Here is a 72,089-nt window from a genome sequence, read left to right as displayed (position 1 = left end):
CAAACAATTGGCTCCCTTGATAGAATATTTTAGCAGTATAGCATACATGAAATATTTTTTAGATTCTTGTTTAGTATTGAAAGGTTTAGACCATTATCTGATAGGGACTTGAAAGCATGTTGTTAACATCTTGAAACTTGTTTAAAACATGACGATTCTCTTGATCTTGATGGTGAAATTTTGTTTGAAGAATTGAAAGTTATTATAGAAATTTTAACAGTTTGAATCATAATCAAGCTATATAATATTGAGTTCTTTAAAGACTTTTAATTGTTTTTCTAATGCATCCATAGCTTATAGAATAATATTGACTATTTCTATTAGTGTTACATCTGCTGAAAGAAGTTTTTCTAAATTTAAATTATTAAAATCTTATTTGAGATCTACTATGTCACAAGATAGATTAAATATACTTGTGTTGATTTCAATTGAAAATAATTTTTGTAGAACCTTGATTATGAATAAATTATTAATGATTTTGCAACAAAAAAATGATAAAGGATGGTATTAAATAATTTTAAAAGTTTAGTCAATTTTTTTATAGGAAAAAAGATCGGATAAAAAAGAATAAGAAGAATAAGTCTTTTTATAGTGGTTTATATTTTGATGTAGTATAAACATTGATTCAAAGATTCATACTTGTATTCTTTTTGCACAATATCAAATAAAAATGTGTTTTTTATCCAATTATTTCGTTTATCCTAATGAATTTATAGTTTAAAGAAATTATAGGGGCACCACTCTTTTGATTCGTCCAAGACACCCAAATTCAAAGGACCGGCCCTGCAATCAATGATAATTAGGTTGCAACAAATTCCTTTGAAATGGTAATTGACACCGTTCACATGCATGTTTAAGCATGATATAAATTAATAAAATGTCATATATTTATTTATTTATATAATAAGGTATAAATGTGTTGGAGTGAGAATTTCTTAATCATTCAAATATATCATTTAATAAAAGAAAGGCAAAATACCCTTTTTGGTCCCTTAACTTTACCTCGGGGTCCATTTTGGTCCCTTAATTACTCAAGACACAATAGTAATTAGGGGTGTTCGCGGTGCGGTTTGGTTCGGTTTTGAGCATAAAAGTCATCCTAATCGCGAGATAAAAATGCATGCGGTTCGGTTTGGTTCGGTTAATTTTTAAAAAGTCATCCAAACCAAACCAAACCAAACCAATGCGGTTAGGATTGGTTCGGTGGGCGGCGGTTTACACCATAAAATAAAAATATACTGAAATAAAAAAAAGGAAAATAATTCATTCTTCCATAAATATATTACATATATTACAGTACCATTAAAAAGAAGTTTTTCATACTAATTACACCAAAATAATTCATTCTTCCATATATGTATTTTACACCAAAATTACTATCATATAAGTGTATCATGTATTTTACAGTACCATACTATGTATTTTACATATACTACATACTAAATTACTAATATAACTTCAGTTATTCCTACTACATACTAAATTACTAATATAACTTCAATTATTCATACTACATAGTATATACAGTTTTTCATACTAATAAACTACATACTAACTAATAAACTGCATACTACATATACAAGTATCAGATAACTTCAGTTCTAAATATTAATACAACATTACAACTCCAGGACTAAATATTATCAGTACTACATATACACCAAATGCTTTTCTAGAATGAGTGAGAGAGAAATCAGAGAATGAAGTTGAAATGTTGAATAGGAAGGAAGAATGAAGGAATAGTGAGTCACGTGACGTGAGTGTACAATATTGCAATTGGATTGGAAATATAATAAATTAATTATAGAAATTCCAAAGTTTAGTTAAATATGCGGTTCGGTTTGGTTCGGTTTTGTGAAATGAAAACCGCAAACCGAACCGAACCGTGCGGTTCGGCCCAAAAATATCCAAAACCATCCAAATCAAACGCGGTTTAAGCGGTTTTCGGTTTGGATTGGTTCGATTTGCGGTTTTCCTTTTGGATTGGTTCGGATACTATCACCCCTAATAGTAATAATATAAATGAGTGTTCCATTGGGCTATGATGTTTTAGTTGATACATTTTCCTTCTGCAACTACTTATTAACTCATGCATTAGTTAATTTATTTTGCTTCTACAACTACTTATTGAACACATTAATAATAATAATAATAATAATAATAATAATAATAATAATAATAATAATAATAATGGTAATAGTAATAATAATAATAATTATAATAATAATAATAATAGTAATAGCAATAATTATTATAGTAATAATAATAATAGTAATAACAGGGCCGGCTCAAACAATTTGGAGGCCCCGTGCGATTTTTTTAAATTGAACTAATAATAAATAAAAATACTTTTCTTAAAATTTTGATACATATTATTCTTATATATTGAAATTAAAGTGTTTTTTCTTCCTTCTATTTATTTAATCTCATAATTTATAATTTTGTTAAGAGGTTTGTGAGTTTCATTTTATATATGTCTGTAAAAAAACAAAAAGAACTTTGTGTCTATAGAAAAGATTAATTATTTATTTTTTAATTATGTTTGAACTTAAAAATGTATGAGAAAATATAACATGTACATTGAAAACATGGGGAATTCATTCCATGTGTTTTGTGTCTCTTACTCTCTGCGGCCATTGTTTTTCATTTCTCTCTATCTCAATTAAGAAATTTATTAAACATATATTCTACAATGTCTTGTATTTTCATATTTTAACTAAAATGAAATCAAGTTTTGTATTACATTAAATTTTCATTTTCATCTTTTTATTCCTATCAAGTAAAAGGGTTAAATATATTGTTGGTCCTATAAATATTTTAAGTTTTGACTTTTAGTTTCTATAAAAAAAAATTGTTTTAGTCTTTATAAAATTGTTTTTACATAAGTGACTTATGCAAAAACAATTTTATAAAAACTAAAACAATTTTTTTAAAACCATAACCATATTTTAAAACCATAACCATTTTAAAACCATTTAAATGGTTTGGATTTATAACCATAACCACATTTTAATCAAAACTGGTTATAAAACCGGTTATAAATTTGGTTATGATTATATAACCGGTTATTTTTTATAAAAAATCCAGTTTTGAAAATTATTTTTTCCGAATTTTTTTTTTTCAAAAAAAATTAATATTTTGAAAATTAAAATATTTGGATAATAACCGGATTATAACCGAATCCAAAATAATTTAACCGGTTAATAACCATTTAATTATATCCGGATTATATAAATGGATGACCAAACCATTAATAACTAAACCGGTTAATAACCATTCAATTATATCCGGATATTTAAAAGTGATTTAGGTTTGATTATGGATTTGGACATCAAAACCGGATATTTTGCACACCCCTATGCATAACGTTTTAGTCCTTCTATAGAGACTAAAACTACGTGCATACATAATTTTATTGAGACTAAAACATGACTTTTTTTATAAGACTAAAACATGACTTTTTTTTTATAAGGATTAAAACTTAAAATTGATAATTTTTTAAAGACAAAAGCATATTTAACCCTAAGTAAAGTGATAAACAAATGAAATGAAAGATCATAACAAGATTTATTTTATTTTACCTAAACTATCATAAATATGAGGTATGTTAACATAGAAATTATTAAGGCCCACATCCGTTGGTAAACATTAGAGATAAAGTTTTAATAGTGTAAAGCAATTATAACAGATGTACATACAGCTCTGCAATGACACGTTTCCCAGTAGCCACAGTCACTAACAAATTTGTTTATTACTAGTAGAGTTGATTATAGTGTTAGTAGTTCACAATATTTAGAGGCCCTAGAAAATATTAGGCCCTGTGCTGTGGCACATGTTGCACAGCCCCAGGGCCGAGCCTGAGTAATAATAATAATGGTAATACTAATAATACTAATAATAATAGTAATAATAATAATAATAATAATAATAATAATAATAATAATAATAATAATAATAATAATAATAATAATAATAATAATAATGGTATACTAATAATACTAATAATACTAATAATAATAGTAATAGAAGCAAAAGAAATTAACTAATGAAGCAAAATAATAGTAGTAATAATAATAATGGTAATACTAATAATAATGGTATTATTATTAATATTACTATTACTATTACTATTATTATTATTATTATTATTATTATTATTATTATTATTATTATTATTATTATTATTATTAATGTGTTCAATAAGTAGTTGTAGAAGCAAAAGAAATTAACTAATGAAGTAGTTAATAAGTAGCTACAGAAGGAAAAGATATCAACTAAATTATCATAATCCAATGGTACACTCATTTGTATTATTACCAATGTGTCTTGGGCTCAATCCTTGGTGAGTGAAAAATTTTGAAATGCTTTTTAGAATTTCTGGACCTTGGTGTAACATATGCCACGTAACCTGCCATGCGTGCAAAATATTGCCCCGTCAGATGCCACGCATACACTGATTGAATTTTGGAAGACCTCCTTGGAAACAATATTTGAAGTGTTATTAGTGGCATCACCATCGTTGGTGATAAGATGCTTTAAACCAGCCGTGAAGTAACTCTAGAAACTGCAATATATAACTGACCATGGATAAAAACATATTGTGGAAGGTAGATCCCAACATGTTTAAGAGATAGACCTTGACTCTTGTTTATTATCATTGCAAAAGAAATAAATATAAAAAACTGCCTACGCTGAAATTTGAATGGAAATCTCATGTCAGAGGGAGTCAATGACAACCTTGGAATAAAAATCTTTTGGCTAACATTATTTCCTAAAATGGCTTTCGCCTTAAGCACAAAATTTTCCAGTTGAATAATAATGAGACGTGTGCCATTACACAAGCCTGATGATTGGACAATATTTCTTAGTAGATAACAGGTACACCAACCTTTAATTTTAAAATTCATGATTTGGTAGGGGTGGCAAAACGGGCTTGACCTGCGGGGAAAGCCCTTTTTTCCCGTACTTTTTTCGCGGGGCGGGGCAAAGTTTTAGGCCCGTTCCCTTTAATGTGTCCGTCCCGCCTCGCCCCGTTTTTTGTGGGCATGAGCTTTTTCAAACAATTTTACTATTTTAAGGCCTAAAAGGTTCAATGTCCGCGGGCTTTACCCGCCTCGCCCTCATTTTTTTGTGGGGCGGAGCAAGATTTTAGACCCGCACTCTCAAATATGTCTGCCTCGTCCCGCCCCGTTTTTTCGCGGGCTTTTGCGGGACGGGCCTAAACGGGGCGAGCATACCCGTTTGCCACCCCTATAATTTGGTAGGCCAGAAGCTTTGATGGTATTCAAAATTCCAGAGTAAGAATATTGCCTGGCCCATCAAGAGTTTCATTTTGTTTACATGGTGTATCAAAACTCAAATATGTTTTAACTTCACCGAAAATCAATGACAACATGTAATCATTTATGATATCAACTTCATTCTTTGGTGTCAATATAGCCTCTCTTGAAAATATGATGGATCATGAAAATTCTCAAAGAAAGATGGATAAATATCAACAATTATAGAAGCAATGAGGTCTTCTAAATGGTTGGTTGACACTTCAGCATCACTGAACATTCTTTTTTCTTTGCTCAATGTGGATGGAGTACTCTCTTTGACAATATTCTAAATATTTTTAAATTAGAAAAAAGTTAATTACAATTTATTTATCTTCTAACAAATACTAAATTAAAAAAACATGTGTATATGAGTTTCTAGGAGATACCTTTTCACAAATTTCATTAAAATCTACAGCAACAGAATCCTATAAGTTATTTAAGAGAAAGGTAAACTCCAAGTTGATAAATAAATCATTATTATTATGAAAGAAGAATGGAAATAAGCAAACATTTGTCTAAAAAATATAACCTTTGACATGTTATCTTCAGTAGGGTTAATATTAACTTGATCAATTTTATCATCATCATCATCATCCTATCATTACATAAAATTTGTTTTTATAATATTGTCAACATCATATTAAATTATATTTGTTAAATGAAGGTGTTATATTCAACATACGATAACCTATAGATATTACCTTCATGCCATATTTTACTTTGAACTGGTCAATCAAATTTTGATCAGTAGTAATTTTCATCACATAATAGTTTTTCCACTTATTTTCAAAATTATCCTTGAAAATCTGAATCTTGAAAAGCATATCACAATGAATACTCACACAAACTAGCAATTTGAACATGTAACTTAATTTTGTAAAAAAGTATATAAATTAGACTGGAATGTAAAAAATTAAAAAAAGTAAAACACAACCATGATTGTGATACTATCTATTTGCTGGAAGAACATCAAAACACAACATTCACAAAAATATAAATCACCATTTTTGTACAAACACCCTTTGCACATTTGGTACATGTGTCATAGTATCACTTCTTTGTGTGGTCGAAGTCAATTGTTTTAGCAAGAACAACAAAAACCTATTGTACAAATGCATGCATTAGATAATAATTTATTTGCATAATGTATATAAAAGATAAATTTAGATCTATATATACATATAGATGTTAAAGATAAATAGTTACCTTAGAACATTGAAGAACTTCAAAAATGTTTATTTTTGGATGTTGAAGAAAATCATCCTTCAAAGTATTGCTATTTTGGCCTGATACATAACTAACCACTTGGTTCAATGAATTATTTCCTGTCTCTAACCTATCAAAATAAAATTAACAAATATAATTTTTGTTCTGGGATGGCCCGAGATTTGGCCCAACCTACTTTCGGCCCACTTAACCTTGGAGGCCCAGTCAGTCCCAAGCTGCTGACAGGACCACTGCTCCCCGCTCGTCCCCTTCAGGCTCGGCATCACGCCTCCCGCCAACCAGAGATGCCCGGCACCATGCTCCCCGCGAGCTAGCTAATGCCCGGTGTAGGCGCTTCCCGCGGGCACCTTCACCGCCGAGGACCCTGCTCCGCACAGGGCTCCTTCATATTCAACCCTCCGAATAATACGGATTCCACGTGGCTCCTAAAAGACCGCGTCTCCCTTGAACTTCGGAGCGGTTAACCAGGACAGAGGGCACTCACGCACCTCCGATATTTCCGCTCAGGAAACCTGGCAGTCTCCTAGTTGGGCTTGGAAATCCAACCCAAGAGCGAGATGATGGCCCAGCGCTGGGGGCTATAAATACGCTCTTTGACTAGAGGGTCAGGTATTCACTTCTTTCTAACCTTTAGCTAGTACTTGCACTCCTTTGCTCGTCTACTCACTTTGGCATCGGAGTACCTTGCAGGTACACCCCCTCCTCCTTCCTAGAAGATCCAGTCCGAGCAGCCAGCGACGATTCTTCTGATCAGGTAAGATCAGTGGCTCCGCCTGTGGGAAACTTGCTTCCCCGTCTTTAACTAACAAAGATCAAAGCTAATCCTTTTCCGATCGTCATGGCTGACAACAACAACAACATCCCAAGCGCTGATCCCTTCCTCCTGCAAAATCTGATCGAGGAGTCCTCCCGCGAGGGGGCGAATCGTCGTAGGCAGGAAGGAAATCGGCAGACACCCGCCGGGCAGAGAAGGCCCGGGCATGAGACCTCGCAACCTAGGAGGCAGCAGATCCAGAGCATCCAGCAGCTGCAGGGCCTCCAACAGGTTCAGAATGTCGAGCAAGTCCCTCTCGAGGGACACGTTCAGAACGGGGAAGACGAGCAGGCCCGAACCCACAATGGGCCAGAACATCCCCAAAATGAGAATGAGACTGACGCCAGAGACGGGCACGCTGCTTCCTCATTCACCCACACATCCGACAGGCGGAGAACCCGTCATGAAGAAGAGGAAGAGCCGCTCAACATTCCCGAGGATGCAGACCCCATCACCGTCCGTCTGCTCAAAGAACTGCAAAAGACGAACAGCCTCCTCCGAATTCAGGACGACCGTATCCACGAGCTGGAAAGGAAGCGACGATACCGCTCCCCTCCGCGGAGACACTACCGGTCGCGCTCCTACTCCTCCTCGCGCTCACCACCGAGGAGACACCGTCGGAGCTCCCCATCTTCTTCACGCTCTCCACCTAGAAGACATCGCCGCCGGAGATCATATTCCCGCTCTCCACCAAGAAAGAGCAGGAAGAATCAGAGACCAGATGTCATCGAAGCAAGAAGCCTCTCCCCTGAGCAGGATCATCGGGGCCCTTCCAAAGCTGTGCTGAAACCCCGCGAGCGTCCTCCTCCTCGGGACAATCGCGTCAGTCCCGACAATGACCAGGGAAGACCCCGGCGAGGCAGACACTCAACTTCACCAGGACCGAGCGACGAAGAGGACTTCCGCAGCCCTTTGTCCAAGAACATCCGGAGAGCTCGCCTCCCTCGAGGGATGGAAAAACCGCCAGTGTTGGACCAATACGACGGAACCACGGACCCCGACGACCATATTCGGAGCATCGAAGCGGTCATGGACTACCACGTCGTCAAGGGCTCTATCAAGTGCCGCATCTTCCCGACCACCCTCAGGAAGGGAGCAATGACTTGGTACAGAAACCTCCGTCCCAACTCCATCCATTCCTGGACCGAGCTCAAGGAACTCTTCTTGAGTCACTTCACAGCCTCCCGACGACAACCGAAATCGGAGGCCAATCTCGAGGCCGTGATACAGGGACCCAACGAACCTCTTCGGGATTACCTCGACAGGTTCAACAAGGAGGCCGTCCAAGTACAGACGGCCGACTACATGAAGAGATACCTCTTAGAACGAGGACTTCTCCCCGGCAGTGACTTCAAGAAGGCCATTAAAATTGAGAAGGTGCACACTATGAACGCCCTCCTCCGCAAAGCAAAGGAATTCATCGATTTCGAGGAGGGCGAGGCAGCCGCGATCAAAGCTTCGAGGGGCAATGACGCTGCTCGCAGCTCAAACCTCGATGACTCAGTATCACGCCGGGGACCGGACAAAAGGAGAGACGACAGGTCCCGAGACACCAAAGAGCGCCGAGGACCGGCAGGACGGTTCAACGATTACACTCCCTTGAACGTCTCGCGCGAAAAAATCCTGGCTGACTGCCAAAATACCGAGTTCAAGAACTCAAGCATCAGGCCCCCGAAGTCAAATCCCACCAGACCGGGGACTGACAAATCCAAATACTGCAAGTACCACAAGAGTCACGGGCATCTGACCGACGAATGCATACATCTCAAAGATGCCATCGAGACCCTAATTAAAGAGGGCCGCTTGTTGAAGTACACAAGGAAGGGAGAACCTCCCCGAAGAGAAGCCCCTCGGAACTCTGACGAAGGCAATTCACCAGACAGCCGACCGCTTCAAGTCGCGCTGTCCATAACTCGACCGGAAGACTTCATCCCTTCGGTCGGCGTGACGACTGCCTACAGCACCTGGGAACACTTCCCGACCGCAATGGTCATCTCCAACGGCGGTGACCCCGGCTCTCTCACCATCAGCTCAGTAAAAAGAAAGTTCGATGAGCTGATCAGCGTTAATTCGGATCTCGCCCCTACTCTGCGGAAGTTCAAAGGGAAATCCGATCCGATCACATTCTACTTGGAAGAGCTGCCCGGCGGAGCTCCGAACGCCACGATCCCTCTGCTCGTCCGAGCCAGGATGGCTAACTTCGACGTCCGTCGAGTCCTGGTCGACGAAGGCAGCTCGGTCGACATCATGTATTCTCACCTCTTTCGGACACTTCAGCTGGACGACTCGCACCTCACTCCTTACGTGGGTTCTGACCTCCAAGGCTTCAACAGGGCTACCACCAAACCGTGGGGCTACATCGAACTGATCGTCACTTTCGGGGAAGGGGAGGCATCCAGGCAGGTCAAGACGAGATTCTTGGTTATCAACTGCAAGACTCTCTACAACTGCATCATCGGACGCCCTACTCTGGCCGAGCTCACCGCCGTCCCTTCCACCGTGCACCTCAAGATGAAGTTCTACACAAAGCGGGGACGAGTGGCCACTATCAACGCAGACATCGAAGCGGCCAGAAGGATCTTCGATGCCTCCGTAAAGGGGTTGCAGCTGATCGCCCCTCCATCAGACCCAAACAAGAAGCCGAGGGCCAAAGACGATCATCCTCGGGAAGATCATCATCCGCCAAACGTCAGCTCAATCGACTTGGATGCTCGGTTCACCGACGAAGAGATGAAGAATGCCGAAGAGAGGAGGCCAAATGCAACTCACCCCGTCAGGCCTATCCCAGATGGGGACTTCGACCTCATCCCGCTGGGCGACAACCCCGACAAAGCGGTAAAGATCGGCAAGGACATCCCAGATCTACCGAGGAAGCAGCTCGTAGCATGTCTTCAAGCCAACGCCGACTTGTTCGCCTGGAGCACAGCGGAAATTCCCGGACTCGACCCTGAGGTCGCCTGCCACCACCTCTCCATCGATCCAGCCGTGAAGGCAGTAGTTCAACGTAGGCGTCGGCAGTCTCCCGAGAAAGCGGAGGCTGCCGAGAAAGCTGTAAAAGACCTCCTAGAGGCAAATTTTATTTCCGAGGCCAAGTATTCAACTTGGCTCTCAAACGTTGTACTTGTCAAAAAATCTAATGGAAAATGGAGAATGTGTGTTGATTATACCGATGTTAACCGGGCATGTCCCAAAGATGCTTATCCATTACCTAATATTGATAGGCTGGTCGACAACTCGGCCGGCTATAAACTGTTATCATTTATGGATGCTTATTCAGGTTACAATCAAATCCCCATGGCGAGGTGCGACAAGCAGTGCACGGCATTCATGACCGAGTCGGGTAACTATTACTACAATGTAATGCCCTTCGGACTCAAGAACGCCGGAGCCACATACCAGCGGATGATGAACAAGGTTTTCCATGGAGAGATCGGTGACACCCTCGAGGTATATATGGACGACATGATCGTCAAATCTCGAGAAGACTCCGATCACACAGCACATCTTGAACGAGTGTTCGAGCGGGCCAGATCCTGCAAGATGCGCTTCAACCCAGAGAAGTGCACCTTCGGAGTACGGGCAGGCAAATTCCTCGGTTTCTACCTAACCGAGCGAGGAATAGAAGCTAACCCCGATAAATGCCGAGCATTCTCAGAACTTCCTACCCCTAACAATAAAAAATCTATCCAAGTATTAATTGGAATGCTCACGGCACTATCCCGCTTCGTCGCAAAATCTGCCCAGCATGCCCTCCCATTTTTCAAGTTGCTCCGAAAAGAAGCGACCTTCGAATGGTCCGAGGAGTGCGAGCAAGCACTATCCCATCTCAAACAAGTGCTATCCAAACCGCCCGTCCTCTCCCAAACAGATAGCAACGAGATTCTATATCTCTATCTGGCCGTCTCAAACGAGGCGGCCAGCGCGGCCTTAATCCGAGAATCCGAAGACGGACAGAAGCCGGTATACTTCACGAGCAAAGCCCTACAAGGGCCCGAAGTACGATATCAACAGATAGAGAAAGTCGCACTGGCCCTAATAACAGCTGCCAGGAGGCTGAGGTACTACTTTCTCGCCCACACAATTGTCGTCCGGACGGACCAGCCCTTCAAACAACTTCTACGCCGACCAGACATGGCCGGGAGAATGCTAAGATGGTCCCTCGAGCTATCCGAGTTCGACATACAGTACGAGGGTAGGAAAGCACTAAAAGCTCAGGCGCTCGCCGATTTCGTAGCCGAGATGACCTCAATTTCCAACTGCCCGACTCCCACCGAAAATAAATGGACCATCTATGTAGATGGCGCTTCGAGCAACTCGGGGAGTGGGGCCGACATCATCCTAGAAAACGACGAGGGGCTCATCATCGAAGTATCCTTGGTCTTATCTTTCACCACATCGAATAACCAGGCCGAATACGAGGCTCTCCTAGCGGGCCTGCGTCTCGCCGAAGACGTAGGCGCTCGAGAGGTCATGATTTACACCGACTCCCAGCTCGTCGCCTCCCAAGTCAGCGGCGATTACCAAGCCAAAAACGACACACTAGCCGAGTATCTCACTCTCGTCAAAGAGAACATGAAAAGATTCTCAAAGGCAGACGTAGCGCACATTCCCCGGGAACATAACTCACGCGCCGACATATTATCCAAACTTGCGAGCACGAGAAAGAAAGGAGGAAATAAGTCGGTAATCCAAGAAATCTTGCCCAGACCGAGCATAAGCAAAAACCCGCAAGCTCTACAAGTATTCGCTATCGGGGACGACCATTGCTGGATGACCCCGGTATATAACTTCCTCACCAAAGACGAACTTCCCGCTGATGCGAAGGAAGCTTCAGCTATTAAGAGACGAGCCTGCTCGTACACCATCATCGAGGATAAACTATACCGACGAGGCTTCTCCATCCCTCTCCTCAAATGTGTCGACGCCTCGCAAGCATTCGAAATACTCCAAGATCTCCACGAGGGGATCAACGGCCAACATCTTGGCGGCCGATCACTGGCGAGAAAAGCTCTTAGAGCCGGTTACTATTGGCCAACCATACAGCAAGACGCCAAAGAACATGTCCGGAGGTGCGACAAATGTCAGCGTCACGCCGACATGCACTTGGCGCCTCCGAACGAGCTTAAATCGCTCTCCTCGCCTTGGCCCTTCTCCACCTGGGGAATGGACCTCCTCGGACCTTTCCCGGTTGGTTCGTATCAGAATAAATACCTAGTGGTCGCTGTGGATTACTTCACGAAATGGATAAAGGCCGAAGCGCTCGCCAAGATCACGTCTCAAAACGTGCTCCGTTTCTACAAACGAAACATACTCGCTCGGTTCGGGGTACCACAGGCTATAGTCACCGACAATGGCACCCAATTCACTGACCGAAAGTTCCAAGAGTTCGTGGCCAAGCTCGACACGAAACAACATTTCACCTCGGTCGAGCATCCTCAGACGAACGGGCAAGTCGAGGCAGCCAATCGTGTCATCCTCCGAGGACTGAAGAGGAGACTCGGCGAAGCTAAAAAAGCTTGGGTCGAGGAACTGCACAATGTACTTTGGGCATATAGGACGACGCCCCACTCGAGCACGGGCAAAACTCCATTTAGACTGACATACGGTACCGAAGCCGTAATCCCCGTAGAAATCCGAGAACCTTCTCGGCGCACCGAATCACCCCTCGAAGAAGAGCTCAACGACGAGGCCATGAGGGAAGAACTCGATATGGTGGAGGAAATCCGAACAGGATCATCCCTCCGAGAAGCAAAATTAAAACAGCAGATAACTCTTCGCCACGACGCCAAAGTCATCAAGCGCGAATTCAAAGTCGGCGCCCTAGTGCTCCGCCGAAACATGAAAGACTCGCGCGAGGGCAAACTAGCCCCGAATTGGGAAGGCCCATACCGAGTCTACAATAAGACCGAGAATGGCGCCTTTTATCTCGAGAATCTCCTCGGAGAAAAACTTGCTCGACCTTGGAACGCTGAAAAGCTCAGACGTTATTACAGTTAGACACAACCTAACGCCCCCGGACACCTCTATCTAACACAGGTGGTAACCGGGCACGGACCCGCGTCATCGGTACGAACGCAAGCGCTCCACGACAGCAACGGTCGGACTCCCCCAAAGAATGGAAGGACCGACCACACGGCGGATTCTACACCTAGACCCTCCATGGAAGTACCCGTACGGCAGAACCCCAGCTCGCGATGGGATCGTTCACGCCGCGAGCACTTGGCCGCAACCGCGGTCTCGTGCTCGCTATTAGCGTACACCTGCTCTGCGCACCCGGCCCGTACACAACACGCCCGGGCAATCAACCTAGGCCGAGCATAACCAACCATTATCAATAATACTCTAAGTGCTGAGATCACTCCCCGGGATATACGAGCAACAATAAACAATAAAATTTCAAGCACACAAGACGATTATCAAACGTAAAGGACAAATTAGCAAAAGCCGACCAAATTGGCCGGTGATGTCTAAATATTACAACAAAAATGTCGGGCGCGCAGGCCCCCAAATATCCCGGGCACGAGCCCCATAAATCCAAAAGTCAAAAGGCGGCACGCAGGCCAAGAAAATAGAGGCACGCAGGCCCCAAACAAAGCTCAATCTTCGGGTGTACCGGGCACCAGATGGCCATCCACAATCCTGCTCGAAACCCCGATGTTATCCGTCTTCAGGCCCGGATTCAGAAGCTTCAACTGCTGGACAGCACACTTAAACCCCTCATCGGCCATGTCAGCAAGCTCGATTTTCAAGTCGTCGATCTTCTCAACAAACTCGGCCCTCGACTTAAGCACCGCCACATCCGAAGACTCCTCCGCCGTCGGCTCCCAAGCTTGTTCAAGTTCAGCGACCTTCTTTTTCTCCTCCTCTACCTCCTCATATTTTTGCTTCACAAGGTCCTCCATCTTCTTCTTCATCTTCTCCCGAAGAGTCCTAAGTCGGGCAACTTCCTCCTCGGCGACCCTCTTGTCGTCCTCCGCCTTCTTCAGGGCCTCAGCAGATGCGACACCCCCCTGAGCGAACATTTGCGCCATTCCAACGACCCTCATTACAGCAGCGCTGTCGCTGGCCAGCTGCTTTAGGCGGGCCGAAGAGGACATCTCCTCAGCACGGCGAGCCTCATCTGGAGAGACGGACAGGGGAAACTTCTCGAAAAACTGGCCCTCTTTGAAGCAAGGAGGGAGTACAAACCCGCGCTCAGCTCCCGCGACCGGTGGATCTTCTCGGGACATCTCCGACCGACGCTGCCTCTTCGGCGTCCCCCCTTCCGGGATCACCAAAGGAGAGCCGGCAGAGCCGGAATGTTCACCTGAAGCCACCCCCCGGTTCTTGTTTTTTAACGCCCGGATTCTCCTTCCACCCTGGGCCGCCTTCAGGACCTTGTCCTCCTTCGATGGCATAGCATCTGAAACACAAAACAAACAATTAGTAATAAGCATCAACCGAAAAAGCAGGATAAAACGACAAAAAATCCACCTAACAACGCCTTGGTTTCCGCCGAAGTCCGGCACGTCAGGAGAGCCTTAGTGTTTATGGCCCGAGCTTCAGTCTTTGGCACACCCTCTTCGTCATAAACGGGCTCCCCCGTCCTCGTCACCCACGGGATGAGACTGAAGCTGTCCACCCATTGACAAAGACGAAGATACGATGCCGAGTCCTGCTCATCCAGATCCCCATCTTCCCGAGCATAGTACTTAGGAGGGAAGTTAAAATGGCCTCTCCACCAAACAAAGGGAAACACGCTACAGAGCTTGGTCCTGACTTTTCCCTCCTCGTCCCGTTCCGGGATACCATTCTCGCCGCACACGGTCATCATCTTTGACAGCGAGGTATACGCTGCCCGGCTGTACAGGCGGATAACATAATAACGGTCTTTAAAATCCTTGACCGAATCAACGTACATTTTGAAGAGCTTCCGATCGGCATTCCTGAAGGAAACCCAGCTAAAGCGCCCGTCAGCCATCTTCTGTTGAACTCTGAAGCAGCGGCAAAACAAATCGGTCGTAGCTCCGATGCCCAGATAGTCACAGACGATCTCGAATGCCCGCATGAAAGCAAAGGCATTCGGATGCAACTGAGACGGGGCCAACGCGAGACGCGCCAATAGTGAGACTTGGAAGCTGGTGAAAGGCAGGCGGAACCCGAGCTCCCGGAAGACATACTCGTACATAGCAAAACTGTCCCCGCGGAAGTGGGAACAGATGCGTTCCTCGGCCGTCGGGTAGACCACCTGAAAATTCAATTCGTCACTCGGCCCTCGAACCTCGACCTCACGGAAAGCCCCGACCAGTGAGTCAGTATACCGAGACACTTCGAGTTGAGGCTCTTCGGCCACCCAGCTTAAGTCTACCTGGAGGTCATACTCAAAGAGCGGAGTCATGGGAACCTCCTCGTCAGCTTCCGAAGGCACATCCTCCTCGTCGCCTTCATCTATCACTGAAAGATGCAAGCTCTCAACCTCCACTTCCTCCATTTCAGAACTACTCGCGCTCGTGCTCCGCGAACCGTCCCACGAGCTGGAACTGGAGCTAGACTCCGAGCTGGACCTCGAGCTAGACCCCGAGCCTGATTCACCTGCATGCAGAAGGAAAAAATGAATTCGACCGATCATCAAATCCACCCTTCCACCGCGATGCAAGTGAAAGGGTGGAACGGCGAGCAATAGTGCCACCGACCAAACCCCTTCGAAAAATAAGTTAGATCTACGGCCAAGGCCATCCGCCGAGAGAAGGGTAACTTAACATAAAAAACACGAAGATACTCGGGTCCAACTCCAACGCCCCGGCGGAAACCTTGAATACGCCGGGCACGACCGTGAATAAGCCGACAGATGACTTAAAGACACCGGCCGCTCTATGAATTTGGCGAGCGAAAACTCGAGGAAGCCGAGCAGATGCGAGAAAAATTTAAATCTACATTAACCTTCCCCGGGCATCGCATGAATAACCCGGGGAGAAGGCCCAGTTTCATGCCTATTTGCCGAGTTAGATGACAAAAAACGGCATAATCAACTTATAAACCTATCGAAATATTGCAATCAAACGTTTAGAGTCCAAAAGAAAACCCAGACGTACTTGATTCAGACATGGTTTGGAGGACTCGATTGCTGGAATAAAACTGCAGAAAACAAAGTTGAGAAATCGACCTAAGATGCCGAGCACGTACACGAGTAGCAGAAGGGTCTTAAATGAGGGATTTCGTTCCTTTTTTATAAGGGGTTTGCCCGGAATGCGAAACGTCGCGTCGGCTGACACAGACTCCCTAGGCGCCGTCACCTACCCCTAGGCAATCATTACCCTGCCACGTCAGCGAGTGTCTCTCACGCGCGACCTTCGGACTTCCCCCTCGGAATGACACTACTCAAGGGGGCAACGGAAGACGAGGACCATTGTCGCCGACTAGCAATAGTGAAACTCGAAGCTCCTTCCTCGAAACTCCGACTTGGGGGGCTCCTGTTCTGGGCTGGCCCAAGATTTGGCCCAACCTACTTTCGGCCCACTTAACCTTGGAGGCCCAGTCAGTCCCAAGCTGCTGACAGGACCACTGCTCCCCGCTCGTCCCCTTCAGGCTCGGCATCACGTCTCCCGCCAACCAGAGATGCCCGGCACCATGCTCCCCGCGAGCTAGCTAATGCCCGGTGTAGGCGCTTCCCGCGGGCACCTTCACCGCCGAGGACCCTGCTCCGCACAGGGCTCCTTCATATTCAACCCTCCGAATAATACGGATTCCACGTGGCTCCTAAAAGACCGCGTCTCCCTTGAACTTCGGAGCGGTTAACCAGGACAGAGGGCACTCACGCACCTCCGATATTTCCGCTCAGGAAACCTGGCAGTCTCCTAGTTGGGCTTGGAAATCCAACCCAAGAGCGAGATCATGGCCCAGCGCTGGGGGCTATAAATACCCTCTTTGACTAGAGGGTCAGGTATTCACTTCTTTCTAACCTTTAGCTAGTACTTGCACTCCTTTGCTCGTCTACTCACTTTGGCATCGGAGTACCTTGCAAGTACACCCCCCTCCTCCTTCCTAGAAGATCCAGTCCGAGCAGCCAGCGACGATTCTTCTGATCAGGTAAGATCAATTTTGTTGTTAGGAAGTGTGCAAGAGCAAGTGTGAAGGTGGACTAGGTGTTAGGAGTATCGAAGCTTTCAATATTTCTCTATTGAGTAAGTGGAGGTGGTGATTTTTGGAGGACAAAGAGGCGTTATGGGGACCGCCGTTGATCCATAGATATAGTCCTTTGGAGTCAAGTGTTTTGGGAGATAAGGTATTAGTGAGTGCAAAAAGAACATCATTATGGTGGAGGGATGTGTAGGTGTTAGGGGATGGTGAGGTTGCAAATCGTGACAGATTCTTGGAATAAATTTCTTGCACAATGAGCCTAAGGAATATAGCTATGTTTTGGAAAACAAAATGGTGCGTGGGGATTTACTCAAAAACAACTTTCCCTTGTTGTATCATCATTCCTAACACAAGGATGCTTTAGTTAGGGACATGGGACTTGCGGTACAAGGAGCGCAAAAAGATTTAACTAATATGGAAGAGATTGTTAGGATTGAAGCGGAGGCGTTATCTCTTTTGCTATCCCATGTAGGTCCAACTGATATGGGGGGAAAATTTATTTGGTTTAGGAACGTTGAAGGAAGTTATCAGGTTCGTGAAGGCTATATAGAGTATAATAAAATGCTGAATTCCATCGTTCCCTATTCAAATTTGTTGAAAGCCTTTGAGTGTTTGTGGTTATCCAACGTCCCTTCAAAAATTCACGTTTTTGGTTGGAGGTATTTGAAGAACATGTTAGCAACCAAGGAACAATAAGCAATGAGGGGAGTGCTCTAGAATAGAAATGGTTCACTGTGTGTTTTTCTACTTATTAGAGTTTGAGTCTATTGATCACTTACTGTTGCTTTGTCCATTTTCTAAAGCTTTTTGGAGCTTGGTGAGTTATTGGTTGGATGTATCCATAGGTGCAGAAGGGTCGTTGTTAGACCACTTGTTGTGAACAGTCGAGGTTCTTAGGAGAAAAGTTTATATGAAAAAGATTCTGGTGTTTTAGTTAGCAACCTACTGGACGTTACAGATATCAAAAAATTCGGTCATTTTCAAGAATGAGGTGCCCATTGTGAATGATGTTGTGAAAAGTGTCAAACCGTTACCTTGGTTTTGGCATGCCATAAACATTAATTCTAGAAGTTGTAGAGATTTCTATCTTTGGTGTGAATGCTCTTGGGACTTTATGTAAGCTTCTTTCTCTTGTAATTGGATGGATACCTCTTGTACTCCTTTTAGAAGATGCTCTATCACCTATAAAAAAACAAGGGTCTTGCTAACCAGTGCTCTCAAGGCAATGGTTAAGCATTCCAAGAAAAGAAACTATTTTATAGAAAATTTATATTTCAATTTTTAAGGTATTAAATACGCATGTTACCGAGATAAATTTACTATTTTAAAATCTTAACCATTGCCCTGAGGACATTGTTAGCATTTCCTAAAAAAACAAATATAATCCCGATTTCTATTTCCTTGAACATTTATTAGGAAGAGAAAAGAAAATAAAGTGGTTGGAGAGAAAAAAAGGAAATAAGTGCTTGAAAATAGGAATTGTGCACGTGATAACATTTATGATTGGGGGACAACTTCTCTGCCCATCACAAAAAGTTGGGTAATGTACCTCCAACCAATCACATGATTCCATCTAATTTAACACATTTAATTACTTATTAAAATACTATAAATGTTTGTTGTTTTCAAAGCATTTTAGACCATCTCCAATGGTGCAACCTATTTTTGAGTTTTTTATGGGTCCCACCAGCCATATCATCTCAAAATAATTTATTTAATTTTTATTTTATTGGTGTAATTCTAATGGGTCCCACAACTTTTCCTCATAAATTAATTTGATTGGGTACCACAATTTTTTTACTAGTTACATTGCAATGCAACTGTAGTATGACATGACAAATTGTTTCAATATTTAATTATTATATCGATGTCCAGCTGGAGAACTCAAAGGAAAATACTACCATGGGAGATGCTCTTACAAAGGAGGTAACCTTACCCAACTTTTTGAGTTGGGTAGATAAGAATTTACCTAACTAGATTTTTGGCCCGTGCGTTGCACGGGTTTGTTTAAAATTTTTACCTTAATTTTTTGTTTGAAATAACGTATTTGATTAAATATAGTTAACTATAATCATATGATAAAATATGCCTTAAAATTATGTTAATTACAAAATAAAATTTTACAGTATAAGAAATCTTAATAAATTATATATATAAAGGTTCAATTATTTTTTTTAAATTAGAAAGATATGTCATGTTTACGTGAATAATTCAATATTATAAAAAAGTGTTATATAAAATTATTTGTATATATTATTTATGATTAATCATTAAATTCATAATAAATATAAGAGTAGATCAATGTAAAATTCAATTATTAATTTAGTGTTTAGTCTATAATTTACATAACCTAAGAATTTTTTATTGATTGTCAAGTCCAAAAAGAGTTTTAATTATATATTCTCTAAAAATAGTAATTTTTCAAAATCATATTATAGCTTACCATATTGATTTTTTCTTCGGTGTTCCTATGTTAATCAAGTAACTTCATTCATATTTTTATGATTTATGTATTTATTATAGTGAAAGAAATATATTGTGACCATTGGTTATTTTATGGGATATAGAAAACTATTATTTATTATGGTTCAATTTATATCATTAATCAATCGAAAAATATTATATAATCATCTCAATAAATTAATTATTTTCATCTCAATAATTAAATTAAAGAAAAAATTATTTTGAAAATTAAAATGAAACTTTAAAGAGTTTTTTTCTCCAATTTTATAGACATTGATGATTCTAAAATTTGTTATTTTAAGTTATTAGTTTTTTAGCCAAGCTATGCTAAATTTTTTTATTAAATAGTGATATTTAGATTCTTAAATATAACTTTATGATAAAAAAAATTAGATTAGTCTTCATATTTCTCTTCCATTTAACAAAATAAATCAATTATTCATAATAGATATTACTTAAATATTATAATAAATCAAATACTTTATCATTACATAACTCTTAAATAGTTTAATAACTTAAAACTTAATCAATTATAACTTATAACTAAAATTTATTTTATAATTTTATTTTTATAAATAATTATTTTATTTTAAAGGATATCTAGAGATAGTTAATAATTATTATCATATTAATACAAATAAAAATAACAATACTAATATTTAAAAATAAAAATAAAAATAATATAATTATAAAATTCAATTGATGTATAAAATAAAATAGAAATCCTACCTATTATTCAGATAAAAATACAATATTATTAAAATGATGTGTAACAAAAATTAATTATATTATTTGTTATAATGCTTAAAAAAGAGATAAAAAACTATTAACATAAAAATAAATTTCTTCCCAATGAAAGGGAGTTGTCAATCAGAAGATTGTTGTTAGTGTATGCATGCGAGCTTTACCATGAAATATGCAATTTGCTTTGTCTTCAAGGGAGGACGTGGATAACTCTAGTATTTTTAAATAAGATGTATTTTATCTCCTGATGACCCAAAATTCTGTTCCAAGAGAAGTGCAAATGGTATCTCCAAAATCATTAATAATAATGCATAAATAATTGAGAGAGTTTCAATGAAAAGTAGATTCTTCTCGCACTATAATTTTTGTTTATTGAAGATCTCCAATAATTAAATAAATAAATTAAATCACATACACATTTCTCTTAAAGATTACAGCTATAATTTTTCTCATGGTTTTCAAGTGGCAAGAATGCAATAGTAGAAACAATAGGAGTTTTCTTTATCATCTTTTTTCATTCACATAACTATAATAATCATTTCCAATAAACAATAAAAAGAAGAGGAAATTATAAAAGTAGATGATAAATTATTATATTGATTCTCAAAATAAATTATTACACAATACCGTTGGTAAAATATTTAAATAGTTGGTACATAGATTAAGTTGAGTCAATGGCCAACAATATAAATCAAAATCATAAACCTACATCATAAACCATAAAGATAGTTAAAACATAAGTGAGAACTAAGAAAAAGTAATAAAAAATATCAATACAAAATGATAAGTAGATCTCATTTTCATATGGATTGGTGGAAGATAAGAACTATTTATATTGAATAGGTTAACAAAAATTATCATCATGAATAATATAATTTAATATAACAGTTATACATAATACATTTATGTAGCTATTTAATTGGGTAACGTTTTATTATTAATATAATTTAATATAACAGTTATACATAATACCTTTATAAAAGAACTTAAATTTTGTCATCATTATAATTAATATGTGTTTATTGTTTACTATCTATCCATATTTCTAATTTGAACATATTTTTCTAATTTTATTAATTGTAGAAACAATAATAAAAAAATAACAAAAGAGTTATTTGAGAGTTACATTTTTAATTAAATATATAGAAATATATTGAGTGTAAGAATAAAAGAAAAGATATCTAAATTATTATTATAATTAAAGTATAAAAATTTTAAAAAAATATAAATGCAAATAGTTTTATTATAGACATAAATCGTGTAACTCATTTAGAAAACACATACAATTTTTTAAAATGTATTTAAAGTAGCATATCTTTTTTATTTTGAATTTTTGCTGAGCATTAATTATAAACACATTTATATTTATATATTAGTTACAATTTATAATAAATCGTTGTATAATTTATTATTGTAATTATCAAATTTAATTCATAATAGTTTTATTTAAAATCAATTGTTAATTATAATAGTTTTAATAGTTGCATATAATATAAATTTTCAGTTTAAACATAGTAATGATCATGTGAGAGCTGGTCAATATAAAGTTAAAAAAAAAAAATTAGAATGAATTGAAATAAATAAGTGGTAATAAAAAATAAGATGAACATGTGAAAGGTTTTGAATGTTATTATTAGACATAAAGTAAAAAAGAAAGATAATTAATTAAAATAAATTCGTATAAATGTTTTTGAAAATATATAAATTTATTAAGATATTTAAATGTGTAAATATGAATTTTTATAATTTTCATAAAATTATAATTTTTATAAATTCTTATATAAGAATAATAATAATTATAAAAATATATAAGTTTTTTCCTAATATCTTTATAATATTTCTTCATAATTTTTTGTAAGTAATAAACTACGAAATATAATAGAATATTTGTTTTAAAAATTTCAATAAATGTAATTTTTTTAATAGACATAAAGTTAAAAAATAGAAATAATAAGAATAAATTAAAATTTAGTTTTTTTAATGAGTTTTGTTAAATTTTAATTCTAAAATTTATTAAAAACTTTGTATTGTATAAAATATCGTTTTAATTTCTTTTTATTATTACATATTAACTAAACATAAATTATTAATTTATAATAAAAAATTATAAACACATAAGTTTTTTATCTATATTCTTATATGTTTTTTCTTCATGATATTTTGTAAGTAATAAAGTATGAAATATGCAAAATATTTAAATACATAAATTAAAAATTTATAATAAATTTTTTTATAAATACATAAATTTTTTATCTATATTCTTATATGTTTTTTCTTCCTGATATTTTGTAATTAATAAAGTATGAAATATGTAAAATATTTAAATAATTTTATAAACTTCAATAAATTAAATGTTATCGAATAGCCATAAAATAAGATTAAAAAAATAGAAAACCATAAGAATAAATTTTATTTAAATACTTTTTATGAGCTTTTTTAAAATTTTAATTCTAAAATTTATAAGAAATTTTGTATTCTATAACTATATTCTTTTAATTTTTTACTATTATTATATATTATTTAAATTGGATGATTATTATTATTATATATTTATTATTATTGTTTTTTTTAATAGGATCAAATTAGTAAATGACACATTACTATTTTTATTAAGAATTGTTGTCATGATGACACGTGGCTAGGGTTGTCATCATGACAACCTTCCATTTATATTTATATATACTAGTTCTATGGCCCGTGCGTTGCACGGGTTTGATTAGAATTTTGATCTTAATAATTTATATATATAAATTGTATCATATAGTTAAACGTATTTTTAAATTATATTAAATATAAACAAAATTTAAAATATATGAGAATTTCTAATAATTTATATATATATATATATATATATATATATATATATATATATATATATATATAATTTCAATTATGTTCTATAAATTTGAAAATTTTCACATATTTACGTGAATAATGCAATATTATAAAAAGTGTTATATTAAATTATTTGTAGATAAATATTTATGATTAATCATTAAATTCATAATACATATAAGAGTATATCAATCTAAATTTCAGTTATTCTTTTAGTATTATTCTATAACTTATAAAACCTAAGATTTTTTTATTCAATGTCATGTCCAAAAAAAGTTTTAAATAGTATATTCTATACATATTTTTTAAAAATAAATCATATTATATCTTATCATATTGATTTTTATTTGGTGTTCCTATATTAATCAAGTAATTTCATCCATATTTTTATGATTTTTTTGTTTGTTTATTATAGTGGAAGAGAGATGTTCTTACTTGGTTAATGGATTGTTTATTAATGCTATTATTTATTATAGGTTAACCATCTTAATAAATTAATTATTTTCACTTTAATATTAAAATTAAAGAAAAATAATTTTGTTAATTAAAATAAAACCTTAAAGAGTTTTTTTAAATTTTATAGGCATTAATGATTTTAAAACTTATTAATTTCAGTCATTAATTTTTTAGTGAAGTTTTCTTAGTTTTTTATTAAATAGTGATATTTTGATTCTTAAGTATACTTTTATGATAAAAAAAATGTAGATTAGTCCTCATATTTCTCATTCGTTAAAAAAAATAAAGTAATTATTCATAATACATATTATTTATATAGGTATATAATGATAAATCAAATACTTTATCATTACATAATTTTGAAAGTAATATTCAGAGTTTAGTAAGTGACAACTAAATCGATTATAACTTACAACTACAATTTATTTTGCAATTTTATTTTGCATAAATAATTATGCATTTTAAAAGAATATATAGAGATATAGTTAATAATTATTATGATATTAATAATAATTATTATAATAATTTAATAATAATAATAATAATAATATAATTACTATATTAATATTTTTCTATAATACACTTTTTTTTTTGGAAACACTCTGTAATACACTTAGTATAACATGTATCATAACTATATCAAAATATATCATTATTATCATTCTCATTTATTACACAATAAAATATATTGACAAATGAGACACATTTTGTATGCATATATTATTTTTGAAGTCCTTTGAAGATCGTAAAAAATTAAGTAAATAAATTAAATCAAACATATATTTCTCTAAAATATTTTGGTTAAAGACATATATTTACATGGGTTTTCATTTTTCACATAATTTTCAAATAGTAAAAATAAATATGTAGCAACAATATAAATTTTCTTTCTTCTTTTCATTCACTAAAAAATTGTTACATTCAAATTAATCAATGTAAAGAAGAGAAAAATGCAGAAATAAATAGCATAATAATATATTTATTCTCAAGAAAGTTATTGCAAAATAATATAACTAAAGTATTTACATAACTAATATAACAGAGTAAAGTTGAGTCTTAAACCTGTCACATAAATCAAAGAACAATTAGCATATATATGTTCAAAAATAACAAAAAATAAAATAAAAATATAGATACAAAATAAAAAATTAGGTACCTTGTGAACTTTGTTTGAATAAAAGGATAAAGATCTACAATAAAAAATACAAAATAAAGTAGAGTTAAAATATTGATAATTGTTATAATAAAGTAAGTGGAGTCACCTACAATATAAAACAAATCATAGTTAAAACTTAGTGAGAATAAGAAAAATAATCGAAAGTATCAATTGTTGGAAGAGAATGATGAAGACTTAGCCAATATATATAGTATAAATATGTCAAATTCATTCACCAAATACGTATTCATATATATAACATACAATAATGGTTACTAAAAACAAAATAAATCTTATTAAAAACTGTAACTCCAAATTTTACTAATTAAAACTTATTACTCCAAATTTTACTAATTAAAACTTATTATTCATTAATATTATTTTAATTGAGATTAAAAATTGTAACTTACCGTTTAACTAATTATAATTTATCATTAATTAATATTATTGTAAGTGAGTGATAAAGAATGAAAAATATTATAATTTATCATTAATTAATATTATTGTAAGTGAGTAATTTATTTTTTAAACATAGAAATTTGTAAAATAGATGAAAAAAAAAAGAATGAAAAATATGAAAAAAAATATTTAAAAGCTGGTGCAATAAAGAATAAAAATTATTATTCATATAACATTGATATTTGTCTTAAATGATTATATTTAAAAAATAATTTTGTAACTATAATAATTTTTTAATGTTACAAATAGTGAATATTTGTAGAATATATTTTATTTCTATATAAAAATTAATATTCCAAAGTAAGGGAAAAATAATATTTGATAGGATTTTTATTTTTAATTAATTTTGATTATCATAATGATTTATTAAAAATTTTGTATAATGACACTTCATAAATATTGTAACGGATAATTTTAATATATAAACGTTTTTATTAATATAATTGATGAGTTAAAGGTTTAATTTTATTTAGAAAATGAGTGGTTAAAGTTAAATTGAAAAATAATATAAAATATTTTAATTTAAATAAATTTAGTATATATCTAAAGTAATTATAATCAATATGAGAATAAATAATGATTTACAAAATTTTCTTTTTATTTTCATAATGATTATTAAAATTTTAGTACAATCAAACTCAATAATTATTATAACTGATAATTTTTATATTTAAATATTGTAAATTTTTTTTATTAATTTTGTATTATAATAAAAATTTGTGTAACTCATTTAGAAAACACATTTTTTTAAAACGATACTTTTATTTCATCTTTATTTTGAGAAGTAAGTTATTTTTTAAACATAATTTTTTTTAAATAAATGAAAAATAAAAGAAGAAAAATAAAAAAATAAAATTAGAATTTAGCATGAACTAATTTAAGATTATCTATTTTATCGTAAAAATTGATTATCTATATTTAAAATTTACTTTTATATTTTTTAAACTTGAAATATAGGCTAGATTTCAAGATTTTATAAGTTTGAAAGATTTTTTTAATAATGACTTTTATTTGGATATTTTTAATAGTGGCAATTGAATATTATATTATTAATATTACTATTATTTTTATTATTTTATATTAAGTAGAAGTAGATTATTATTATTATTATTATTATTAACTAAATATTATATTATTAATAATAGTGGTGGTTTAATATTATTATATTATTATTATTTATTTTAATATAGAGTTTGTAATTAGAATACTTACCAAGATGACATGTGGCTAGGATTGTTTTCAAAATGACATGTTGCTAGGATTGTTTTCAAAATGACATGTGGCTAGGATTATTTTCAAGAAGACATGTGGCTAGGGTTGCCATCATGACTTCCTTACATTTATATTAAGTATAAGTATATATATATATATATATATATATATATATATATATATATATATATATATATATATATATATATATATATATATATATATATATATATATATTAAGATTAAGATATATTTAGCAAAAAGTACGAGAATTGACATGTGTCGCTTGCAGTCGCATTCTTAAACGCGTTAATTACAAAACTCGTATCCGAGTTTTTCGGTTTCAACGTTTCTTCTTCTTCAATCTTTCATAGCCTCTATATATATATATATATAAATAACAATGATCCTTACTTTATCTTTCAATTTCTCAACTCCTTTTTCGTCTTCTGTTTCCGAGTTTTTCATTGGTACAAACTTTTTACCCTTTCCATTTCAACTGATGTTAATTTGTTTATATATATATATATATATATATATATATATATATATATATATATATATATATATATATATATATATATATATATATATATATATATATATATATTTGATTTTGTTCCTGTATTGATTAAATTGAAGGATTTTTATTGTGAATGATCAGGTCTGAAAAATGGGAGACGAAGATGATCATCATGATGAAAATGATCATCGTGACACTACAAGAAATTTGACATTTACCAACGGCAAAAATCCGTTGCTAAAGGTCCAAAATTCGTTGGTAAAGGTCAAAAAAGCTATACCAACGGCTGTCTGATTCCGTCATGTTTAATTCCCTGTACCAACGGAATTTTTTCCGTCCCTATATCATATCCCAACGGCAAATTTCAAGTGTTGGAAATGACAGAGGAGGTTTCTCACGTGTAGCTCAAGGTGGTCAGGGTTATCCAGCACCAGGAGCATACCCTCCACCTGGACATGGTTACCCTCAACCTGGACATGGTTATGTTATTAATATATGTTTCAATCGAGAGGACCGAGGCTGGAATCGTGAACGGAATCACTTTCCTTAAAGTATTTCAAGCACTCCCGAAATGTCTTAGAGTTTTGATGCAGGAATACCCAGGATAATTCAGCCTTATCGAGTTTGCGCAAGACCGGCGAAAACTCGAATGCAGCGAAGAACGATCTGGAATTATTCAGAGGATTTTCGGAATTTTTGTGATGTGATTTCTGAATGCGGAATCAACTTTATATAGGCCACGAAAATGTTTGTTTCAAAGGTTGCGACCCTTAATGAAACAATATATTTTCAAAAGTTATGACTGTTGCACATAGACAGATTCATGCACCATTTGCATGGTTTCAATTCTGCATGGTTTCGTGAACAGTTGCCTCCTTTCCGATTCAAAATTCAAATCATGTACACTGAGCAAAATATAGCACCCGGCCGAAGGCCGGCCGTCGCCCGCCGGAGCCGCCTCATTAACGCCGCGAATAGCCCGATCGCTCCGATGCGACGTGCCTAAGTGCTCAAGTGCCGTCTACAAGCCGCCACTAGCGCCTCTACGCCCACGCCCCGGACCCGGACCCGGACCCGGAGTCGGAGTCGGAGTCGGAGCCGGAGCCGGTGTCGCCGGTGGCGACACCGGCGAGTGGTTGTAGGATTGGGACAAGTGGCAATAATGCTTGGGACCACCACATTTGTCAATGTGGCACTTTATCCTCTTTTGTCCTTTTGTTGAGTTAATGTCATTAATTCTTTTATAAGGACTTTGAAAATGAGTGAATCTTCCAATGTGGGACTTTATTACATGCATTTATTAGCATTTACTCATTTTCACCATTTGTCATTTTAGAACACACTTGTAATCATTATATCTTTTAATAATTACAACAATCCCCCACTTGTTCTAATAATGACAATTCCAATTCCAGAATATAGAAGATAAAAGTGTTAATACAGTTAGGTATCTTTCGATTTGAACTTAACCTTAGTAAAGACAACGCAAAGTCTAATCGGAATGTTAGGTAGCTATGCTTTGAACCATTATCCCATGTGATTAGACCGGCATTGCTATACACACACTTTTAAGGTTTTCTTCGCCTACATATCTCGCCTAGCACTATTTATGGCCATGTGCTTTTTCCTGTTTTCATGAATTTTTCATGAGAGAAACTCCAACTCTCACTTTGAGACGGCACCATCTCGAAATTCACATAGGTGAAGTTTTATCTCTATATCCTCGATATAGTACTTCATTAAGAGTTTCCTTAAAACTCAACCCTCAATTATGTAATAGTCAACATTATCACGAAATGTTGTACCAACTTCCAAATCAACGACTTGTTGTTACCCATTGAATCTTAGGTTAAGATGTATTAACTTCAGATTGGGTTGCTATCATTGTCGGAACCCTTATTCAAGGAGTTTTAATCCCATACCTTTCGAGGTAGACTTTACTAAATCTCTGGCCAGTGGTTTAGTAAAAGGATCAGCCAAATTATAGCTCGTTTGTATATATGTCAGTGAAATGATCCCATCCTTTATCATTTTTCTCACGAGAGAATGTCTCAGACCTATGTGTCTAGACTTTCCATTGTATACTTCACTGAATGCTCTAGCCAGGGTGGCTTGACTATCACAATGTATCAACACCTTTGAAACATTATCTTTAGCTAATGGAACCTCTAATAAGAGATCCCTCAACCATTCTGCTTCTTGTCCAGCAGACGCCAGAGCCACAAACTCTGATTCCATGGTTGAAAGAGTAATGCATGTTTGTTTCTTGCTTTTCCAAGAAATCGCACCTCCAGCTAATGTGAATATCCACCCAGTTGTAGATTTATAATCTCCAACACTTGATATCCAACTTGCGTCAGTATATCCTTCTAGTATGGCAGGAAATTTACCATAATGAAGACCAAGGTTTTTAGTCCTTGACAAATATCCAAAAATCCTTGTTATTGCCTTCCAATGTTCATCATTTGGATTACTAGTAAATCTACTCATTTTACTAACAGCAAATGCTATGTCTGGTCTAGTACATTGCATTAAGTACATTAGACATCCAATGGCACTTGCATATTCCAATTGTGCCACGGATCTTCCATTGTTCTTTTGAAGTTTGACACTAGGATCAAACGGAGTGGTTACTTCCTTGAAGTTAAGGTGTTTGAACTTTTCCAACATTTTTTCAATATAATGTGTTTGATTGAGTTCATAACCCCCACTATTTCGTCTTACTTTGATCCCTAGTATAGTGTCAACTAATCCAAGATCTTTCATCTTGAATGTGGAAGTTAGAAAACCTTTTGTTTCTAGGATTCCACTCATTTCATTGCTAATAATCAACATGTCATCAACATATAGACATAGAAAGATAATAGCATTTCCACACACCTTTGTGTACAAGCATTTGTCACAAGAGTTTGGAATGAAACCATTTGAAAGTATGGCAGTGTCAAATTTTTGGTGCCATTGTTTTGGTGCCTGTTTTAAACCATATAAAGATTTGACAAGTTTACATACCTTTTGTTCATTTCCATGAAGTGTGTAGCCTTCTGGTTGCTCCATATAGATTTCCTCGTCAAGATCGCCATTTAGGAATGCTGTTTTAACATCCATTTGATGTACAATAAGGTTGTTCAGGGAGGCTAGTGCAAACAAAATTCTAATCGTTGTAGTTTTTGCTACTGGTGCATATGTATCAAAATAATCGATACCTTCCTTTTGTCTAAATCCTTTTGCAACTAGTCTAGCCTTATAGGTGTTTAATGTACCATTACTGTGATACTTCTTCCTAAACACCCATTTACATCCGATGGGTCTTGATCCCTTCGGAAGATCAACTAGTTCCCAAGTATGGTTCGACATAATTGAATCCATTTCATCTTGGATAGCATCCTTCCAAAAAGAAGCATCTCTAGAAGTCATTGCTTCTTTATATGTTTTAGGATCATCTTCGATTTGAAGAATAATAGGAATTTTATGAACATCATTCTTGTTATTTCCTTCAATTAGAAAAACGGAAATAAGTTGAGAATCGATTTCATCCGGTCCTAGACCTTTATTTTTCCGTGCCCTTTTACTTCTTCTTGGTTCGGGTTGTGTTTCAACCATCCGAGTCGAATCATTGTCACAAGACTCTTTGATCGTGGGATTCTCTGGTTCTTTATTCTTGGTAATAAGATTTTCAAAGAATTCCACATCTCTAGATTCGACAATTACATTAGACTCTAAATTTAAAAGTCTATATGCTTTACTATTTGGTGCATATCCAATGAAAGCACATCTGATCCCTCGAGGACCTAATTTTGTTCTTTTGGGGTCCATATTTTTGTAATATGCGACACACCCCCACACTCTAAAATAATCAATATTTGGTGATCTTCCTTTCCATTTTTCATATGGAGAGATTCCAGTTGTTTTTAATGGAATTCTGTTCATTATGTGACATGCGGATAATAATGCTTCACCCCACAAATTAAATGGCAATTCTGAATGCATTAACATAGCATTAATCATTTCTTGATATGTTCTATTTTTTCTTTCGGCCATGCCATTTTGTTGTGGTGTGCGAGGCGCAGAACATTCATGTATAATGCCATATTCTTCACAATATGCATCAAATTCCGCCGAGAAGTATTCACCGCCTCTATCACTTCTAAGTACTTTTATGGTAGTACTTAATTGATTTTCAACTTCCGCTTTATATGTTTTAAAAGCATTAAAGGCATCGTCTTTATGCTTTAAGAGGTATACATGTGTGAATCTAGAACAATCATCAATGAATGTTATAAAATAACGATTTCCCCCACGGGTTAACATTCCATTGAATTCACACAAGTCAGAGTGCACAAGATCAAGAACATTTGTTTTTCTTTCAACACTTTTGAAAGGTTTCTTAATCATTTTAGACTTAACACATATTTCGCATTTTCCGAAATCATGAATGTTACATGATATCAATCCAGATTTAATTAGTCTATTCATAGTACTAATACCAATATGTGCTAATCTAGAGTGCCATAATGAAATAGATTCAAGCATATAAGCAGAATTAGAAATTTCATTAATAATATTATCAGTAGTACATAGTTTGATCATTCCCTCAGCGGAATATCCTTTTCCTACAAATATACCATTACGGGTCAATATTAACTTGCCCGATTCATACACAGATTTAATGCCAGGTTTTCCCAACAAGTCCCCACTAACGAGGTTTCTATTCATATCGGGAACATGAAGAACATTGATGAGAGTGACTTTCTTTCCAGAGGTGAAGTTGAGTTCGACGGATCCTGTTCCAACAACTCTTGATCGGACATCATTGCCCATTTGTACCTCCTGTCCATCATTGACTTCGGTATAGGTTTTGAATGCCGCTTTATCATAAGACACATGTACAGTTGCACATGTATCATACCACCATCCTTGGACTTTTCCTTTGATGGCCATAATTTCGCTTACAGTAGCGATTATGTCGTCATTTGCATGAACAGCATTAACCTCATTTTTGGGCCTGTTGTGCCTGCAATCTCGAGCATAATGTCCGGGTTTGCCGCATGCATAGCATCCATTTTTAGTACCCCTTTGTCCACCAGAGTTTTTGAACCTGTTATGATCTTTCTTTGGACCAAGATGATTTTTTGTACCATCATACTTTTTCTTTCCCTTTGCAACAACAGCATTTGCCTTTGCAAATCCGGAGGACTCGGGCTTTTCACGATCCTTCGTCTCTTCCTCGATTCGAAGGTGTTTCTGGAGTTTCTCCAACGAGAGATCCTCGGAACTATGCAGCAATTTCTTTCTGTATCCTTTCCATGAAGGTGGCAATTTTGCTATGATTGCACCGACTTGGAAAGCCTCAGGAACATCAATTTTTACGGCCTTTATTTTATTCACGAGAACCTGTAACTCGTGTACTTGTGCAAGAATAGGCTTTGAATCCAACATTTTAAAGTCAAAGTATTTAGATATTAAGAACTTTTTCGTACCTTCTTCTTCGGCTTTAAATTTGAATTCAAGTGCCTTCCAGATTTCCTTTGCAGATGCGGTATCAGTGTAGAGATCATAGAGACGATCGGATAATGTGTTCAGAATGTGTCCACGGCACAGCAATTCATCTTCCTTACGTTTCTTTCTCTCCTTCTTTATTTCATCGGTGTCATCTGGAGTGGGTTCTGGAATTTCCTCCAAGTCAGGATCCAAGACATATTGAATTTTCAGAGTAGTCAGGAGAAAGGTCATTTTGTCAGCCCAACGGGTATAGTTTGTTCCATCAAAACGATCTAGTTTCACAAGATCCTGGTTCATGAGTTTGATGCTTGAAACAGAAGCGTCGGCGGCCATGGTTGATAATACTTTAAGATTGTTATTAATATATGTTTCAATCGAGAGGACCGAGGCTGGAATCGTGAACGGAATCACTTTCCTTAAAGTATTTCAAGCACTCCCGAAATGTCTTAGAGTTTTGATGCAGGAATACCCAGGATAATTCAGCCTTATCGAGTTTGCGCAAGACCGGCGAAAACTCGAATGCAGCGAAGAACGATCTGGAATTATTCAGAGGATTTTCGGAATTTTTGTGATGTGATTTCTGAATGCGGAATCAACTTTATATAGGCCACGAAAATGTTTGTTTCAAAGGTTGCGACCCTTAATGAAACAATATATTTTCAAAAGTTATGACTGTTGCACATAGACAGATTCATGCACCATTTGCATGGTTTCAATTCTGCATGGTTTCGTGAACAGTTGCCTCCTTTCCGATTCAAAATTCAAATCATGTACACTGAGCAAAATATAGCACCCGGCCGAAGGCCGGCCGTCGCCCGCCGGAGCCGCCTCATTAACGCCGCGAATAGCCCGATCGCTCCGATGCGACGTGCCTAAGTGCTCAAGTGCCGTCTACAAGCCGCCACTAGCGCCTCTACGCCCACGCCCCGGACCCGGACCCGGACCCGGAGTCGGAGTCGGAGTCGGAGCCGGAGCCGGTGTCGCCGGTGGCGACACCGGCGAGTGGTTGTAGGATTGGGACAAGTGGCAATAATGCTTGGGACCACCACATTTGTCAATGTGGCACTTTATCCTCTTTTGTCCTTTTGTTGAGTTAATGTCATTAATTCTTTTATAAGGACTTTGAAAATGAGTGAATCTTCCAATGTGGGACTTTATTACATGCATTTATTAGCATTTACTCATTTTCACCATTTGTCATTTTAGAACACACTTGTAATCATTATATCTTTTAATAATTACAACAATCCCCCACTTGTTCTAATAATGACAATTCCAATTCCAGAATATAGAAGATAAAAGTGTTAATACAGTTAGGTATCTTTCGATTTGAACTTAACCTTAGTAAAGACAACGCAAAGTCTAATCGGAATGTTAGGTAGCTATGCTTTGAACCATTATCCCATGTGATTAGACCGGCATTGCTATACACACACTTTTAAGGTTTTCTTCGCCTACATATCTCGCCTAGCACTATTTATGGCCATGTGCTTTTTCCTGTTTTCATGAATTTTTCATGAGAGAAACTCCAACTCTCACTTTGAGACGGCACCATCTCGAAATTCACATAGGTGAAGTTTTATCTCTATATCCTCGATATAGTACTTCATTAAGAGTTTCCTTAAAACTCAACCCTCAATTATGTAATAGTCAACATTATCACGAAATGTTGTACCAACTTCCAAATCAACGACTTGTTGTTACCCATTGAATCTTAGGTTAAGATGTATTAACTTCAGATTGGGTTGCTATCATTGTCGGAACCCTTATTCAAGGAGTTTTAATCCCATACCTTTCGAGGTAGACTTTACTAAATCTCTGGCCAGTGGTTTAGTAAAAGGATCAGCCAAATTATAGCTCGTTTGTATATATGTCAGTGAAATGATCCCATCCTTTATCATTTTTCTCACGAGAGAATGTCTCAGACCTATGTGTCTAGACTTTCCATTGTATACTTCACTGAATGCTCTAGCCAGGGTGGCTTGACTATCACAATGTATCAACACCTTTGAAACATTATCTTTAGCTAATGGAACCTCTAATAAGAGATCCCTCAACCATTCTGCTTCTTGTCCAGCAGACGCCAGAGCCACAAACTCTGATTCCATGGTTGAAAGAGTAATGCATGTTTGTTTCTTGCTTTTCCAAGAAATCGCACCTCCAGCTAATGTGAATATCCACCCAGTTGTAGATTTATAATCTCCAACACTTGATATCCAACTTGCGTCAGTATATCCTTCTAGTATGGCAGGAAATTTACCATAATGAAGACCAAGGTTTTTAGTCCTTGACAAATATCCAAAAATCCTTGTTATTGCCTTCCAATGTTCATCATTTGGATTACTAGTAAATCTACTCATTTTACTAACAGCAAATGCTATGTCTGGTCTAGTACATTGCATTAAGTACATTAGACATCCAATGGCACTTGCATATTCCAATTGTGCCACGGATCTTCCATTGTTCTTTTGAAGTTTGACACTAGGATCAAACGGAGTGGTTACTTCCTTGAAGTTAAGGTGTTTGAACTTTTCCAACATTTTTTCAATATAATGTGTTTGATTGAGTTCATAACCCCCACTATTTCGTCTTACTTTGATCCCTAGTATAGTGTCAACTAATCCAAGATCTTTCATCTTGAATGTGGAAGTTAGAAAACCTTTTGTTTCTAGGATTCCACTCATTTCATTGCTAATAATCAACATGTCATCAACATATAGACATAGAAAGATAATAGCATTTCCACACACCTTTGTGTACAAGCATTTGTCACAAGAGTTTGGAATGAAACCATTTGAAAGTATGGCAGTGTCAAATTTTTGGTGCCATTGTTTTGGTGCCTGTTTTAAACCATATAAAGATTTGACAAGTTTACATACCTTTTGTTCATTTCCATGAAGTGTGTAGCCTTCTGGTTGCTCCATATAGATTTCCTCGTCAAGATCGCCATTTAGGAATGCTGTTTTAACATCCATTTGATGTACAATAAGGTTGTTCAGGGAGGCTAGTGCAAACAAAATTCTAATCGTTGTAGTTTTTGCTACTGGTGCATATGTATCAAAATAATCGATACCTTCCTTTTGTCTAAATCCTTTTGCAACTAGTCTAGCCTTATAGGTGTTTAATGTACCATTACTGTGATACTTCTTCCTAAACACCCATTTACATCCGATGGGTCTTGATCCCTTCGGAAGATCAACTAGTTCCCAAGTATGGTTCGACATAATTGAATCCATTTCATCTTGGATAGCATCCTTCCAAAAAGAAGCATCTCTAGAAGTCATTGCTTCTTTATATGTTTTAGGATCATCTTCGATTTGAAGAATAATAGGAATTTTATGAACATCATTCTTGTTATTTCCTTCAATTAGAAAAACGGAAATAAGTTGAGAATCGATTTCATCCGGTCCTAGACCTTTATTTTTCCGTGCCCTTTTACTTCTTCTTGGTTCGGGTTGTGTTTCAACCATCCGAGTCGAATCATTGTCACAAGACTCTTTGATCGTGGGATTCTCTGGTTCTTTATTCTTGGTAATAAGATTTTCAAAGAATTCCACATCTCTAGATTCGACAATTACATTAGACTCTAAATTTAAAAGTCTATATGCTTTACTATTTGGTGCATATCCAATGAAAGCACATCTGATCCCTCGAGGACCTAATTTTGTTCTTTTGGGGTCCATATTTTTGTAATATGCGACACACCCCCACACTCTAAAATAATCAATATTTGGTGATCTTCCTTTCCATTTTTCATATGGAGAGATTCCAGTTGTTTTTAATGGAATTCTGTTCATTATGTGACATGCGGATAATAATGCTTCACCCCACAAATTAAATGGCAATTCTGAATGCATTAACATAGCATTAATCATTTCTTGATATGTTCTATTTTTTCTTTCGGCCATGCCATTTTGTTGTGGTGTGCGAGGCGCAGAACATTCATGTATAATGCCATATTCTTCACAATATGCATCAAATTCCGCCGAGAAGTATTCACCGCCTCTATCACTTCTAAGTACTTTTATGGTAGTACTTAATTGATTTTCAACTTCCGCTTTATATGTTTTAAAAGCATTAAAGGCATCGTCTTTATGCTTTAAGAGGTATACATGTGTGAATCTAGAACAATCATCAATGAATGTTATAAAATAACGATTTCCCCCACGGGTTAACATTCCATTGAATTCACACAAGTCAGAGTGCACAAGATCAAGAACATTTGTTTTTCTTTCAACACTTTTGAAAGGTTTCTTAATCATTTTAGACTTAACACATATTTCGCATTTTCCGAAATCATGAATGTTACATGATATCAATCCAGATTTAATTAGTCTATTCATAGTACTAATACCAATATGTGCTAATCTAGAGTGCCATAATGAAATAGATTCAAGCATATAAGCAGAATTAGAAATTTCATTAATAATATTATCAGTAGTACATAGTTTGATCATTCCCTCAGCGGAATATCCTTTTCCTACAAATATACCATTACGGGTCAATATTAACTTGCCCGATTCATACACAGATTTAATGCCAGGTTTTCCCAACAAGTCCCCACTAACGAGGTTTCTATTCATATCGGGAACATGAAGAACATTGATGAGAGTGACTTTCTTTCCAGAGGTGAAGTTGAGTTCGACGGATCCTGTTCCAACAACTCTTGATCGGACATCATTGCCCATTTGTACCTCCTGTCCATCATTGACTTCGGTATAGGTTTTGAATGCCGCTTTATCATAAGACACATGTACAGTTGCACATGTATCATACCACCATCCTTGGACTTTTCCTTTGATGGCCATAATTTCGCTTACAGTAGCGATTATGTCGTCATTTGCATGAACAACATTAACCTCATTTTTGGGCCTGTTGTGCCTGCAATCTCGAGCATAATGTCCGGGTTTGCCGCATGCATAGCATCCATTTTTAGTACCCCTTTGTCCACCAGAGTTTTTGAACCTGTTATGATCTTTCTTTGGACCAAGATGATTTTTTGTACCATCATACTTTTTCTTTCCCTTTGCAACAACAGCATTTGCCTTTGCAAATCCGGAGGACTCGGGCTTTTCACGATCCTTCGTCTCTTCCTCGATTCGAAGGTGTTTCTGGAGTTTCTCCAACGAGAGATCCTCGGAACTATGCAGCAATTTCTTTCTGTATCCTTTCCATGAAGGTGGCAATTTTGCTATGATTGCACCGACTTGGAAAGCCTCAGGAACATCAATTTTTACGGCCTTTATTTTATTCACGAGAACCTGTAACTCGTGTACTTGTGCAAGAATAGGCTTTGAATCCAACATTTTAAAGTCAAAGTATTTAGATATTAAGAACTTTTTCGTACCTTCTTCTTCGGCTTTAAATTTGAATTCAAGTGCCTTCCAGATTTCCTTTGCAGATGCGGTATCAGTGTAGAGATCATAGAGACGATCGGATAATGTGTTCAGAATGTGTCCACGGCACAGCAATTCATCTTCCTTACGTTTCTTTCTCTCCTTCTTTATTTCATCGGTGTCATCTGGAGTGGGTTCTGGAATTTCCTCCAAGTCAGGATCCAAGACATATTGAATTTTCAGAGTAGTCAGGAGAAAGGTCATTTTGTCAGCCCAACGGGTATAGTTTGTTCCATCAAAACGATCTAGTTTCACAAGATCCTGGTTCATGAGTTTGATGCTTGAAACAGAAGCGTCGGCGGCCATGGTTGATAATACTTTAAGATTGTTATTAATATATGTTTCAATCGAGAGGACCGAGGCTGGAATCGTGAACGGAATCACTTTCCTTAAAGTATTTCAAGCACTCCCGAAATGTCTTAGAGTTTTGATGCAGGAATACCCAGGATAATTCAGCCTTATCGAGTTTGCGCAAGACCGGCGAAAACTCGAATGCAGCGAAGAACGATCTGGAATTATTCAGAGGATTTTCGGAATTTTTGTGATGTGATTTCTGAATGCGGAATCAACTTTATATAGGCCACGAAAATGTTTGTTTCAAAGGTTGCGACCCTTAATGAAACAATATATTTTCAAAAGTTATGACTGTTGCACATAGACAGATTCATGCACCATTTGCATGGTTTCAATTCTGCATGGTTTCGTGAACAGTTGCCTCCTTTCCGATTCAAAATTCAAATCATGTACACTGAGCAAAATATAGCACCCGGCCGAAGGCCGGCCGTCGCCCGCCGGAGCCGCCTCATTAACGCCGCGAATAGCCCGATCGCTCCGATGCGACGTGCCTAAGTGCCGTCTACAAGCCGCCACTAGCGCCTCTACGCCCACGCCCCGGACCCGGACCCGGACCCGGACCCGGAGTCGGAGTCGGAGTCGGAGCCGGAGCCGGTGTCGCCGGTGGCGACACCGGCGAGTGGTTGTAGGATTGGGACAAGTGGCAATAATGCTTGGGACCACCACATTTGTCAATGTGGCACTTTATCCTCTTTTGTCCTTTTGTTGAGTTAATGTCATTAATTCTTTTATAAGGACTTTGAAAATGAGTGAATCTTCCAATGTGAGACTTTATTACATGCATTTATTAGCATTTACTCATTTTCACCATTTGTCATTTTAGAACACACTTGTAATCATTATATCTTTTAATAATTACAACAGGTTACCCTCCACATCAAGGTGGTTATCCTCTGGCTGGTTACCCTCAAGCCGGTGGTTATCCTCCATCTGGTTACCCTCCAGCCGGAGGTTATCCTCCAGCTGGAGGTTATCCTCCAGCCGGAGGTTATCCTCCTGCCGGTGGATATCCTCCAGCAGCTGGTTATCCTCCTGCCGGTGGATATCCTCCAGCAGCTGGTTATCCACCTGCTGGTTACCCTCCAGCCGGCGGTTACCCTACCGCCGGTGGTTATCCTCCATCTGCTGGTTATCCTGGTTCACATGCTCCACCACATGCACCTCCTGCTGGTGGATATCCTCCAGCTGCTGTTTATCCTGGTCCACATGCTCCACCACATACCCCAGGTTATCCTGGTTCACACCCTCCATCACATGCCCCAGGGCCTTATGGGCAAGCCGGGCATAGTGGTTCTGGTATGGGTGCAATGGGTGGAGTGGGGGGGTTGATTGCAGGTGCCGCCGCTGCTTATGGTGCTCACCGTGTTTCCCATGGCCAGTATGGACATGGAGGATATGGTCACATGGGCCATATGGGAGGGAAATTCAAGGGTGGTAAGTTTGGAAAGGGTGGTAGTATATTCAGAAAGTGGAAGTAATCCTATCCATGTATGTATATACAATCACCTCTATATATTTATATTTATTTATTTGTAAAGGGTGGGAAATTCAAATTTTATATTATAAAGCAATTTAAATCATTTTTTGCTGACAATTGATGCTTCAAATTGCTCTTGACTATGGAAAGCACGACATGCTATTGCTCCTTCCATGTACGCTGATAACTATCAGAAATCAATCCCTTATGTTCATGAGCGTTAAAGTTGCTCTTAATAGAAGATAAAATAATGGCATGATAATTGGATATAAGAAATAATTGACCTCTTGATCTTACAGACAATAATACAATTTCTAGTTTTGCCTTTTGGAAGTTAGTACATGTTTAAATCCAGGATGATGCAATGTTTATAAGCATTAAGACAAAGTATATGTCTTTCTTTTACAATCAAGAAAAACTATATGCCTTTTTATTTGTTGATTTACCAAATCAATATTGACTTTTCAATCATTAGTAGATTATAGAATATTTATTTTGATTTTTGAATGGGTGATACCATTAGTCCTTGATTAAAGAAGATATTTAAACTAAGTGTTGGCCTCGAGTGGCAATCTGAGTCTTTGCAAAGGACGATATTCGGAGAATACCGAATTCGATTCCTGACAGAAACAACATAATTACTTAAAAATATTTGAGAGCGTAATTACAATTCTAATGATAGTGTCGACTTCATAAATTATACTTCATTAATCATATGAGAAAAATAGAATTATTTTCTTTTGGTGTATACAATGCTGTCTTCCCTCTTATCCTAAACCAACATCAATAAGACTATAGCCTGCACATTTTCTTAATCCTTGGTCATAGATAGATTGTCTCAACTCAGTAGCATCTTTCCAGCTTCCTGCAGCAACATACATATTTGACAATGATATATAATATCCAACATTTTCAGGTTCCATTTTAAAGAGATGTTCAGCAACTTTTTTTCCCAACTTAATTTCTCCATGATATTTGCATACAGTCAAAAGCATTCCCCATACACCTGAACTTGCATTGGGTTGTAACCCTTTTGTAAACTCATAAGCCTCATCGATTCTACCCGATCTTCCTAACATGTCAACCACATAAACTTGATGCTCAGCCTCAGGTTTTATGCCGTATATCTCCAACATACATTCGTAGTACCGAAGTCCTTGGCTCACAAGTCCGGAATGGCTGCATGCAGATAAAAGACTAACAAATGTGCTTTTGGTCACTTTAATTCCTGACTCACACATCTCATGGAACAGTTTGATAGCTTTGTCTCCATATCCGTGATTACCATATGCAGCAATCATTGAATTCCAAGCTGAGTCTGACTTCGTCGAATGTCTGAATACTTGGATAGCATTGTCCAGTCTTCCACAGTTGCTGTACATATCTACAAGAGCTGCTGATATGAAAGAATTTTCTTGATATCCATACCTGAACATGTAGGCGTGAACTTGTTTTCCGTGTCTTAGAAGACCAATTTGAGTGCACGCAGAGAGAATACTAACGACGGTGAACTCATTCGGTTTAAAAGGAAGACAATGGAATAGTTCCAATGCTTCTCTACTTTTCTTGTTATGGGATAAAGCTGAGATCATGCAGTTCCATGTGCATAGATTGGAACTAGAATGGAATTTGAAAACTTTTCTAGCACTGTTGATGTCTCTGCATCTGTCATACATGGTAATTAAGGAGTTCTGAACTCGGGTATCCGATCCAAAAGGATATTTAACTGCAAGGCTGTGGAGAGACTTTCCTAGATTGAGTAGTTCCATGTTCGCAATGGCTGACAACACATTTACAACGGTTATGGAGTCGTAGTTGAAATGAGGTTTTTGTCTCATTAACATGAAAGTTTCTAAGGCCTTTTGAAAATGGTCACCTCTTACACAACCTACAATTATAGTGTTCCATGAAGCAATATCTGCTATAGAAGAATTCTCTTGCAAAATTGAGAAACCAGAAGTTAGGTCTCCACAGTTGATATACATTTGCATGAGAAAATTTACTGATAGAATGTGGTTCAAAAAACCAGATTTTAATTGCCAGCCGTGAACCGATTTTCCAAAGTTGAGACTATTCGCAGAGTTGCAGGAAGATAGAATGGAGAAAACAGTCGACGAGCTGCAGTTTGGACTGCAACATAGCATTTCTTTGAACAAACTTTGAGCCTTTTCAGAATATTTGTTCAAGGAATAGCCAGATATCATTGCATTCCATGAGACCAAGTCTCTCTCTTTTGTAGAATTGAACAAGAGCTCGGCTTTCTCGACAAGGTTGCACTTCGAATACATGTCTATAAGACCGTTCCGCAAAGGAAGATGGTCAGATAACATTTGTCTTCTAATTGCATATCCATGGATAGTTCTTCCTTCTTTGGAGAGCATTAGTTCAGCACAACACGAAAGTATGGTAGTTAATGTTACTATATCAGGTTGGAAAGATCCTGTAGTTTGCATTTCAACCATAAGATCAAATACTTCATGAATATTTTCATTTGAAGCATATCCTTCCATCATTGCATTCCAAGAAACAATATCTTTGTAAGCTATTTGTCTGAATACAGTCTCGGCAACATCGATGGCTCCACATTGTGAATAAAATGAAATGAGAGAGTTTGCGACTGAAACATGAGAGCTATCCTTGTATCCCAGTTTGATTCCTTGACAATGAATGCATTCTCCAAAACTCAATGCTCCCAAACTCGAACATGCCGAAATAGCACAAGAAAGGCTGACATGGTCTGCAATTTCTTCAGAAAAAGTCATCCTTCTGAAGTAACACAACGAGTTCTCCGGGTCGCCGTTGTAAAGACATCCTCTCATTATCGAGTTCCATGAAACAACATCTTTATATTCCATCTCTTCAAATAGATACTCAGAATCAGAAGAGTTTAGGTCACCACACTTAGCATACATGTTAATAAGAGCATTACATAAACTAATATCCACAAGCATCCCCGATTTTAAACTCATACAATGAATTGCCTTTCCTTGATCAAAGTTTTTCATGTGCAACAAAGTTGATACCATAAGCAATAGAGTGGTGGAATCAAACCTAGTTTGGTCCTTGATCATTTTCTCGAAGAACTCCACTGCTGTTTTATAGCATTTGTTTTCAAGAGATGCTGAAATAATAGCATTACAAGAAATAACATCTTTGTTGTGAATGTCTCTAAATAAATCCCTAGAAGCGGAAAAGTCTCCGGCTTTGGAATAAAGAGTGAATAAAGATGTTGAAGCTGGAAGGTAAGCTAGAGCACCTATCTTCAAGGCCGCACAATGGACAACAGTGGCAGTCACAATGTTAGGTTTTTTGAGGGACAATTTAATACAATCAACAAGTTCAAAATGAACCTCTCTTACATGAAAAACCCTTTGTGGCATTTTATCGAACAGATGAGGGGCAATACATAAACGGCGATAAAAACATGATAACATAATTTGGTTGTTTTGTGAAGAAAATGAATGGAATGAAGATGACTACTAGGCTGAAATCGAAGCAAGACTAAATGTTGAAAGGTGCTTGTTACATGATTTAGCGGTAAATGGAAAACTACCCATGTTGTCATTTTCACTTCATTTTTTGTTGTAGCTACGAAAGTTTCTATCTTGCACTCAAGAATGTGATTATGAGAATGCTTTGGTGGTGTTTTCTAGGTCCTGTCCTAACATTTTGGAGGCATTCTTGGAGCAACATGCTAATTGAGCTTTGATTTTAGTCAAATATTTATGAATTAGGGAACTTTGGAGTTTAACTTCCAACAGAAAAAAAAAATCAAATAATAAAAAGGAGAAAAAAAATCAAAATCAAAATCATTTTTCTGTAAGAAATAAAAGAGAAGATTGATACATTTGGATTTCTCCTATTATTTTAATTACAAGCAATTCAATATCTACTAAGACAACAACATCCAAAAAAAAAACTGCATCCTCAACCAAGATATTGTTTGCTTCCATTTCTCTAATTTGCAAAGTTGAAAGCTTTGATCTCTCAAATAAGTAACAAACATCCTCAACATGGATAAAGATTACAACTTTATGAAGCACGGACACAAATACAGACACCAGAACTTTGAGAAACTGACACCGGTAATAAATTGAGAAAACAAAATAATTGAATATAACGACATGTATCAGAGTCAAACACCAGTGTCAGGCACGAGACACACCTTCCATAAGAAGCATCAGTGCTGCAGTCTTTACTTCCACAAACATGAGTTGGAAAAGAACCAACCATCTTTAAATATCTTCTGTTTATGACTGTATTCCTCGTCCATCATAGTGTTTTGATGATGAACATATAATACTGAAGTTGACCTCACCAAGGAGGATGATCATCTGCAGAAGTTTGGGGAGGGATTGGCTTCCATCCAGGTTTCTCGTCCCAATACATATCATAATATATGTGACCCGGCGTGTGATCCCCCACACAACACCATATACCGGTGTAATGTTTAACTCGTGTTCTGAATCTATCTTCTCGTTCCTGGTTAAAATAGAGAAATGCATCGCATCAGGACATGGAAAACAAACACATTTCTTCAAACTTTTAATGCAAGCACAGAAAGCAAAACATCAAACAGAACAACGAAAACGGCCTTGCCTTGTTTGTGAAACCAGTAAATGCGTCTCGAATCGACGAGAACTGGATGACTTTTACATCCTTGAAGGACGAAAATACTTTCATGAACTGAAAATGCAAGTAGAACCAACCGCATGTTAGAACATTTAAAATAGAACTCAATTTGTATTTACTTTTCTATCCTTTGGGTTTTAAACAACTGTTAAATGGATCGAAATTTCAAATACCGTTTCTTCATTGCTATGCTTTGGAAATTTAAGTACTCCCCCAACAGTTACATTATTTGACGCATTGCAATCTTGTGTTCCTTCTTTACAAAGGTGAACATCGAGCCACGACTTTTTCACCTGAACTCAATAACCCAAGCATAACTTCAGCAAAAAAAAAAAGATATAACAAGAAAAAAGAATTCATTGGATTAAATTTTGACGGGATTGACATTAATTCACCTCTAAGGGCAGTGAAGGATTATCAAGTATGGAGTACTCTCTAATATCTATTCCGGGGCCAAATTCTTCCTCCGGGAGTTCTTTCAACATGACATTCACCTGCAACAGTTATAATGCTTTTAAACTTGGTTCATGTAAATCTAAATAAATGTATAAAACTTGTACTTTGAAATGACTACATAGAGAACTAAGTATTATACTCAACAGCTATCAAACAATCCAATCCAATGACCTAAACGTAAACGAATAACAAAAAGTAACTGCTTAATCAAGCTAGAAGAGAAATACCTCAAATACGTGATCCAAAGGACAGAGAAAAGGTTGTCTAGTCATCGACCCCTCCAAAACACCTGGATGGGGGAACCATAGCCTATCAATCCTGCACCATAGTGGGGGCATGACCTAAATATATAGATAAAAAACTCTTAACTATGAGTCATGGTTTTTAGCAGTGTTGATGACGAGCCATCAACTACCAAATATATATAAAATTATAATATATGATTCCAGAAAAGAAGTCCTCACCAGCGTTCTGTTAAGAAGGGAAGCAATTGCAAGTGCAGTTCTAATCTGTTTCATCTGAACAAATTCATTTTCATCATTAATTATGAAATGAAATGTAATGTCATAATTTCCATTCCAAAATACAAAAGTTAAAAGGATCAAGTCAATACTTGCATACTTGGTAATTAATGAGGGTAAAATGTGATCCAACAGTATGGTTCCCAGTTAGTAACAATCTTTTTGGAATAGATGGCTTAAATGACAAGAAACCCCCTGGAGAAGTTCGCCTTAAAGTTAGGTAGTGGTATTTTCATGTAAAGGAATCAATGAATCAAATCAAACATAACAGATGCTCATGCTGTAACAAATGTATAGACACTATGCACAAACTTTTAGTTCTTGGCATTAGAGTATAGATGAATGACACGAAAATGAACGGCGTATACAATAGAAACTTTTGATTGAATGATATAAAATAAAAGTAAAAAGCCATAATAACTAAAGAAAATTATGGAACTAGTATATTCACACATTACCAGGAGGATTATAGTATTCGGGCGGGTCATGGAAAAGCATGCCTTCTCGTAGTCGGTGGCGCTTTCCTTCAGTCCCTGCATACTGAAATGTAGTGTGCACTGCATACGGCTCCAACCTGAGTTGCTGATACATAGCCTACAATCATAATATGAAAGGACTTTCTTAAGAAAAACTTGCTAGTAATTTTGTTTCTCTGCAACATAACATCCAATCAAGATTCTAATCCGCATTCAAGCGCTTGGAAAACCCTCTCTTATAAGCTAGATATCAAGGTGGAAGAACCAAACAACTAAAATTGTTAGCTAGGTCCAACCTGGACAAAATATGTATGGCCGCTACAGAAGATACTTGAAGGCAAAACTCCCAGCTTTAGTTTTCCATCATAAGCATAAACAAGTCCACTGTCCTCGTCAACCGACGGTCCTAACTCTCTATGGACAATTTCATTAAACCCGTTCTGATCCCATATTGTATCATCAGCCAGAAGCACTTCCTTCCATTCCTTTGCCAATTTTATCGCAGACTCTGTAGGTCTCCAATGGAAAATTCCTATATTGTAGGCCGCACCAGCTATTCAACGAAACAATCACAATCATCAAAATAGTAAATAGTCTCTTCAAGCTAAAACAAGTGCATTAAAATGAGGGATTAAGAAGAAAAAAAATGAATACAAGCATTGATTTGATCACTTGATGTTAAATCTGCTTATACATAATATTGACCTTCTTGCCAAACTTCCAGACTATCATCAACAACTGTCGGTACAACTTGATCACTGGATGTTAAAACATCGGCTCCGGGATAACGAGCAAAATATGGAAGTGGGTTCTGCTCCATAATCACATAATTGAATATTTAGGAATAAAATATATCTTAGAAAAACACATCAAGTGTATGAATCGCCATTACAATCAAACATATATTAAGGAATGAATCAGAAAAGCACCTTCAACCAAACCATGTCAGTATCACACATCAATAGTTCGTAACCATAAGGAAGTATAGAGTTTATCAAAATAACTTTTTCTCTCCCCATCTTATGAAACGTTGGAGTACCCCAGCCAACATCTACGGTGCTCATATGACTGTTCATGTCAAAAACCGGTATCCCTTTCCAGTAAAGTGCCTCCAATAATTTAGTGTCCATTGCACCTAAAAGGTAGGATTCAAACTCATAAGATAAAATAATGTCAAACTGTTTCCACATAAACTATATACTATTTTCACAATATATCCTAGCGAGCCGAAGGAAATAAGCTGAAAACAACTTATAACATGTCATAAGGTGTTTTCATAAACTCTCCCAAATAAGCTCACAAGTGTTTTCGCCAGTAGATAACCTCAAATAAGTCAATCCAAAGAGGTCATAGCCTAATCAACTATACAAAATACATTGATAGAAGGTATAAACAGCAATGCTCACCAACAAGATAGTTGGAAAGGCCCAGATCATTCAATTGCTTAACCCATGTCAGAATAAAGTCCATGAACGCATAGTTACCAAAGGTAACTATGATAATGTTATCTTTCACCCTTTGTTGAACAAGTTGTTTGGTCAGTTTAAAATCTTCCAAAGGTGGCATCTTTGTATTACGAGGAGGAACATTCAAAACAGTCTTCTTTGACACATTCTGTGGCTCAGAGTAAGCAGATGGTACAAGACGCACCACTTCTGATTGAGAAATGTTAATCCGGGAATCATCATCTGAAAAGCAAGCTCATTCAAGGGTAATTTTCACATTTATGACAAAACTAACAAATAACCAAAAAAGGAACGATTTTTATGAAACCCATTTGAATTAAATGCATGTAAGATAGAATAAAAAAGAAAAGAGGTTAAAGGGGTTACTTGAAAGAGGAGGAAAAGAAGACCAAGCAGAAGAGGACGTTGTGGGAGAGTAGTGAATTGCAGAGAAGACGTATAAGGAGGAAACAACGATGCCCACGATAACAACGGTGTAGATCGTGAGGAAAAGAGGCCTTGAATAAGCGACATCATCAAACGCCATCTGAATTTTTGAGATTATGATTCAAATGGAAACAAACACTTCCATGTTCGTGTTTCAGACCAAAATGAACAAGGTCAACCACTGTGTTGTTGCTTAATTGGATCCGTTTTTAATATCAACACAATTAATAACTATATAATTATTGATTATCTATTTTGGATCCTCTATATTCATAAACCAAAATAGTCAAACTATGCATAATTTAAATCTAATTCATTTATTTGATAAATTTTATTTTGAATTCAAGTGCAATTCATTTAATTTATGCAATAAATTAGTTATTTTATGAAATTAGATTTTCAAAGTATTTTAAGTTGATTTAATTTAAGTTCTGTTTGACCTAGGTTTTTTTACTGTCTAAAAATAATTTTTAGAATAAAGTTATAATTAAAAGCTTTAAAAATAAATTTAAAGTTGTTGGTAGTTTTTATTTTATTTTTGTAAAGCTACTTGAAGTGTTTTTATAAAGCTTAAAAAATTTATTTTGAATTAGCATAACGAATAAAAAATATTTTAAATATAAAAGATAAATGCTTTAAAAAAACTTTATTTATTTTAAAAATTAATTTGTTATACCATAAATACAAATTGAAAATTATTGTATAAAATATTTCTTACAATATTTTACGAGGAGAAATAATTTAAAGAGAATTAAATAATGTTGTAAATGAATAATATCAAAATAGTTAATAAATAATTCAAGACTAAAAACATAAATTATTATATTTTTAAAAGTAAACATAAATTATAAGAAAAAAAACTCATAAATTTTTGTTTTCTATCAACACTCTTGCGGAGGAAAAATTGAGATTAAGCTCTTGATTAACTTAACTCGAAAACAAGAGTCGTCACAAACTTTATTGTTTCAAAAGAAAGAGAAAATATTGATAAAACCCAACAAAAAAATATTTGGATATGTGGGTTGGTTATGTCAGGGAAGGTATTAGCATCCCTCACATCTATGGTACTCCATAGGAATCTTTTGAAAATCCGTGTTTTAGGCTAAAGCGGTATGTTTGCAAAAAGATTGAGGTGATGAGAAAAGAAGTTGTTTTTTTATATATTTATGTGCTCGGAAAAACATCGTGTCTTGTGCTTAGACACCTCTTTTGTTCAAATAGAGAAGTCAGTGCATTTGTAGTTCGTGTAAAAAAGAAAACACGGAGGTTTGTTTGTTTGTTTTTTAACGAAAAAGATATTTTGCCGTCTTCGAGTGGAAAGCACGATTTGCCATCGACAAGTATGACGGAGTGTGTATTTGCATCGTCTTGATATAGAGAACTTTACTTGGACTATCTCACAAGCATGTATCAACATTCAAGTGGAAATATCAATCACTTAAACCACATCTCTTAGGGGCTTAGAGTTTGAATCACTACAAGAATTAGACTAATGTTCTTCCTTTTTGAAAAGGTTTTAAAGGAAAAGTGCGCAAAGGCAAAAAAAGAAAGTTTGATGATGTTTGTCTTTTTAAAATTTTTGAAAATGTTTGAATATGCTTAAGTGATTTAGTATTGAGAAAAATATTTTCGAGATTATTTGACGAAGTCAAGGTTTATTAAGAAAAGGCTTTAAGTTTGAAAACAATAAGGTTTTGAAACAGATAGATGTTTTGAAAATGGAAGAATGGGATATGAGATGAAGAGACTATCCTAAAGCATAAAATAAAAGACTTCTTTGTAAGGTAGACCAAGATAAAGCCTTTGTGTGTGCAAGTGAACTAACTACAAGATGGAGCAAGCATTTGACATTGGTAAAAATGAGCGTTCATTTTCCTTTGGACTTTAGCCACATAGGAAGCAATAAGCAAAAAAGCAAAGCATATGATCAGATGAATTCTTAAGCAAGCAGATGAAAGCTAAGCATCAGATGAAATTCAAGACCACAAGTGTATCAGATGAGCATTAAGATCACAGAGTATCAGAAGTTGTCAGAATTAAGGCTAAGTCTTGTTTTGAAGATTATAGGTCCAGATGAATTCTAAAGGTCTCTGATGCAACAAACTTTGAGGAAGGGAAAGTTTATCCTAAATCCACAAGTCCAGATACTCCTCAAGCTAAGGATAGTAACATCAAGTCCACACAAGATTATTAAGAATTTTTTAGGGTTTTATCCTGTTTAGATGTTTTTGGTCTTTTGACAAGTAAAAATAAAGTAATAAAGACAAGAAGCATAAACATAATGACAAGTAATAAATGACATGAATCTAAATGAAATAATGATAATTGACATAAAAATTAATGACATTAAAAGATAAAGTGCATAAAAGTAAAGTTAGAACAAATATTAGGTCAAGTTAGTGTTAATGATGGAATCAACTGAATCATGATAATTTAGGGCTATGTTAAGCAACTGTAAGTGTACTTATGTAGAAGTAGAACCTATATAAGGTCGGTCAATAACAATTTATGTGCCATACATGTTAGAGAAATAATAAAGATCATTCTCCTAAAACAATGTAGCACAAGTCAAACTAAAATAAAGATAAGAAGAAAAAGAAAAGTGATCAAGCACAAAGGCAAATCGATTTGATCATTACTTCACTCAACCTTTTTCATAATACAATGAGATAAAACTTATCATTAATCTAAAGTATCAAAAATGATTAAATGGTCATTTAATGATAAGTTTGAAATGATGAAAGTAATTCAATCAAAGTATCAATTCAAAGTCCAAATGAACAAGATGAAACATTGATCAACCATATTTGATCAAGGTCAACAAAAGTCAAAACCAAACATCCATTAAAATAAAGAGAAAATCATTATAAAAATTTGATGTAAAGTAAAAGAGAAAATGCAAAAGATGTATCAAATGGTCAAATAAAAGTAAACAAAATTAGAAAGTAAAAATATTCCAAAAAAATTGATCTCAAAAGTTGGACTAAAAAATGTTTGAAAATGATTAAAATAAAAAAAAAGGTTGAAATCAATCAAAAAGAAAATAATAAAATATGCTAAAAATCATTTTTAAATTTTGGAAAAAAGCATGTGTGGTAGAAAATAATTTGTATGAATTATAAAAAAATTAGGATCAAAAATCATTTAAGAGCTATTTTTAATTAATTTTGCAAGAAAAGGAAAATAAAATGGTTTAAAAAAGAAAAAGAAAAATGAATATAACAGATAGGAAGGAGTGGCGCTATTTGATTGGTTGAGAAATTCAAATTTCCCACTCAAACGTTCGCACACCTTCATCTTCAACCTCCATTCACCTCAACTTTGTAGGTTCATGAATTCGTGGTTTCAAGCTCAAACATCATGTGTGCAAGCTTCTTAGCACTTCATCGTTCATGTCTTTCTATATTAGAGTCATTAATTCACTCCAAACAGAGAGAATTTTGCAGAAAACGTGAAGAACCCTCGTTCTTCAAAGTTAAATTAAATGGTTAATATAATGAATAAATGGCAGGTAAGAGGGGGCTTTGAATCAGTGAGCCAAGATGAAGAGAGTGATAACTTGCTTGTTATAAAATGTAACATGTATCTATCTTTCCCAAGTGAGCTTCAAAGGTATGAAAATGGTGAAATGGTGATTATGTTTGCAAGGTGTTTCAAACTTTTGTAATGCTTCAAGGGGGCTTCAGATGATGCCGATAAAGGTTTATGGACGGTGATTTAAAGTTAAAATAAGTTTAATGAAGAATCAACTTCTAGTTTTTTGGAGTATCAGGTAGAGATTTATGAAGAGTTTCAGGGACTATTCAAACTTGAAAATGAAGGTGAAATTATGCTCTATTTATAGAAAAGTGAATAAGCTCTTAGTGCGTGTGAATTCAAATCCCAAACGTGTGAATCCATCTAGAATTTTTTGATTTTTTCAAGCGTGAGAGGGAGGGTGAAAAGCATGACTTCTGAGGAATTATAGGTCGTTTTGCACTCAATGAGACGCGTTTAATCAAACCAAATAGGTTTTCACATGTGAGAGGGATCCTAAGTGAGATTTCACGCGTTTACAAGTTACAAGTCATGACCTCAAAGCAGAGTTCAAGTCACCATGTTTATGATTAGGCCAAATCCAATTCCCTCGTGCATTTTGTGATTTTTTTTAGCTAAATGATCATTTCATGGAGGAGAATCAAATGAAAAGGAACCAAGTTAAAAGAGTGCTTGAGTTGTGTAACACGGTGGGAGAACTGACTTTTTAAAAATGTTGCGGATAGCAAGAATCGCCACCGACTTTTATTTTATCCAATTAGGAAAGGCAAAAAGAACAGGAAAGACCTTTGAAAGAGACTTAAGTTTGGGGGGTAAGTTATACAAAGGGAAGGTATTAGCACCCTTTGTATCCATGGTTATCCATGAGCTCTTAATTGCTTAGCTCACTTGTTTGTTTGAATTGTTTGAAAAGAGTGTAGTGTGTGTTTAGAAAAGATTTTGAAAAAAGAACTTTAACTTTGTAATGATCTTCGTATGGATGTATACAGAGTGTAGTCTTTGAAAATATGTTTTGAAAAGGAGGTGTGAAAAGCATTTTGAATTTGAATTGATTATGAGTAAGAAATTAAGAGCTGCCTACCCTAAGTTTAATGTCTTTCTTGTTCTTTAAGTCTTTCGTTGAGGGAAAGAGACTATCCACACTATTAGTTAGTGGGAAGTCCTTTCATTGTATGTATTCGGGACATCGAGGGTCGTCATTTTTCCATAAGGCTATCCATACCATAAGGAGGGTAGGAAGTCCTATGAATTGATGAGAATTGTCATAAAGGCAACAAGTAAGGATACCTTAGCAATCGAAGGGACTATCATCATTTAATCGAGGGACAAAATCATTTATATCGTAGGCAACATCGCAGGGACTATGATCTTTATGATGATTTTTGAATCGAAGGCAACAGGCTAAGGTATCCCTACATTCGAGGGGCTTGACTATTTAATCGAAAGGCAGCATAAGAGAGATTACCTTAAAGGTGACTGTGTGCAACAAAGTGGTTGATTAATTTAATCTTGAAAATTAGGGTTATTTTAGGTTGATTTTAGTCTTGCCATACAATCCTATTAATCATGCATCTAAACAGTTTAAATTCCACAGTCCATAGAAGTTTATATGTGCGGAAAATAAATCTACGCTATTACAAGGCTTCGGGATTAGGGGAGTACATAACAAAAAAAAACGGGGGGAAAGGTAAATGCGGAAAAGTAAAGGTGCGGAAAAGTAAATCCTAATTACTATTACATAAAAGGAATTTGCATCCTATACATGTTCTACAATTTAAATGACAGAAATTAAATAATAGAATTAAATACACAATCATGCGCCAATCATAGAGTATGCGGTGAGAAGAGAAGGTTGCGCATTGGGAAAATTAAGGGTTGGAGGTATTCGTGGTGATAAACCTTAAATCTTAAAGGTTAACCTAAAATTAAATTAAGGCTAAATAAATTATAACCTAAAAATAAAAGTGAAGTTTAAAAATTAATAAACCTAAAATTAAATTAATTAGCCTAAAAATAATTATTAGCCTAAAAATAAATATTAGCCTAAAAAATCCAGTTAATGGATAATTAAAGAAAAATAAGAAAGAAAAGAAAAAAGGAGAAGGAAAGTTGAGAAGAAAAAACTGGAAAAAGAATTGGGGACGTTGGGAATCGATCCCACTCCCTCATGGTTACAGGCGTCTCTGCGTTTCCAACTGGGTTGTCCAGATTAGTTGAAATTAAAACGCAACGGAAGGTAAATATGTGATTAACGCCTTGGTATTCAAACTCTGTGCGCGTGGCCCCATGTCCAGGTTGACCGTCCAATCAGACTGAGGGGAGGAAATTGACTCGCTGACCTACCAATCACGAATTCCCACGCGTGGTCAAGGGTCCAATTGTACTATTCACCATCCCCTACCTTGTTTCCCACGGACTCATCTACCAAATCTGCTGCGAATTTTGTTGTGGATTATCCCATGGAAAATTCTGCATTTTTAAAACCTGCAAAAAAAAGAATCAAACACAAGTTCCAACAGCCCATATCAATGTTAAAATACTCCCTGATCACGAACATGATGTCCGTTTCCTCTAAAAATGGCTGCAACTACGAACCCGAGCTGCACACTCCATTAAACCCTAACCATGATGTTTCCTGTTTCCCGCACTAAAGCTTCGGTCCAATGGGTCAAACCTGATCTACTTGACTTCAGAAACTCAACCATACCATTAGTTCATATTAAGATATGATAACAAGCAGGAAACATGAATTGGAAAATATGCATAAAGTTGTTCATGGGGACATACCAATTCCACGCGTGATCAAGGCTTGAAAATGCCCTGGACCTACCTTATCTTCCCTCAGGAGTTGAATGGAGTGGTTTATATGCTTTGAAACTTGATGAAACGAGAAAAATCACTATGCCCTAGTTCTTGAGAATTCTTGAAGGTTTGGAATAGGGTTGGAGAGTAAGTTTTTTTTCTTCCTTTCTGGCTGCAGTGTTTGAGAATATACATGAGAGGAAATTAGGGTTGCTTCATGGGCTTGGATATGAGGTTATGGAATGACATGAAAATTTGGTTGAATTATGCATTACATCTTTCTATATTTGCCAAATCTTCTCCATAAGCATGCTGCACGAATTTGTGGAATTCATGGAGTATTATTTGGGCCTTCATATGATTAAAAATAGAAGCATTGGGATTTATTCCATTATTTTATGATTTTACTTAATTTATTTAGCATTTAAATGAATAAAAATCCAAATAAATCAAATAAATGTCATAAAACTATGGGAATAAATTTATGGGCTCTTACTTAGGTCACCAACATGTTTGAAGTCCAAAACCTAGACCCATTAACTCAAAAATACAAAATTGTCCAATTAGGGCTCCATGCATTTCTTGATTTTTAGCCAACTTCTACTAATCATAACTCTCTCAATTTTTATTGTATGGTAGTGTTCTAGGACTTTTTGGAAAGCCCAAGATGTCATCTACAAGCCACTTTGGAACATATTTTGTATTTGGAGGTTTTATCTTAATGATATTGGTCCTGACAAAAAATAGCTTTTTGTGAACTTCTAGAAGGACCTGTAATATTTTGGCCCATATCTCTCAAATGATGCTTTTCTTGGTCTTGGGCCCAACATCAAAGTTATAGAAAATTGAATTTCCTTTGAGAATGAGATTTTGTTGGGGAATTTCTGATGAACCATGTGAGATTTATGATCATTCAAAGTTCAGTTGACTTTTTCCTACAAAACCCTAATTTAGAAACTATGAGTTTTGTTGATTTCTGAACTTTTCTTGATGAATCATGATTAACTCTTGATCAAATGATGAATATAACCCCAAGATGTTGATGTTGACCACAAATAAGGAGTTTTGACTGTAAGTTGACCATATTGATGCTTAATTGCATATCCGAGATGAAGTCGAAGAAGAAGCAGAAGATGCTGAGGAAGTTGAGGAAACTGTCGATGACTACCTATTGTCGAGAGATAGGTCAAGAATATTTATCAAGGCACCTCAGAGACTTAGGTATGCAGATCTTATAGCTTATGCCTTAATCTCTGCAAGTGATGTTCTAGACGAAGAACCTAGAGATTATAAGGAAGTTATGAGGAGTCGAAATAAAACTGAATGGCTGAAGGCCATGAATGTGTTAGAACAAGATTTGTTCTGATCATATTCTTAGTTTTGATGATAACAAGCATATGAATTTTGTATGAGATAATGTGGTACTCTAATACTATGCAATTTCCATTTCAGGAATTATATAAAGAGTATGCACAAAATCAGCGCAAGAAGCACTGACTCAGAAGGTTCAGCATGCAACATCCGAACATGGTCTGACAAGATATCAGAAGATGGTCAAGCAGAATCAGAACATGGGTCTATGGAAGCATCAGAAGAACTTGAGATCAGAAGCAGAAGCACTGAAGTTCTCATGGTATCACGCTCAGAAGCACTTCAAGGTCAGAAGACAAGAAGATGCTCTGCACCAAGCTATTTGACTCTGATGATATTCAAACGTTTTTTACACAAACATCAGATCAGAAGCAAGTACAAGATGGCAGGCTACGCTGACAAAAGGAACGTTAGAAGCTATTAAAGGCAACGTCAGTAGACACAGCGAAAGCAAGGCTCGAGGTAGTTGACAAAAGAGTGGAACATTAAATGCAATGCTGTACGGAATACGCAAAGCATTAAATGCTCCCAACGGCCATCTTCTCAAGCGCCTATAAATATGAAGTTCTGATGAGAAGCTCTATACAACACTTTCGCATTATACAGAAACGCTGTCAAATTCAAAAGCTCTCAAACTTCATCATCAAACTCACTACATTGCTGTTGTAATATCTTAGTGAGATTTAAGCTTAAACTTAAGAGAAAATCACAGTTGTGATAATAGCTTTATAAGAAGCATTGTAACTCTTAAAAGAATTTGTTTACATTAAGTTGTAAGAACTAGAGTGATCAGGTTGTTGATTAGTATACTCTAGAAAGTCTTAGAAGGTATCTAAGCAGACTGTTCCTAGAGTGATCAAGTTGTGATCAGTATACTCTAGAAGACTTAGCAGTTGTCTAAGTGGAAAACCATTGTAATCTCGTGTGATTAGTGGATTAAATCCTCAGGTGAGGCAAATCACTCCAAGGGGGTGGACTGGAGTAGTTTAGTTAACAACGAACCAGGATAAAAATCATTGTGCAAATAGTTTTTATCTTACAAGTTTTAAAGCTACACTTATTCAAACCCCCCCTTCTAAGTGTTTTTCTATCCTTCAGAATGATGAGATGAAATCTCTTCATGATAATCACACTGGGGAACTGATCAAGAAACCTGTTGGGGCAAGGTTAGTCAGTTGTAAATGGATTTTCAAAGTTAAGGAAGGAATTGAAAAAGTGAAGTCGAAAAGATACAAGGCAAGGTTGGTCGCAAGGGGTTTCACTCAGAAAGAGGGTGTCAACTTCAATGATGTGTTTTCTCCTGTTGTGAAGCATAGGTCCATTCGAATGTTTCTTGCCATGGTGGCACAGTTCGATCTTGAACTGGAACAGATGGATGTGAAGATTGAGTTCTTGTATGGTGATCTAGATGAAACAATCCTAATGAGGCAACCTGAAGGGTATGTCGAAAAGGGGAAGGAAGAATATATGTGAAAGCTGAAGAGATCTTTATATGGGCTAAAACAATCTCCTCGACAGTGGAATAGGAGATTCGACAAGTTCATGGCACGCATAAGTTTCATTAGAAGTCAGTTTGACCATTGTGTTTACTTTCGATTTCGACCTGGTAATTCATTTGTTATTTTGTTGCTTTATGTGGATGATATTCTCATAGCAAGCAACAATGTCGAAGATGTAATAAGGGTGAAGGCTGAACTCAATAAGGAGTTCGATATGAAGGATCTGGGAGTTGCTTCCAGAATTCTTGGAATTAACATTCGAAGAGATAGAAAGAAGTTGAAGTTATGCTTATCTCAAGAAGCATATCTACGAAAGATTCTCGAAAAGTTTGGTATGTCAAATTCGAAGCCAATTGTGACTCCGACAAACCCTCAATTCAAGCTGAGTATTGATCACTGTCCCTGTACTGATGTCAAAAGAGCCTATATGAACAACATCCCATATGCTAATATAGTGGGTTCTTTGATGTATGATATGGTCTGTAGTAGCCCCGATATAGCATATGCAGTAAGTATTGTAAGCAGGTACATGGCGAATCCTGGAAGGGCTTACTGGCAAGCATTGAAGTGGATTTTAAGGTACATAAATGGGTCTCTGAACAGGGTCCTAATTTATGGTGGAGCCTTGAGTGAAGATAGTAAAGCAGTAATCGAAGGATATGTCGACTCTGATTATGCAGGTTGTCTGGATTCCAAAAAATATATTTTTGGATATGTTTTCACTATATTTGGCACAACAATTAGTTGGAAAGCAACACTTCAGAAGGTTGTTGCTCTATCAACCATTGATGCGGAGTATATTGCCCTAACTGAAGTTGTGAAAGAAGCATTGTGGCTTGAAGGTTTTGCGAAGGAGCTGAAACTTCAAGGTCGAGGTATCATTGTTAAATGTGATAGTTAAAGTGCAATACACTTGTTGAAGAACTCAGCATATCATGAGCGAACTACGCACATCGATGTGAGGTTGCATTTCGTCAGAGAAGTAATCAAGCATGGAGAAGTCCAAGTGCTGAAGGTTTCGACTGAGGACAATGCTGCTGATATGATCACCAAGACATTTCCGAGTGTCATACCCCAAAATTTGCCCATCTCATTTCTCTTATTCAAGCTCATATCAAAGTACAATGCTCAAAGGCACACCCTCCTAAACAATGACTCAAGGAATTAGGGTTTTGATTTCTCTGAAGAAAACCAATGAATCAAAAGTTCCAATGCATTTCATATGGCTTATGATGTTTCAAACTATCTCCATGACAAAATTCAGGTTTCAATTCCAAGGGCTAACCACTCAATTGCTCAGAAAGTCAACAGTCGACTAATTTGACCTAAAAGTCAACTGTGGTCAAAGTATAGTTAAAACTCCTGATTTTTTGTCAACGACCTTATTTTGAAGTATCATTCATCATTTGATCAAGGATTGATCATGATTCATCAAGAAAAGATCAGAAACCAACAAATTCAAAAAGTTTCTAAATTAGGGTTTCATCGGAGAAAGTCAACTGAACTTTAACCAGCCATAACTTTCACATGGAACATCATAAATTTCCCATCCAAAGCTCATTTTGAAGGAAATTGAATTCTCTACAATTTTGTCTCTCACAAGTCTAAAAATGTTTCATTTGAGAGATATGGATCAAAAGATTATAGGTCTTTTTTGAAAGTCAACCAAAAGCAGTTTTTTGTCAAAGCCCATATCATCAAGATAAATTCTTCAAATGGAAAAAAGCTTCCAAAGTGGCTTGTAGAGGACATCTTGAATTTTCCAAAAAGTCTAGAACTCTTTCATACCTTAAAAATTGAAGGAGATATGCCTTGTCAAAGTTGGACAATTTTGAAGGGAAAAATGTGAAATAAAAGGCCTCAAAATGGATTTCTTTGCAAAGAGGCCCAAATTTTTATGGTCCAAACTTGTTGCCCAAGTCATCTAGAAGCTCTAAGTCCAATGCCAGGAATTCTTGACAATTTATTGATTTTATTTGATATTTTTTCATTAAAAAAGAGATTTAATCAAGTACCTAAGGAACTATTGAAAGATTTGATTTGGTTAAAGTTTCTAATCAAATTCAATCACAATATTGAGTAAATATATGATTGAATTTCGTGCTCCCCAAGATTGGTAAGAGAATGAGCAAAATAAGCAAAATTAGAAATATTCATAATCATGGATCAATCAAGAATCAAATATCCAGTTAACCAAGATTCAGTCTACAATTGTTAACCTAATTTGAGCTATTATATATAGTGAAGCTTTCCATATCACAAGGTCACAAAAATTCTTCCTCCAAGAACCCTAAACCGAGCTCCAAAGTGAAGAAAAATCTCAAACTCGAATTCCAATTTACAGCCACTCTTGAAGCGATTTGAAGGTTGCTACACGTTCCTGGGAACAAAGTGAAGCTATCAGTACCATTAACAGACTTCAAGGCCTCAAGAACGCGCGTACAGAGCCCCCACTGTTTTCCATTATTTCTTTACTTCGATTAGCATGATACAAGCATCCTTAATAACATCTAATTGCATATATCTATTTGTTATGATGTGCTGAACGAATCTGGAAGGTTAATTTTGTTTTTGTTCGGGTACGAAGAGGGCACCATTGTTAGGGTTAGTGTTTTTGATTTGGGGTTTCTCTCCCTGAGTAAAATCAGACAAAACTATAAGATCTATCGTGTCTAGGAACGTTGGACGAATGCGTTGGTACCCTCGCGACAAATTTCTTTTGCACGTATGTGTTTTTGTGATTTGCAGGTTCAACCGCTACGAGCCAAAAATCGTAGCTAAATCGCAGCAAAAGTTGCAGACTTTTGTGGAGAAGACGACCTCGTGTCATCGCGCCATTGGCTGATTCAAATGGAAGAAGGCGCGCGCGCGCGTTTGGAAGAGACTCTTGGATCCAGTGTGTCATAATCCACACAGATGCAGTGCACTCCCTCGCTCCCAGCCGTTTGATCATCTTCCAAGTCCATCAAATGACTCTGAACGCGCCAATCCATCATACACCCTTGGAGACATACCACACATGATCCAGCTAAGTTATTTTTTTTTTAATTTTAATTACACCTATGCTTTTATTTTTTATTTTCTTATTTCTTTTTTAAATGTTATTATTTATATCTTTTATTTATCTAATTAAATTTTATTATTTTAAAATCACAATTATTTATTTTATCGAAAGTTCGACTTTTCACAATTTTATTAATAATTATTTTTTATTTATTTATTTAAAATTCAACCTTTTTTTTATAAATAATTTTAATCGATTAAATAATTAGGATTTAATCCCTTAATTATTTAATTGAAATATCAAATCGAACTCTCGACTTTTCTTAAATTTTTTTCGGCATTATTTAAATTATTTAATTATTTAATAGTTTCTAACCCTGATTAGTCCTAGTATAAAATCAGGGTTGTAGATCAGTTAATGCACTAACGTTTCTCTTCTTTTTGCCAAATTTTCAGGGTTAATCAAAGATCTTTCAGTCACGCGCCATATCAGATCGAAAGCTAAGTTTATAATTCTTTTCTTGTTTAAATATCATTTTTATTTTTATTTTGCCTTTTGCCCAAAATAGGGTTTACTTCAAATAGTCAATGAATTACTCATACACTCACTTTTTTTTATTTTGCCTTCATTGATTTTCAGGGTTAACCAACCGATTAAAGCTCGAACCTTCGGTAACCCTAAACTCGTGCTTTTTTAACCCTTATATTATTACTTGTGGTTAACTGATAAGTGCTTGATTCATGCTAAAAAGACTTATAATAACATAGCACTTATCTTGCTTATTTGACATATTTCTCAAATAAAAACCCTCAACTATTGAATAAAGTATCATTGTGCAAAATTACTTGGTTTAGTTTGCATTTGTGCAGGTTATAATATTAAAGCAAAAACCAGAAAACAGGGCTTTCGCTGCAGCGAACTATATTTCGCTGTAGCGAACTCCAGGCACTCAAAGGCAAAAGTCCAAAAAATAGAGCATTCGCTGCAGCGAATAGTAGCGAATGGTAGCGAAGGCCCGATTCGCTGAAGCGAACGAAGTCAGAAGCAACCTTTCCAATTTTGCTAGCAGCGAGCAGAAGCGAAGTACATTCGCTGCAGCGAACCATATTTCGCTGTAGCGAACTTTGGCGGTTTCTAGAAGATTTGAATTCCTTAAAGCTGAAGAAAACATTCGCTGCAGCGAAATATCATTCGCGTAGCGAACTCTGGCGGTCAGAACAAAAACTTAACAATGAAGCAAGGCATTCGCTGCAGCGAAACTTCGTTCGCGTAGCGAACTCAGGCGGCCAGAACTGCTATAAAAGGAGCAGAACTCATTTCAGAAAGGAACATTCACTTTTTATCTTGTAATACTGATATAATAGAGGTAGGAATAGAGGTTTTAAGGTAGAAAGAGGTGGATACACATCAAGAGTCGGGAAATCGTCGTTGATGTTATTCCAACTCAACTCTTCCATTATTCATCAAGCTACCATGAGTAGCTAAATCCCTCTCTTGTTGGGATTGGTCGTAGTTCACCGAAACAGTATGTATTTTCTTTGATCATGGCATTATATATAATTTATGTTTGAATCATTATCGTTGTTATCTTCGTTTTACCGTTTATTTCATGGATTGAATTGATATTGACAAATACAATTCTAATCTTGATCCAAGATAACATCTATTAAACTCTAAATGCTAGACATAGATTTAGGTTTAATATTCACTTTAAGTAGTGAATCTTAATGCTACCGTATCGTTTAATAGGCTGAGAAATCATCGATTAAACTATAAGGTAGAAATCTCAACAAACGTTTAGACATGAACTTTGTTGTGAGCAATACGTGATGATAATGAAACAAGCATATATTGTGTATAATTGATCTAAGATTTACATATGAATCGGTGGATGAAAACCAATTCCCAACAAGTCTATTCTTCTGAAACTTATCTTTCGTTATTTATGCACGCTTACTTTCCGTAACTTTAAACCAAACAAACTTGAAACCTTATGCTTAGAACTATAGAAGTTGTTGAACGGTTTTGATATCGCTCCAATCCCTGTGGATACGATAATACAAAATACTTACATTTGACTTGTACTTTCTACAACATCAAATTGGCGCCATTGCCGGGGATTGGCGTTTAAGATATTAAAACATCACAATCGTTTCTATACTTTTAAGCTTAGTACATTTATTTATATATTGTATATATTTTTCTGTTTGTTGCAACGTTTGCTCAAGTGTTTGGATAGGTGAAGAAATTTCTGTTTATGCTTCAAGGAAAAAGTTTGAAGGAGCAACTTCTTTTTGATCCCGAGATCGAAAGAACAATCCGAAAGAACAAGAAGCAAACGAAGAAACAAAAATCCAAACAGAAAAGAAAAGGAGCATCTACATCAACTTCCTCATCAAAGTCATCAAAAGAAACAATGACTGAAGTTGTTAATGGTCCTTGTGAAAGTAGCCCAAGGAGGTTCGCCCATCTCACCAACAATCCAGCCGCAAGACGAGCTGAGATGAAAACAGGACTGCTGCAAATTATTTATGCTAATCCTTTTGCAGGTTTGGATCATGAAGATCCATACACTCACCTCACCCGATTCTACGAAATAGCTGGTACATTAGGTGCACCAGAAGCTGAAGAGGAAGCCATTTTCATGAGATTATTCCCGCACTCTTTGATCGGCAAAGCAAAGGATTGGTACCTCGATCAATCAACGGAAACCATGACCAATTGGAATGTGTTAGAGAGAAACTTCCTTAGCAGATTCTTTTCTCACAACCGATTCATGGACGCAAAGACAGCTATTGCCACATTCACCCAATCTTCAACTGAAACTTTGTGTGAAGCCTGGGAACGCTATAAATCCATGCTACGAAAATGTCCAAACCACGGTTTTGATGACATGTCACAAATCCACATTTTCCGTAATGGATTATTACCTCAACCAAAACTTTTACTTGACGCAACAGCTGGAGGTTCCTTGATAGCAAAAAGTGCAGCGGAAGCAATTGCTATCATCGATAGAATGGCTCTCACAGATCACCAGGTGCAACACAATCGAGGTACCGTACAAAAGAAAGCTCGAATTTTGGAATTAGGCACAAATGACGCAATCCTAGCACAAAATAAACTACTCACTCAAACTGTGGAAGAATTGACAAAACAATTGTCCAAGCTGCCTCAACAACTCAAAGAAATGCACGGTTCGTCGAGCACATCGCAACAAGTAGCCTTATGTGAACTTTGTACAGGTGACCATCCAACCGGTTTTTGTCCTCCGATCAATGAAGAGGTGAAGTATATGGGAAATCAGCAGCAGAGGCAGGTTCCTTACAATCAAGGTTACCAACACAACAACAACGCAAGCTATGGCCAAAACCGACCGAATCAGTACCAAAGTTACACGCAGCTAGACAAGCTTCAAAGATAGAGGATACCTTGAATCAATTTATGCAACTGTCCATGGCAAACCAGAAAAACACTGATGCGTCGATTAGAAATCTTGAAGCGCAAGTTGGGCAGATTGCAAAACAACTAAGTGAGCAACAAAGAGGTACGTTTTCTGCCACCACTCAAGTTAATCCCAAGGAAACCTGTAACGCAATCACGACGAAAGAGGGTGATATAGTCCAAAACAAAGCTGGGGAGAATTTAAAAGGTATAGTTGTGGAGAAAAAACAAGAAAAAGGAAAACGTAAGGAGGAGGAAGAAAACAATGCGGATCCTGGAAAAGTTACCTTACCGGTTACCATTGGAAATATCTATTTTGATAACGCTTTGGTTGATCTTGGATCAAGCGTCAATCTTCTTCCATTATCCGCCGTGAGAAAAATTGAAGATCTTCATTTGAACCCTACAACAATGAAGTTGCAACTTGCTGACAAATCAACCACAAAACCAATCGGCGTAATGAAAGAAGTAATGGTCAAACTAGAGGGTTTTCAATTTTTAATTGACTTTGTGGTAATAAGCATGAACAATGATGAAGATAGTCCTCCAATCTTAGGTCGTCCCTTCATAAAAGCAGCCCGAATGATGATTGACGTCGATGAAGGGAAGATGAAAATAAGGCACAAAGATGAAGAAATCAATTTCACATTGTTTCAACACAAAGAGGATTCCAAAGATAAAGCTCCTGATGAAGTAGGCCTGGAAGCATTGAAAGGAATGGATAAGAAAGAAAGGCCAAATAATGGTGGCAAGAACATTTTGACGAATTCATACAAACCACCATAAAGCTTACCCGAAACAGGCGTCGAGCTAATGACGTTAAACAAGCACTTGTTGGGAGGTAACCCAAATTTTTATTGCTTTCATTTCCTTTATGCATAATTAATAGATTAGTAGGAAGAAAATGTTAGAACAAGATTTGTTCTGATCAATATTCTTAGTTTTGATGATAACAAGGATATGAATTTTGTGTGAGATAATGTGGTACTCTAATACATTGCAATTTCCTTTTCAGGAAATATATAAAGAGTATGCACAAATCAGCGCTCAGAAGCTTTGTCTCAGAAGGTTCAGCATGCAACATCAGAACATGGTCTGGCAAGACATCAGAAGATGGTCAAAGCAGAATCAGAACATGGGTCTATGGAAGCATCAGAAGAACTTGAGATCAGAAGCAGAAGCACTGAATTTCTCATGGTATCACGCTCAGAAGCACTTCAAGGTCAGAAGACAAGAAGACGCTATGCACCAAGCTGTTTGACTCTGATGATATTCAAACGTTATACACAAACATCAGATCAGAAGAAAGTACAGGTGGCAGGCTACGCTGACTGACAAAAGGAACGTTGGAAGCTATTAAAGGCAACGTCAGGAGACACAGCGTGAACAAGGCTCGAGGTAGTTGACAAAAGCGTGAAACATTAAATGCAATGTTGTACGAAACACGCAAAGCATTAAATGCTCCCAATGGTCATCTTCTCAAGTGCCTATAAATATGAAGTTCTGATGAGAAGCAAGGTTACGATTTTCTGAATGAACCTATTCTGAATAACATGCTGAAATGCTGTTTAACTCAAAGCTCAGAAACTTCATCTTCACCAAAGCTCACTCATTGCTGTTGTAATATATTAGTGAGATTAAGCTTAAACGTTAAGAGAAATATCACTGTTGTGATTAAAGCTTTTCAGAAGCATTGTAATACTCTTAGAATTGATTACATTAATTTGTAAGTAACTAGAGTGATCAAGTGTTGATCAGGATACTCTAGGAAGTCTTAGCTTGTGTCTAAGCAGTTGTAATTAGAGTGATCACGTGGTGGTCAGGATACTCTAAGAAAGTCTTAGCTTGTGTCTAAGCATTTGTTCCTAGAGTGATCAGGTTGTGATCAGGATACTCTAGAAGACTTAGTCGCGGACTAAGTGGAAAACCATTGTAATCTGTTGCGATTAATGGATTAAATCCTCAGGTGAGGTAAATCACTCCGTGGGGGTGGACTGGAGTAGTTTAGTTAACAACGAACCAGGATAAAAATAACTGTGCAAATTGTTTTTATCGTTCAAGTTTTTAGACTACACTTATTCAAACCCCCCTTTCTAAGTGTTTTTCTATCCTTCAATTGGCATCAGAGCGCCGGTTCTAAGGTGCAAGCACTTAACCGTGTTTAGAAAAGATTCAGGAAGAGAAAAACGCTTCAGTAAAAGATGGCTGGTGAAATTCTAACAGATCCACCTGCATCTACATCTGGCTCTGCTGAGCAATACAATGGTAACAATGGTTATACTAGACCACCAGTATTTGATGGTGAAAACTTTGAATACTGGAAAGATAAACTGGAAAGTTACTTTCTTGGTCTAGATGGTGAACTATGGGATTTTCTGATGGATGGTTACAAACATCCAGTGAAAGCTAGTGGCGTAAAGCTTACGAGGCAAGAAATGGATGATGATCAGAAGAAGCTTTTCAAGAATCATCATAAATGTAGAACTGTTTTGCTGAATGCTATCTCTCATGCTGAGTATGAGAAGATATCTAACAGGGAAACAGCCTATGATATATATGAGTCATTGAAAATGACCCATGAGGGAAATGCTCAAGTCAAGGAGACTAAAGCTCTTGCTCTAATCCAGAAATATGAAGCCTTCAAGATGGAGGATGATGAAAACATTGAGAAGATGTTCTCAAGATTTCAAACGCTAACTGCTGGATTAAGAGTTCTGGATAAAGGCTACACCAAGGCTGATCATGTAAAGAAGATTATCAGAAGCTTACCCAGAAGATGGGGTCCAATGGTGACTGCATTCAAGATTGCCAAGAATCTGAATGAAGTTTCTTTGGAAGAGCTTATCAGTGCCTTGAGAAGCCATGAAATAGAGCTGGATGCAAACGAGCCTCAGAAGAAAGGTAAGTCTATTGCATTAAAATCTAATGTTAAAAAATGCACTAACGCTTTTCAGGCTAGAGAAGAAGATCCTGAAGAATCAGAATCTGAAGAAGAAGATGAACTGTCCATGATCTCCAGAAGGGTAAACCAACTCTGGAAGAGCAAGCAAAGGAAGTTCAGAGGCTTCAGAAGTTCAAAGAGATTTGACAGAAGATCTGACAAGAAGAAGGTTGTCTGCTATGAGTGCAATGAGCCTGGACGTTACAAGAACGAGTGTCTAAAACTTCAGAAGGAGAATCCCAAAAAGAAGTTTCATAAGAAGAAAGGTCTTATGGCAACATGGGATGATTCTGAATCAGAATCAGAATCAGACTCTGAAGGAGAACAAGCCAACTTCGCGCTGATGGCTACAGAAGATGATGGATCAGAATCTACATCAGAATTAGATTCTGAAGAGATATCCTTGGCGGCAAAGAGGACAAAAAGAAAAATGTCATGGTACCTGGACTCTGGGTGCTCGCGACACATGACGGGAAGAAGGTCTACATTCCAAGACCTGGTGCTTAAACCAGGTGGAGAAGTCAAGTTTGGAGGAGATCAGAAGGGCAAAATCATTGGCTCTGGAACCATAAGTCTTGGTAACTCTCCTTCCATAACTAATGTACTTCTTGTAGAAGGATTAACGCATAACTTATTGTCCATAAGTCAATTAAGTGACAATGGTTATGATATAATCTTCAATCAAAAGTCTTGCAAGGCTGTAAGTCAAAAGGATGGCTCAATCCTATTTACAGGCAAGAGAAAGAACAACATTTATAAGATTGATCTTTCTGATCTTGAGAAGCAGAAGGTGACTTGTCTTATGTCTGTTTCTGAGGAGCAATGGGTCTGGCACAGAAGATTAGGACATGCTAGTTTGAGAAAGATTTCTCAGATTAACAAACTAAATCTGGTCAGAGGACTCCCAAATCTGAAATACAAATCAGATGCTCTTTGTGAAGCATGTCAGAAGGGCAAGTTCTCCAGACCTGCATTCAAGTCTAAGAATGTTGTTTCTTCCTCAAGGCCGTTAGAACTTTTGCACATTGATCTGTTTGGCCCAGTCAAAACAGCATCTGTCAAAGGGAAGAAATATGGATTAGTCATCGTTGATGATTATAGCCGCTGGACATGGGTAAAGTTCTTGAAACACAAGGATGAGTCTCATTCAGTGTTCTTTGAATTCTGCACTCAGATCCAATATGAGAAAGAGTGTAAAATCTTAAAGGTTAGAAGTGATCATGGTGGCGAATTTGAGAACAGATTCTTTGAGGAGTTCTTCAAAGAAAATGGTATTGCCCATGATTTCTCTTGTCCTAGAACTCCACAACAAAATGGAGTTGTAGAGCGAAAGAATAGGACTCTACAAGAAATGGCCAGAACCATGATCAATGAAACCAATATGGCTAAGCATTTCTGGGCAGAAGCAATAAACACTGCGTGTTATATTCAGAATAGAATCTCTATCAGACCTATTCTAAATAAGACTCCTTATGAATTGTGGAAGAATAGAAAGCCCAACATTTCATATTTCCATCCTTTTGGATGTGTATGTTTTATTCTGAATACTAAAGATCATCTTGGTAAGTTTGATTCTAAAGCACAAAAGTGTTTCCTTCTTGGATATTCTGAACGCTCTAAAGGCTACAGAGTATACAATACTGAAACATTGATTGTAGAAGAATCAATCAATATCAGGTTTGATGATAAGCTTGGTCTTGAAAAACCAAAGCAGTTCGAGAATTTTGCAGATTTTGATATTGATATATCAGAAGTAGTAGAACCAAGAAGCAAAGCTGCAGAAGCTGATAGTCTCAGAAGCAATGGATCAGAAGATCAAGTTGCTGCATCTTTAGAGAATCTCACGATTTCTGAAGAGCCAACAGTCAGAAGATCACCTAGACTTGCCTCAGCTCATTCAGAAGATGTGATCCTTGGAAAGAAAGATGATCCTATCAGAACCAGATCATTTCTTAAGAATGACAATCAGAAGCAGTGATCAGAATCAGAAGGCGTAAAGTCTATTCAAAAAATTTACAGTTGTCATCTATTATCTGATTGTGAACACGTGTATGTACGGTTAGTACAAAGCGTGCAGTTGAAAAGACGCCGACCTAGGTAACTGTGTTAAATCATTTCATTTACCACGTTCTCTCACCTAACGTCACTTATCATTTAATGTAAATTGATTTCTCTTGATTCTGTAACTGTTCATTTTCTAATCTTATTGCATTTTTTTTAATCCGTCTCTATATATTCTTTTCAAATCATCTCATATATCTTTTTCGCTCCTTGTCTCTCTTTCTTCTTCTTGCATACTCTCTTTTGAAAACTTCTTAGTCGCTTCTAAAACCCTAACCGAAAACCCAGAATTTGTTCTTCCTAGTTGTTCATTCTGTTTCAATGGCTGCTTCTTCATCTCAAAATATTGGTTCATCTACTCCTCTCCATATTCAAGATAAAGAAAATCAGGAACTCACTCCAGTCGTTGCGTGCTCCATTCCTAAGGATAAATTAGAAGTTCTATGTGAACTCATGGTTGATTTTGATAACATTGAAGAACACCAATTTCATCTCAAAGAAGATATAATTTTTCAAGGATGGACTTCGTTGTTTGCTGAGTTCTGTGGACCAGTCTACCCAGATCTTGTCAAGGAATTCTGGGTACATGCAGTTGTCGCCCCTAAATCAATCTTGTCCTTCATCCATGGAAAGTTTGTGGTAGTGACTGAGAACATCCTAAGGATGATGTTTGATCTGAGAAACCCTGAGGGAGCTTTTGAAATCGATCAAAGGGTAGATTGGAAATATGTTTTATCCACCCTCTACCCATACATAAATGAAACAAAGAATGTCAAGGACATGAGAGATCTCTACAAAATCTGGACCAAGATTCTTCTTGGGTGCTTCTATCACAGGAAAGGGACACATGCTTCTGACTTCGTCAACAATACATTCTGTATTGCATTGCCACTAAAAAGAAGGTTGATGCTATCTACATTATCTTCAACCATATGTGGAAGGCTGTGAAGGAGTCTAGAAATGCCTTCAGAGAAAAAAATTGTACCATCATTCCGTTTGGTAGAATTATCTCAAATCTTTTGGTTCATTCCAAAATTGTTGAGGACCTGGAATCTGAAGGTATTATCAAAGACCTTGCTGTCACCTCTGGGGCCTGCCTGAATGCTTTCACGTTAAAAAAGATGAAAGTGATTAAGGCTATCATTAAGACTCCCCAACCTCTTGCTGGAACAAGAATCAGAAGAAAACCCGTTCTAGCTGAATTTGGAACCTTCTTCAATAGTGAGGTACCAAAAGTCAGAACTAAGTATCTGAAGTCACAAAAAGAGGATAAAAGTCTTAAAGATCAAGAGAAAGGTGCTCCAATTAAATTAAATCGCAAGAAGGAAGAAAGGACCAAAAGAAAGTTTGATCATCCTTCTGGTAATCGAGTGAAGGTTGTTCAGAAAGTTGCTGCTACCACAGAGAAAGAAGTGGTCCCAGAAGAAGTCATTGCAAAGGTTGTTAAGGCTGTTTCTGTTGATTTTGAGAAGAAAAAGAAGGAAGCTGAGAAGAAGAAGTCAAATAACAATGCTGAGATTGTTGAAGTTGTTGAGAAGGAGAAAACCAGAAAAAGGAAGCTGATAATTCAAGACTCCGATGAAGAAATTGATGTTCAAGAAACTGTGAATCAGCAGGAAGTTCTGGCGAGCGTCAGAAGGAAAGAGATCTCTAGCGGCAAAACAAAGATTGTTGAAGAGCCGAAGAGTAAGAAACAGAAGAAGACTGAGGTTGTGGTCAAAGCCCTTCAGAAAGCATCCAAAGGTATATGCATTTCTGAACCTGATTCTACTCCTGCTGATATTTCAGAAGTTGCACCAATAGCGGTTACCCCTATCCCTGAACCAGAAAAAGCCACATCAGAATCACCTATAAATGTCCATGTTCTTACACCTCCATCTTCTCCTGTAACCATTCCTTCTTCTCCACCCACCATCAATCCTATTTTGGATATACCACCTCTTCAAACTCTCTTTCCACCTCACTCAAATATCTCCATCTCTCAACCTCCTCCTCATGCCAACTTTGAACACATTCCTTCCACCTCTCAAAACAACCATAGTGGTTCTGATCTTCCAACCTCTGCATCTCATGAGCAACTGCTCCGTGACTGCAATTACACTCCAAAGCCTCGTCCTGAAGCTGAACTGGTTGTGTTAGAGTCCGATAATGAAGCAGAATCTTCTTATAGGTTGGATAGAGAACCTCAACCGTATTTCATCCCCAACCCTGCCTTTTCAAAAACCAAAATAAAATCCCGCCTTGTCTACCCTATTGGTGTAACTTTTGAAAAGGTAAAGAGGAATCTCAGAAGTATCTTTGATACCCTCAGAATTGCTGAAAGTTCTGGCCTGAATGACGTCGCTATGAGGAAGTTCTGGAGGATCTTACGCAGAGAATCAGATGCTCTGTTTTTAGAACTTCAGGAAGCCTGTGTAGAAGCTGCTCCACGGCCTCGTGGAATTCTGAGAAGTTATGAAGATTTCTGGTTTGCTCGTCTCGGAGGGAGATATACCCTGGAAGAGAAGCAGTTTGTGGATGAATTGGAAGAAGCAAGACTGACTGCTGCATTGGAAGCTAACCCTTGCAGGGAGATTGTGGTCTGGATACCTCAATATCCTGTTCTACTTGGGGATTTCAAGACTCTCTTTGACTTTTTGAGGGAAAACCCTTCTAAGAAAGACCCAAGCTTGGTCATTCCAGAAGTCGTTGACCCACCAGAAGTTGAAGGTCCTTCTGCCCCCAGGAATCTAGCTGCCATTCTTCAGGCACTTGAGAATGGAGATTCTGAGGTTCCGGCTGCAGATTATGGAGATGCTTCTATGCAAGAAGCAGATGTAGAAGATCATGTTGCTGAAACAGTTCCTGTAGAGGAAAATCCTGCAAATGATTTATCAATGGAAGCTGCAGATCACAATGCCATCCCTATGGATAGAAGCTGTGAAGCTTCTTCTGATGAACCTTCCCGTCTTGCAAGGACTCTGGAAGTTATTCAGAAGAATCAGGATGAGCAAAGCTCAGTCAATGCTGAGTTTAGAGCTTTCATGGAGAGGCAAAATGAATACAACAATGGGATTCAAGAGATGCTGGCCAAGATCTTGTCGAAGCTAGGGTCATCTTAGATTGAGTCTTAGTTGTTTTGTTTCTCGTTTTTTGCTTTGCTGCATCTGTTTTGTGCATCTTTTTCTTGCTTATCTCCTTGTACTTCTATACTTCTGTCTTTTTGAGCTTCAATGAAAATTATCTTTTTCTTCCATGTGTTTCTTTTTGTTTTTCATCTGAATCTTTTATGTTTTTGATTTATGACAAAAAGGGGGAGAAATATGTGATAAATGATTTGATTTAATCAGTTGCTTTACTAACAGAACTTGCAAAGTTCTATGCTTTAAGTTGTGTTGTTGCAGGAATTGAAGATTCTCTTTACA

At 36.6% G+C, this 72,089-nt stretch overlaps 3 protein-coding genes across 4 annotated transcripts; 1 reads left to right on the top strand and 2 right to left on the bottom strand.

Moving 5' to 3' along the window:
* The first annotated feature begins 27,234 nt into the window (after positions 1-27,234).
* On the top strand, positions 27,235-40,152 carry LOC131651904 (uncharacterized). Of its 2 annotated transcripts, XM_058921627.1 has the most exons (4): positions 27,235-27,273; positions 27,468-27,805; positions 39,440-39,526; positions 39,563-40,152. In XM_058921627.1, exons 2-4 carry the CDS (start codon positions 27,628-27,630, stop codon positions 40,051-40,053), a joined length of 756 nt encoding a protein of 251 aa, XP_058777610.1. In that variant the 5' UTR covers positions 27,235-27,273; positions 27,468-27,627; the 3' UTR covers positions 40,054-40,152. The 2 variants fall into 2 exon arrangements, with proteins under 2 accessions (XP_058777610.1, XP_058777609.1); XM_058921626.1 differs by having other exon boundaries at positions 39,440-40,152.
* Positions 40,153-40,716: 564 nt separating this feature from the next.
* On the bottom strand, positions 40,717-43,693 carry LOC131651901 (pentatricopeptide repeat-containing protein At4g19220, mitochondrial). The gene is given in 2 exon segments (XM_058921624.1): positions 40,717-43,530; positions 43,533-43,693. Coding segments are annotated over 2 exon segments (2,796 nt in total). The 5' UTR covers positions 43,618-43,693; the 3' UTR covers positions 40,717-40,819.
* A 186-nt stretch (positions 43,694-43,879) lies between these two features.
* On the bottom strand, positions 43,880-48,245 carry LOC131651902 (arabinosyltransferase XEG113-like). The gene is made up of 13 exons (XM_058921625.1): positions 47,970-48,245; positions 47,544-47,825; positions 47,067-47,272; positions 46,843-46,948; positions 46,434-46,690; positions 46,120-46,255; positions 45,762-45,856; positions 45,605-45,658; positions 45,368-45,481; positions 45,080-45,178; positions 44,858-44,977; positions 44,652-44,738; positions 43,880-44,534 (listed from the first exon to the last, which is right to left on the bottom strand). The coding sequence occupies exons 1-13, from the start codon at positions 48,127-48,129 to the stop codon at positions 44,367-44,369; spliced, it is 1,884 nt and encodes a 627-aa protein (XP_058777608.1). The 5' UTR covers positions 48,130-48,245; the 3' UTR covers positions 43,880-44,366.
* Positions 48,246-72,089: the final 23,844 nt, after the last annotated feature.

The sequence above is a fragment of the Vicia villosa genome, linkage group LG2 (assembly GCF_029867415.1).
Source record: "Vicia villosa cultivar HV-30 ecotype Madison, WI linkage group LG2, Vvil1.0, whole genome shotgun sequence".
Lineage (NCBI taxonomy): Eukaryota > Viridiplantae > Streptophyta > Magnoliopsida > Fabales > Fabaceae > Vicia > Vicia villosa.
The sequence above is the reverse complement of the archived record's forward strand: the minus strand, read 5'-3'. Positions and strand labels throughout refer to the sequence as shown.

What these genes read in the sequence shown, in the direction of transcription:
- LOC131651904 (XM_058921626.1), top strand. Translation starts at nt 27,628, where the DNA reads ATGTTTAATTCCCTGTACCAACGGAATTTTTTCCGTCCCTATATCATA. An exon ending in TTACCCTCAACCTGGACATG is followed by an intron (nt 27,806 to 39,439) that starts GTTATGTTATTA and finishes TAATTACAACAG; the next exon opens with GTTACCCTCCACATCAAGGT.
- LOC131651902 (XM_058921625.1), bottom strand. Translation starts at nt 48,129, where the DNA reads ATGGCGTTTGATGATGTCGCTTATTCAAGGCCTCTTTTCCTCACGATC. An exon ending in TTACCCTCATTAATTACCAA is followed by an intron (nt 45,659 to 45,761) that starts GTATGCAAGTAT and finishes GAATTTGTTCAG; the next exon opens with ATGAAACAGATTAGAACTGC. An exon ending in CTTTGGATCACGTATTTGAG is followed by an intron (nt 45,179 to 45,367) that starts GTATTTCTCTTC and finishes TAACTGTTGCAG; the next exon opens with GTGAATGTCATGTTGAAAGA.